Source organism: Rattus norvegicus, chromosome 1 (genome assembly GCF_036323735.1).
Source record: "Rattus norvegicus strain BN/NHsdMcwi chromosome 1, GRCr8, whole genome shotgun sequence".
In the NCBI taxonomy this organism is placed as follows: Eukaryota; Metazoa; Chordata; class Mammalia; order Rodentia; family Muridae; genus Rattus; species Rattus norvegicus.
Window position 1 is genome coordinate 70,948,740 of NC_086019.1, and position 72,089 is coordinate 71,020,828.

General features: G+C 39.0%; 1 non-coding gene and 1 pseudogene across 1 annotated transcript; both read right to left on the bottom strand.

Moving 5' to 3' along the window:
* Positions 1-10,550: 10,550 nt before the first annotated feature.
* On the bottom strand, positions 10,551-10,657 carry Rnu6-95 (RNA, U6 small nuclear 95). Its single transcript, XR_005499929.1, has one exon. It is a non-coding gene; the product is annotated as a U6 spliceosomal RNA (small nuclear RNA).
* Vom2r-ps27 (vomeronasal 2 receptor, pseudogene 27) lies at positions 22,828-50,964 on the bottom strand (annotated as a pseudogene).

Below are 72,089 nucleotides of genomic sequence, written 5' to 3' on the forward strand. Positions count from 1 at the left end.
GCTTTGCAAATTGAGATCTCAAACAAGAAAAGACATAGTAGTGATCGCCCAGGCGCTTGTAGCCCTTGAACAAGGAGCGTCAGCCTATATCTTGTTGACCATGCTCAAGGAACAGGTCGCCAGCTGGACAGCTCTTGCACTCCTAGAACCTCGGTTCATTGCACAGGATTAGAGTGTCCGGCTTGAGCAGCCCATGAGGGGTGATGAGCTTAGCATCGCATAGGGAAGTTCTACCAAATATGCTCCGTGAAAGGCATGTCATATTACATGAGGGTTTCTGCCCCAGTTTTCCCTCCCTCGAAAAATGGCAGTACGACGGGTCGGGAGTGCCCTGGGTCCCAACAACAACCTAAGGGTATCTCTCTTGTACAGGTTCGCCAACTTTGTACGAGGATACGACCTCTGTCTTCACCCTCCTATGTCTGGGTGTCCTGTTTGCTTTAAAAAAAACAGAAAAGGGGGAGATGTGAGGAGCTGTCCAAGGAGCTGTCCTCACATATGTGAGGAGCTGTCCTCACATACTCCATTACAAGATGGCACCGGCATCTGGCAGAACGCACCTAGTAAAAAGGGCAATACGCAGGCGCCTGGTAACTTCCCTACTCAAAGGGACATGTACGCTTTGGTACGTCATCTAGCATAATTTGCAGCGACCAGTCAGAGAGTGACACGTCCTAGGTGAGGATAGTTTCCTATATAAGGGACGGTTATTCCTCACTCGGCATCTCCGCATTGTAAGCTTATGCTCTCCCTCACAAGACGCATTAAAGCTTTTCTGCAGTAGGATGTAAACAACCCCATAACTCCTAACAAAATAGAAGCAGTCATTAAAGGCCTCCCAACCAAAAAGAGCCCAGGTACAGATGGGTTCAGTGCAGAATTCTATCAGATCTTCGTAGAAGGCCTCATAGCAATACTATCCAAACTATTCCACAAAATTGAAACAGATGGAGTGCTACCAAATTCGTTCTATGAAGCCACAATTACTCTTAAACCTAAACCACAAAAAGACCCAAAATAGAAAGAAAACTTCAGACCAATTTCCCTTATGAATATCGACAAAAATACTCAATAAAATTCTTGCAAACCGAATACAAGAGCACATCAAAACAATCATTCATCATGATCAAGTAGGCTTCATCCCAGGGATTCAGGGACAGTTTAATATATGGAAAACCGACAACGTAATCCACTCAAAGATAAAAACCACATGATCTTTTCGTTAGATTCTGAGAAAGCATTTGACAAAATTCAACACCCCTTCATGATAAAAGACCTTGAAGAGAATTCAAGGCCCATACCTAAACTTAGTAAAAGCCATGTACAGCAAATCAGTAGCTAATATTAAACTAAATGGAGGGAAACTTAAAGAAATCACACTAAAATCAGGGACTAGACACGGCTTTCCACTCTCTCCCTACTTATTCAAAATAGTTCTCCAAGTCTTTGCCAGAGCAATCAGACAACGAAAGGAGACCAAAGGGATACAGATTGGAATGGAAGAAGTGAAAATATCACTATTTGCAGATGATATGATAGTATATTTACGTGATCTCAAAAGGTCCACCAGAGAACTACTAAACCTGATAAACACCTTCAGCAAAGTGGCTGGGTATAAAATTAACTCAAATAAATAAGTAGCCTTCCTCTACACAAAAGAGAAACAAGCCAAGAAGAAATTAGGGAAACGACACGCTTCATAGTAGTCCCAAATAATATAAAATACCATGGTGTGAATTTAACCAAGCAAGTGAAACATCTGTATGATAAGAACTTCAAGCCTCTGAAGAAAGAAATTGAAGAGGACCTCAGAGGACGGAAAGATCTCCCATGCTCATGGATTGGCAGGATTAATATACTAAAAATGGCCATTTTACCAAAAGCAATCTACAGATTCAATGCAATCCCGATCAAAATACCAATCCAATTCTTCAGAGATTTATACAGAACAATTTGCAAATTCATCTGGAATAACAAAAAACCCAGGATAGCTTAAACTATCCTCAACAATGAAAGGACTTCCAGGGGAATCACTATCCCTGAACTCAAGCAGTATTACAGAGCAATAGTGATGAAAACTGCACGGTATTGGTACAGAGACAGACAGATAGACCAATGGAACAGAATTGAAGACCCAGAAATGAACCCATACACCTCTGGTCACTTAATTTTTGACAAAGGAGTCAAAACCATCCAATGGAAAAAAGATAGCATTTTCAGCAAATGGTGCTGGTTTAACTGGAGGACAGCATGTAGAAGAATGCAGATCGATCAATTCTTACCACCCTGTACAAAGCTTAAGTTCAAGTGGATCAAGGACCTCCACATCAATTCAGATACACTCAAATTAATAGAGGAAAAAGTGGGGAAGCATTTTGAACACATGGGCACTGGAGAAAATATCCTGAACCAATGGCTTATCCTCTATGAACATGAATCGTCAAATGGGATCTCATAAAACTGCAAAGCTTCTGTAAGGCAAAGAACACTGTGGTTAGGACAAAATGGCAAGCAACAGATTCGGAAATGATTTTTACCAATCCTACAACAGATAGAGGGCTTCTATCCAAAATATACAAAGAACTCACGAAGTTAGACTGCGGGGAGACAAGTAACCCTACTAAAAATATGGTTCAAACACATGGGCACTGGAAAAAATTTCCTGAAAAAAACACCGATGGCTTATGCTGTAAGATCAAGAATCGACAAATGGGATCTCATAAAATTGCAAAGCTTCTGTAAGGCAAAGGACACTGTGGTTAGGACAAAAGGACAACCAACAGATTGGGAAAAATCTTTACCAATTCTACAACAGATAGAGGACTTATATCCAAAATATACAAAGAACTCAAGAAGTTAGACCGCAGGGAGACAAATAAACCTATTAAAAATGGGGTTCAGAACTAAACAAAGAATTCACAGCTGAGGAATGCCAAATGGCTGAGAAACACCTAAAGAAATGTTCAACATCTTTACTCATAAGAAAAATGCAAGTCAAAACAACCCTGAGATTTCACCTCACACCAGTGAGAATGGCTAAGATCAAAAACTCAGATGACAGGAAATGCTGGCGAGGATGTGGAGAAAGAGAAACACTCCTCCATTTTGGTGGGATTGTAGACTTGTACAACCATTCTGGAAATCAGTGTGGAGGTTCCTCAGAAAATTGGACATTGAACTGCCTGAGGATCCAGCTATACCTCTCTTTGGCATATACCCAAAAGATGCCCCAACTTATAACAAAGACACGTGCTCCACTATGTTCATAGCAGTCTTATTTATAATAGCCAGAAGCTGGAAAGAACTCAGATGCCCTTCAACAGAGGAATGGATACAGAAAATGTGGTACATCTACACAATGGAATATTACTCAGCTATAAAAAACAATGACTTTATGAAATTCATAGAAAAATGGTTGGAACTGGAAAATATCATCCTGAGTGAGGTAACCCAATCACAGAAAAACACACATGGTATGCACTTATTGATAAGTGGATATTAGCCCAAATGCTCGAATTACCCTAGATGCACAGAAAAAAATGAAACTCAAGGAGAGTGACCAAAATGCGAATGCTTCACTCCATCTTTAAAAGGGCAACAAGAATACCCTTGGGAGGGAATAGGGAGGCAAAATTTAGAACAGAGGGTGAAGGAACACCCATTCAGAGCCTGCCCCACATGTGGCCCATATATATACAGCCAGCCAATTAGATAAGATGGATGAAGCAAAGATGTGCAGTCTGACAGGAACCGGATGTAGATCTCTCCTTAGAGACAGCCAGAATATGGCAAATTCATAGGCGAATGCCAGCAGCAAACCACTCAACTGAGAACGGGACTCCCGTTCAAGTAATCAGAGAAAGGACTAAAAGAACTTGTAGGGGCTTGAGTCCCCATGTGAACAATAATGCCAACCAACAAGAGCTTCCAGGGACTAAGCCACTACCTAAAAACTATACATGGACTGACCCTGGACTCCAACTGCATAGGTAGCAATGAATAGCCTAGTAAAGGCACCAGTGGAAGGGGAAGCCCTTGGTCCTGCCAAGGCTGAATCTCCAGTGAACTGAATTGTTGGGCCTAGGGCAGTAATGGGGAGAGGTTGTAGAGGGGAAAGCCCATATAGAAGGGGAGAGTAGGGGATGGGTTAGGGGCATGCTGTCCTGGAAACCGGGAATGGAAATAACAATTGAAATGTAAATAAGATGTACCCAATTAAGTAAAGATGGAGAAAAAAATGAATGAAATATTAGGGTAAGTATTCAAACCTAGAACAGATCAAACTTTTGAGTCTCTTCTGTCAGAACTGGAACAGTCATTATCAACGGTACTCAGAAAACAAACTATATACAAGTGGCTCGTAATTAACATGTTCTCATTCAAGCATGAAGAAATATAAAAAGATTTTTGTGTTCTGCACAGATTCTACATAATTTTTATCAAGAAATTACAAGCACCTTTTATAGAGAAAAAATTTCCTAAAATTTATTAAATTGCAAGAAACTACATAGATTTCAATAATTATGAGAGAAAGATAAATCCAGCGGTCATTTCAAAATATATAAAAGTTTTAGTGGTGGAAACCATGGAGTGATGATAAAAAGAAACATTAAAGGACTATAAATTAGAAAACATTATAGGTGGAGTTTTATATTCTCCAGAGATATTAAGCAAAACTTACGAAAATTCTCCTGGTATTGTTTTAGAAAATGGAAACATTATCTATATTATATACAGAATTTAATGGAACAACAAAGTGCTCAAAAAACACCGAGAGCAGCAAAAAACAAGAGGCATCCATGGTTTTAGGGAAATGCTATAATAAAATTATAGTAATGAAACAACTTAATATTGATATGAAGATATGACCATAAATGAGACTGTTGTCCTTCTCCAATAGGAGATCTGTGAACACACCACTGCCACCAGCATCTAGGCAATCCTAGTCTTATTTAAGTCCAAGTCACAGTGCTGAATGTCAATAAATGCTGGCAGAGTGTTGGGGAGAAGGGAAGAGTTTGGCCAAGAGTACATGTGAAGAGAGCTACTTTTGAATCAAGGAGGCGTTTTTCTGGTACAGGTTCTGACACAATTATTCAAAAGATGTTTTCTAATTTTATTTCAACATAAAGTGAGTTTGCTAACTATAAAATATTATAGCCCCATATGCTCTCACAAGATGGATAGTGCACTTGCCTGGACCTAAGTTATAAACTAAGAACTCAGTAGAGGAAGAAGCATATCTGATTTTCTGTATTTACATCACACAGTGCATGCATATATTTCAGAAAGAAAATTAATAGTGAATAAAATATTTAGTAAATGTTAATGATTATATGACCATATCTATGGCACATGATAAAATATATTTTCTGTTTTAATTCTATCTCTACTAATTTCATAAGAAGTTGCCATCTACATAGCTCTCTGAGGATGCCTAGTCCCCAAGGCCATCCTCTTGGATAGGAAACTGGGAAAACAGGGGAGTCTGAAAGCATGGATGAATGTAAATTTCAGGCACACTAGAATTGCAAAAATGGCAAGGGGTACCCTGTTTCCAAACAACAGATTTTTGCTCTACCAGATTATTTCAGGTATTATTTTATGACAGAAAAACCCCAGTCAAAATTGTATCTTCTGTCCTCCCACTATAATAAATCATTTTCCCATTTTATGACTATTGGTTAAGTGTTACATAACCTCTTAGCATGTGTTTTAAGTGGTAAATACTTAACTTTCTATCTGAGATTCAATCACTTGAAGACTCTCAGACTTCTCATTGCAGTTTTGACATCACAAAGGACTAAATAGCAGCCCTGTTAGAACCAGCTGACAAAGTTAGTATGAAGTCAAGCAGAGTGAGTAATCAGGAGAAGCTGAGAGAAGCCAGATCAAGTCACTCAGCTTGGTGAGGCATGTAAGGCAGAACAGCTGAGTTGAATCAGCCAGCCAGAGATCTAAAGAACTAGGAAGGTATGGGTTCATTCTGCCGTAAGTCTCTAATATTTTCAGTAATGCTGACAATATTCTAGGCCTAGATGAGATTGTAGGAAGTCTAAAAGCTTCAAGGACAAGACCTAAGTTAGCAGACAGAGGAAAAAAACCTCCAAGACAACAATTACTTCAGGAAGACAAAAGTTACTTTTACAATTCTTCTCTTAGCTATAATGAATATTTTTGGTCCCAATTTTATGAAACATTGTTCAGATGACAAGATAGGCACATCTAGTTCAGTTTTTCCTAATGCATTCTTTTTTATATTCTAGTTATTACTCTACCATTCTTTATACTATTTTACCTATGACATTCGTTTTTCCTGAACCAGCAGGTGAATTCTCAGTGACAGTCCTGCATTAGAAGCCTCTCCTTAGGCTCAGAGTAAAAAGATAGAAAAGTTAGGATAAAGGGATCTTATACAAACTATATCTTTTGCCAAGCAAGGTTATTAAGAAGTATAACATCTTATAAACATTTTCTGGAAGTGAAAATGGGATAAGTCAGGAAGTTGAGATGAATAATTGGGTGCACACGATATCACAATACCGTCAGAGAAAAGCATACAGCAGTTTTGGTAGAGTTATTCCCAGTCCATTTTGGTGAAGAGTATTTGGTGCTCCAAGTTAGAAGTCACATTCCCAAAATATCTCACTTTAGACCGTTCTTGAACTGCCATGTATATCCTTGTCATTCAGACTGGTTCCCTTCATATATCATGGTCTCAGGAAACCTTCTGTTTCCAATAGGGAGCAATGCTATTTAAACCAGGAACCAGCCTCCTACTATTCATGCTACCAGTGCTGTTCCCTTCTCTGCATTTAACAAAGGCGATGGGATTTTTGCAGGCAGACAAAGACAATAGAATTACAAAGAGACATGCACATTGGAATGTGTTGCTGAATATCTCTGAACTCTAAGCACATTACTACAATACTTGAGAGTATTGTGCCCAAGGCAGGGCAGTATGTTAGAGTGAACAAACACATACATTTACATAAATGTTCCTTGTATATCAGTGCAAGAAGATAGACAAACTCAATAGCTTAGTACTGTCAAAAATAAATTTTGATTCTTTTATCCCAATGATCATATGATAAATTGCATTAAGTGCTACTGTATGAGAGCTGATGTACCTAGATCAAAAGACAGTGGAAACTTCAGTTTCTAGACTGCTTCTTAACAGTATTGAGAATGCAAGCAGTTGGAAATACTGATGATGCCAATTTTAGGTATTTTATGAATTGAAGCCCCTCTGCTTGATGATCTTTATATCCTTAGCTAACTCCTGAGAGATTTCCAGTGACTTGGGAACTTTGTAAAATGATTTACAATGAACAATCAAATCATATTCTACTCCTCACACAACATTATTAACACTCTATAACTATTTATAAACACAGTTCCTGTCTATGATGGTAGCAAGGTCATGGTGGTGGGGAGATAATGTGGATCAGTCCCAGGGCTGCTTGAAAATTGGAGCTGTTTTGAAGGAACACAGAGAATAAGATGAAAAGGTACTATTGGGGCCTAGACAATCTCCTTATTAGAAGAGTGATGAAATAAAACAGCAGAAACTATATCTGGTTGGAATTTCAGCAGCATCAGTAGAAGTGTTGTGTCTATTCATAAGCTGTGAGAGACCAATAGGAACCAACTCTACTTTAATGCCATTAGAGTATTTATTATGATCTTGAATTTTGGCTTACTCACTGCCAAACCTGACACAACAGGACAGTTTGATGAAGAAGCCCCAAACCCTCTTTGGGACAGGGTTTTATAGGAAATGTGAGGAATTGAAGGTGTGTCCAGTTTAGCAAGCATCTCATAGAATGACTATTGTAAGCCCACTGGTGGGTGGTCTCAAGCAAGATTATGGAAAAATCACAAAGAGTCTGAAAGTTCATCTGAAACAATCAGACTAATCTTTCATTTTTGCTAGGAAGTAGCTAGGGAATAACCCTGGGATGTGGGTCAAGGACAAGTCATGGGATCCATTCTAATTTTTGGATGGGATTTGGGTTCAACCATAGGTCAAGTTCTCAGGATTTTTTTCTTTTAAGATATAATCCCTTCCCAAGGAATGAGTAGGTTTGGCCTCTCATTCCCCCCTTTATCTGGTAATTCGAAGGCCCAAACATCCTGAAGCTCATAATACTTTGCTATGGAGGGACTGGTAGTGACTTTTTATAATCACAAGTCTTAAGTTCTTTTATATCAGTATCTTGTTTCTCAGTCTATCACTTGTTATTGGATATTTCTTTATTTACATTTTGAACGTGATTGCTTTTCCTGGTTCCCTTTCATTGAGCCACCTATTCCCTCTGCCTCCCCTTCTTCTTTAAGGGTGTTTTTCCTCACCTTCCACCCTTCTTACCACCTCCCCCCAATAATACCCTATACTGGTGGTCCAACCTTCGCAGGACCAAGTGCTTCTCCTTCCATTGGTGCCCAGCAAGGCCATCCTCTGTTTCATATGTATCTGGAGCCATGGGTCAGTCCATGTGTATTCTTTGTTACTTGTTAAGTCCCTGGAAGCTTGGCTTGGTTGGCATTGTGGTTCTTACTGGGTTACAAGCCCCTTCAAATCTTTCAATCCTTTCTCTAATTCCTGCAAGGTAGGTCTCCTTCTCAGTTCAGTGGTTTGCTGCTTGCATTCATGTCTGTATTTGACATGTTCTGACAGTGTCTCTCAGGAGAGTTCTATATCCTGTTCCTTTCAACATACACTTCTTTTTTTTTTATTATTAACTTGAGTGTTTCTTATTTACATTTCGAGTGTTATTCCCTTTCCCGGTTTCCAGGCAAACATCCCCCTAATCCCTCCCCCTCCCCTTCTTTATGGGTGTTCCCCTCCCCACCCTTCCCCCATTACTGCCCTCCCCCCAACAATCACGTTCACTGGGGGTTCAGTCTTAGCAGGACCCAGGGCTTCTCCTTCCACTGGTGCTCTTACTAGGATATTCATTGCTACCTATGGGGTCAGAGTCCAGGGTCAGTCCATGTATAGTCTTTAGGTAGTGGCTTAGTCCCTGGAAGCTCTGGTTGCTTGGCATTGTTGTACTTTTGGGGTCTCGAGCCCCTTCAAGCTCTTCCAGTTCTTTCTCTGATTCCTTCAATAGGGGACCTATTCTCAGTTCAGTGGTTTGCTGCTGGCATTCGCCTCTATATTTGCTGTATTCTGGCTGTGTCTCTCAGGAGCGATCTACATCCGGCTCCTGTCGGTCTGCACTTCTTTGCTTCATCCATCTTGTCTAATTGGGTGGCTGTATATGTATGGGCCACATGTGGGGCAGGCTCTGAATGGTGTTCCTTCTTCAACATACACTTCTTAGCTTCATCACTCTTAGCTAGTTTTGTTGCCTTTATAGGTCACATGTGTGCCAGGCTTCGAATTGCATTTCCTTCAGATTCTCCTCTAAACTTTGCCTGCATATCCCCTTCTATAGATATTTTTGTTCCCCTTTTAAAAAGGAGTGAAACATGCTCATTTTGGTCATCCTTCATTTTGAGCTGCATGTGTTCCATGGACTGGATTACATCTTGGGTAATTCGAGCTTCTGGGCTAATATCCATTTCTCAATGAGTGCTTTCCGTGTGTGTTTTTCTGTGATTGGGTTAGTCACTCAGGATGATATTTTCTAGTTCATTCCATTTGCTTATGAATTTCATGAAGTCATTGTTTTTGATATCTGGTAGTGTTCCATTGTGCAATGTACCACATTTTCTGTAATAATTCCTCTGTTGAAAGACATCTGGGTTCCTTCCAGCTAATGGCTATTATAAATAAGGCTGCTCTAAACATAGTGAAGCATGTGTCTTTTTTGTATTTGAAGCCTCTTTTCGGTATATGCCCAAGAGAGATATAGCTGGGTCCTCAGGTAGTGTAATTTCCAGTTTTCTGAGGAACTTCCAGACTGATTTCCAGAGTGGTTGTACAAGTTTGCAAACCCACCCACAATGGAGGAGTGTTCCTCTTTCTCCACATCCTTACCAGCATCTGCTGTCACCTTAGACATTCTGACTGGTATGAGGTGGAATCTCAGGGTTGTTTTAATGTGCATTTCCCTGACGACTAAGTATGTTGAACATGTCTTTAGGAGCTTCTCAGCCATTCAATATTCCTCAGCTGTGAATTCTTTGTTTAGCTCTGTACCCCATTTTTAATACGGTTATTTGGCTCTCTGGAGTCTAATTTTGTGAGTTCTTTGTATGTTTTGGATATTAGCCCTCTATCAGTTGTGAGATTGGTAAAGATCTTTTCCCAATTTGTTGGTTTCCATTTTGTCCTAATGACAGTGCTTTGCCTTACAGAAGCTTTGCAGTTTTATAAGATCCCATTTGTTGATTCTTGATCTTAGAACATAAGCCATTGGTGTTTTCTTCAGGAAATTTTCCCCAGTGCCCATGCAATTGAGACTCTTTCCCACTTTTTCTACTGTATATTCGAGTGTATCTGGTTTGATATGGATGTCCATGATCCACTTAAACTTAAGCTTTGTACTGTTTTTAAAATTCTGTCTGTGTGTTGTGCACTTGGTGTTCTAATTATATGAGAAAATATGGAATGCTTCACGAATTTGGGTGTCATCCTTGTGCAGGGGCCATGCTAATCTTCTCTGTATCGTTCCAATTTTAGTATATATGCTGCCGAAGTGAGCACCTCCCAGTCTATCATAATGTGATTTTTGTAACACCAAGGAAGTTATCTGATTGTCAGTATCTAATCTCATGAGAACAGCTAGTAGCAAGGCCATGTCTTTATGACTCAATTAGTTTAAGCTTGTATGTATTGGTGACCAGAAAGGACTGGACCATTATATTTTAGAGGGTGTCAGGTTTGTCATCCAGTCCTCATGGAACCCCTGAGTCTTTTGCAGGGGTCTGGTCAGTGGGAACCTATCAGTCTTATCAGTCCTTTCAGGGAGTCTTTAGACAGAAGTTTCTTCCCGCTGGTTGGGGTCATCTTGTACTGCAAACAGGTATGTGGTGGATTCGTGCTGCAATCTTGTTGACCTTCAGGGAGGTGAATGTGGTAAAGATAATAACATAGGGACTTTTGTATCGAAGCTATAATGAACCCTAGCTCTGGGGGCACCTTTTCCATGGAGAACAAGACATTTAAACCAAACATGTTTATGAGCCCATTGAATATCTCCAAGATCACATAGCAATGGACAATATTTGAACTCAGTGATGACCTTTGTCTATATGTTAAGAACAATGCAGGGAGTGGTATCCTGAGCATGGTTTTTAAAGGGTTGAGTCCCATCTGGTAACGGGAGTTTCATACCTGGTAGAGAGGGAAGAGAAGGAGAGTTACTCAGTCATTGCCAGTCACTAAGTTCAATTTAGGTAAGTTCTCTTTTTGAGTCCTGTTCATGTTTTCTACCTGTCCTGAGCTCTAGGTTCTGTATGCATAACAACCAAGCAGCTATGTATGGCTTTATTTTTGAACAGGATGAAAGATGAATTACAGGAGTCAGGTTACCTAGATCAGGGCTTGATGGTCCATGAGAATTCTCCAGTATCCTTGTTCAAAAGCAAGAGAGAGAGAGAGAGAGAGAGAGAGAGAGAGAGAGAGAGAGAGAGAGCCAGAGAAAGAGAGGGACAGAGAGACAGACATATACAGAGACAGATAGAGACAGAGAGAGAACAGTGATGGGATCTAGCAATGATGAGAAACATCCCTATGAAAGTGGGGGCAGAACCATCCAGAGCTTCCAGGGACTAAGCCACTACCCAAAGACTATACATGGACTGACCCTGGGCTCCAACCTCATAGGTAGCAATGAATAGCCTAGTAAGAGCACCAGTGGAAGGGGAAGCCCTTGGTCCTGCCAAGACTGAACCCCTATGAACCCTTAGTGAACGTGATTGTTGTGGGGAGGGTGGTAATGGGGAAAGGATGGGGAGGGGAACACACACAGAGAAGGGGAGGGGGAAGAGTTGGGGGATTTTGCCCCAGAAAATGGGAAAGGGAATAACAACCAAAATGTAAATAAGAAATACCCAAGTTAATGAAGATGAAAAAAAAAGTGGGGGCAGTCTTTGAATAGTCACCAGTATTAGTGATGTGTTGGTCTGCGAAACAGACAGTTAATGGTTCTGCTCCTTTTAAGAGAGACTTACCTCATATGCTGCTGCATTTACCCACTGGGTATACAGCTAGATGTGATGAACGTTTGAATATATGTACTGGAAGTAATCAGAGTTTTTTTCATTCATTGTATGAGTATCAAGAAGAATCATCTGGTAGAGGATTAATATTATGGCTTCTTTGCAATGATGGTTCTCAGGCTACTGAGGTAATTACCAAAATTCACATTTTAAATTCTTGCATGCATATTAACTCCCATGTGAATGGCACTGTGGGGTTGGCCTGGCTGCCCTGCCTTCTGAGTCATGCATCACTGTTTTTTCAGGTTAGAATCCTTGTCTCCTGAGACACTGTGTGTCTTAAAGTTCCTGAGAAACTGGGACACTTCCTCAGGCAAGAAAGCTTTCAGACCATTTTGGGTTCCTCTGTATGTTCCTTTATAAGTGACAAAAATGTGGAACTTTGAGAAGACAATTTGCATAGACTTTATCTTTTGTACCCTCTTAACCTTGTAAATATTACTGCATGGTGGCACCTACAACTGTACTAATCATGGCATTTGCCACTACATTCCATTCCTGATAAGGGTATAAGAAGTCAGATTGTTCTCTAGAAAATTGCCATAGCCTCAGTCTTGCTTTTGTCCCATAAAAACAATCCTCATTTAGTTCCTCACCTAAGACTCATGTAAATTTGAACCAGTAAATATGTGTGGGCATTTTCACCTATATTCCATCACCAACATATTCAAGAGTGTCTTTGCCTTTAGGGCTGGTCATTCCCCGAGAGCTATTAGAAAATTAGTCCTATGAGGAATTACTGCAGATATAAATGATTTAGGGTATACACCTCACTAAATACATAGTAATTGTTTATAATGTTAACTAAGGAACATTGCACTCCTCATTAATTTTCTAGTCTAAAAATATCCTCCTAATGTAAACACAGTTTTCTGAAATGTGTAATTATATGTTGTGTTCTATTTGTGGTAATGATTGATTGATTGATTGATTGATTGATTGATTTTTTTAAGACAGGGTCTCACTGTGTAGCTCTATCTGTTCTGATACTCACTATGTAGATCAGGCTGGACAAAAAGTTGTGGGTTGCCTGATACTGTTTCTATTTGTTGCTTGTTATGCTTCCCAAATAGGGGCTGCCTGGGACCAGGAGTGAATCATCAGGTGACTGCATCAGAACTTTCTCCCCATTTTATCTTGTAAAATAAATGCAAGAGCAGGTGATTGGGCAGGGATAAGGAATGTAGAACTGAAGAGTTGGAGAGAGATAGAGACAGAGCCAGAGAGCCAGAGAGGGAAAGAGAGAGAGAGAGAAAGAGAGAAGAGGGGGAGAACAAAGGAAGAGGAGGCAGAAGGAAGATGGAGCTGAAGCAGGTGGCCTGGAGAAACCACAAGTTATAAGGGATCTCATAGCTTGGTAAAACAGTAGTGTAGTGGTAGATCTGCCCAACCTAGGTGCACAGCTTTTATTCATATTAATTGCATTGTGTTTCCTTTGCTTGTGCTTATTTGGGTTGGAGAATTTACTGCAAAAAATTGTGCCGTACGTATTGATTAGAACTCAAATAACCTAAGATAAAATTTCACTTCTCATCCGCTCCTAATACGGCTCTGGCAGAGATCAAGGTTGGGACAATAGTGGATTGAAAGTTGCCTGGATATGAGGGGTTTACAGAGAACTGTAGAGAGGCTCCTTCCTGTAACCCCAGGCAGAGAGTTACAGCCAGGGGCAATATGCTAGCCTGGAGCTAGGCTTGAGCAGTGCCCTGTAAAATCCTGGGAAGGGACAGGGACCCTGGACCACAACTGCCTGCAAGGTATTTTTCCTAGAGCCACAGCAAACAGGTCTGGGCATCTACGCCCTGGTGAGCCTTTCTGTGGTCGCCTCGCTGTATCCCCCCATGTCTACACAGGAAATCGACATACAGACTGGATCTCCGGACTGAGATCAGCACACAAGCAAGCACACAGCTACAACCTAAAGAGGCCTCTCCCAGGGAATAAAGGAATCAGAGAAGACTGCAGTGTTCTGAATCGAACAGCAGAGGGAGACAAAGGTACAAAGGTCTCCAGATCAGGTCATACTTTGATGTGAAGAGAGATATGTAACCTTTTGATACTAAAAAAAATGAGAAACACAATAAATATCTTTGGATCTTATAGGTCTGGAGCAATAAGCTTAAGACTTGGGAACATGTCTGAAACAAAGGAACTGAAGGTTCAGAATTTCATAGGTCAAAATAACCCACTGAAGGAGGATATTGAAGGTTAGAGACAGGAGCTAGAGGAGACATTAGAACAAAGAATTAGACAACTCACAGATCAAATTGAACAGACAGGAAATGGAGATAAAATTTTGAGGCAAAGTCTAGAGGATAATTTACTGGAGCTAGCAAATCATAATAATCAGAACTTCAATATCAGAATTACAATATAAAGAGAAGATAAAATTATTTTTTCTCCATCTTTATTATTGGGTATTTCTTATTTATATTTCAATTGTTATTCCCTTTCAAGGTCTCCAGGCCAACATCCTCCCAATCCTTCCCCCTTCCCTTTATGTGTCTGTTCCCTCCACAATCTCCCCTTGTTACTGCCCTACCCTCAACAATCCCGTTTACTTGGGGAGTCAGTCTTGGTAGGACTAAGGGCTTCCCCTTCCACTTGTGGTCTTACTAGGATATTCAAGGCTACCTATGCAGTTGGAGCCAGGGTCTGTCCATGTATAGTCTTTGGGTAGTGGCTTAGTCACTGGAAGCTCTGGTTGGTTGGCATTGTTGTTTATATGGTGTCTCAAGCCCCTTCAAGCTCTTTCAGTCCTATCTCTGATACTTTCAACGGGGGTCCTGTTCTCAGTTCAGTGGGTTGCTGCTGGCATTCGCCTATGAATTTGCCATATGCTGGCTGTGTCTCTAAGGAGAGATCTACATCCGGTTCCTGTCAGCCTGCACTTCTTTGCTTCATCCATCTTATCAAATTTGGTGGCTGTATATGTATGGGCCACATGTGGGGAAGGCTCTGATTGGGCGATCCTTCAGCCTCTGTTCTAAACTTTGCATCCCCATTCCCTCCCAAGGGTCTTCTTGTTCCCCATTTAAAGGAGTGAAGTATTCACATTTTGGTCACTCTCCTTCAGTTTCATGTTTTCTGTGCATGTAGGATAATAGAAGCATTTGGACATACCATGTGTACATTTTTAAATGAGTACATACCATGTGTGTTTTTCTGTGATTGGGTTACCTCACTCAGGATGATATTTTCCACTTCCATCCATTTGCCTATGAATTTAATGAACTCATTGTTTTTGTTAGTGGAGTAGTATTCCATTCTGTAGATTTACCACATTTTTTGTATCCATTCCTCTGTTGAAGTGCATCTTGGTTCTTTCCAGTTTCTGGTTATTATAAATAAGACTATTATGAACATAGTGGAGCACGTGTCTTTGTTATTTGTTGGAGAATATTTTGGGTATATGGACAAGAGAGGTATAGCCGAGTCCTCAGGTAGTGCAATGTCCAATTTTCTGAGGAACCTCCAGGCTGATTTCCAGAATGGTTGTACCAGTCTGCAATCCCACCAACAATGGAGGAATGCTCCTCTTTCTCCACATCCTCGCAAGCATTTGCTGTCACCTGAGTTTTTGATCTTAGCCATTTTGACTGGTGTGAGGTGAAGTCTCAGGATTGTTTTGATTTGCATTTCCTTTATGACTAAAGATGTTGAACATTTCCTTAGGTGTTTCTCAGCCATTTGGCATTCCTCAGCTGTGAATTCTTTGTTTAGTTCTGAATCCCATTTTTTTAATAGGGTTATTTGTCTCCCTGCAGTGTAACTTCTTGAGTTCTTTGTATATTTTGGATATAAGCCCTCTATCAGTTGTAGGATTGGGAAAGATCTTTTCTCAATCTGTTAGTTGTTTTGTTCTCACAACAGTGTCCTTTCCCTTACAGAAGCTTTGCAGTTTTATGAGATCCCATTTGTCAATTCTTGATCTTAGAGCATAAACCATTGTTGTTTTGTTCAGGAAATTTTCTCCAGTGCCCATGTGTTCGAGATGCTTCCCACTTTTTCTTCTATTAGTTTCAGGGTATCTGGTATGATGTGGAGCTCCTTGATCCACTTAGACTTAAGCTTTTTACAGGGTGATAAGCATGGATCGATCTGCATTCTTCTACATGCTGACCTCCAGTTGAACCAGTACCATTTGCTGAAAATGCCATCTTCTTTCCATTGGATGGTTTTGGCTCCATTGTCAAAAATCAAGTGATCATAGGTGTGTGGGTTCATTTCTGCATCTTCAATTCTTTTCCACTGGTCTCCCTGTCTGTCTCTGTACCAATACTATGCAGTTTTTATCACTATTGCTCTTTAATACTGCTGGAGTTCAGTGATAATGATTTCCCTGGGAGTCCTTTTATTGTTGAGGATAGTTTAAGCTATCCTGGGTTTTTATTTTTCCAGACTAATTTGCAAATTGTTCTATCTAACTCTCTGAAGAATTGGATTGGTATTTTGATGGGGATTGCATTGTATCTGTAGATCGCTTTTGGTAAAATGGCCATTTTTACTATATTAATCCTGTCAGTACATGAGCATGGAAGATCTTTCCATCTTCTGAGGTCTTCTTCAATTTCTTTCTTCAGAGACTTGAAGTTCTTTTCATACAGATCTTACACTTGCTTGGTTAAAGTCACACTGAGGTATTTTATATTATTTGGGACTAGTACGAAGTGTGTCATTTCCCTACTTTCTTTTCGGCTTGCTTCTCTTTTGTGTAGAGGAAGGCTACTGATTTATTTGAGTTAATTTTATACCCAGCAACTCTGCTGAAGGTGATTATCAGTTTTAGTAGCTCTCTGGTAGAACTTTAGGGATCACTTAAATATACTATCATATCATCTGCAAATAGTGATATTTTGACTTCTTCTTTTCCAATTTGTATCACTTTGATCTCCTTTTGTTGTCTGATTGCTCTGGCTAGAACTTCAAGAACTATATTGAATAAGTAGGGAGAGAATGGGTAGCCTTGTCTAGTCCCTGATTTTAATTGGATTGCGTCAAGTTTCTCTCTATTTAGTTTAATGTTAGCTACTGGTTAGCTGTATATGGCTTTTACTATGTTTAGGTATGGGTCTTGAATTCCTATTCTTTGCAGGACTTTTATCATGAAGGGGTGTAGAATTATGTCAAATACTTTCTGAGCATCTAATGAAATGATCATGTGGTTTTCATCTTTCAGTTTGTTTATATAATGATTATGTTGATGGTTTTCCGTATATTAAACCATCCCTGCATGCCTGGGATGAAGCCTACTTGATCACGGTGGATGATTGTTTTGATGTGCTCTTGGATTCAGTTTGCCGAATTTTATTGAGGATTTTTGGGTCAATATTCATAAGGGAAATTGGTTTGAAGTTCTTTTTCTTTGTTGGGTCTTTGTGTGGTTTAGGTATAAGAGTAATTGTGGCTTCATAGAAGGAAGTCAGTAGTGCTCCATCTATTTCAATTTTGTGGAATAGTTTGGATAGTACTGGTATGAGGTCTTCCATGAAGGTCTGATAGAATTCTGAACTGAACCCATCTGGACATGGGCTCTTTTTGGTTGGGAGACCTTTAATGACTGCTCCTATTTCCTTAGGAGTTATGGGGTTTTTTAAATGGTATATCTGTTCCTGATTTAACTTCAGTAGCTAGTATCTGTCTAGGAAATTGTCCATTTCCTGTTGAATATAGGCTTTTGTAATAGGATCTGGTGATTTTTTTGAATTTCCTCTGATTCTGTAGTTATGTCTCCCTTTCCATTTCTGGTTTTGTTAATTTGGAAGCACTCTCTATGTCCTATCATTAGTCTGGCTGAGGGTTTATTTATATTTTTGGTTTTCTCAAAGAACCAACTTTAATTTCTTTTGATTCTTTGTATGGTACTTTTTGTTTCTACTTGGTTGATTTCTGCTCTGAGTTTGATTATTTCCTGCCTTCTATTCCTCCTGGGTGTATTTACTTCTTTTTGTTCTAGAGCTTTTAGGTGTGCTGTCAAGCTGCTGACATATGCTCTCTCCTGTTTCTTTTTGCAGGCACTCAGAGCTATGAGTTTTCTTCTTAGCACAGCTTTCATTATGTCCATAAGTTTCAGTATGTTGTACCTTCATTTTCATTAAATTCTAAGAAGTCTTTAATTTCTTTCTTTATTTCTTCCTTGACCAGGTTATCATTGAGTATAGCTTTGTTCAACTTCCATGTATATGTGGGCATTCTTCCCTTATTTTTATTGAAGACCAAGTTTAGCCCGTGGTGGTCTGATAGCACGCATGGGATTATTTCTATCTTTCTGTATCTGTTGAGGCCTGTTTTATGACCAATTATATGGTCAATTTTGGAGAAAGTACCATGAGGTGGTGAGAAGAAGGTATAGCCTGTTGCTTTAGGATATAATGTTCTATAAATATCTGTTAAGTCCATTTGGTTTATGACTTCTCTTAGTCTGTCTATGTCTCTGTTTAATTTCTGTTTCCATGATCTGTCCGTTGATGAGAGTGGGGTGTTGAAATATCCTATTATTGTTTTATGTGCAATGTGTGCTATGAGCTTTAGTAAGGTTTCTTTTATGTATGTACATACCCCTGTATTTGGAGCATAGATATTTAGGATTAAGAGTTCATCTTGGTGGACTTTTCCTTTGATGAATATGAAGTTTCCTTCCTTATCTTTTTCGATGTCTTTTAGTTGAAAATTGATTTTATTCAATATTAGAATGGATACTCCAGCTTCCTTCTTCAGACCATTTACTTTTATAGTTGTTTTCCAGCCTTTCACTCTGAGGTAGTGTCTGTCTTTGTCTCTGAGGTGTGTTTCCCATAGGCAGCAGAATGCAGGGTCCTCATTATGTATCCAGTTTTTAATCTATGTCTTTTTATTGGGGAGTTGAGACCATTGATGTTGAGAGATATTAAGGAATAGTGATTGTAGCTTCCTGTTATATTCATATTTGGATGTGAGATTATGTTTGTGTGCTTTTCTTCTCTTTGTTTTATTTTCAAGACGATTAGTTTCTTGCTTTTTCTGGGGTGTAGCTTGCCTCCTTATTTTGGGCTTTACAATTTATTATTTTTGTAGGGCCAGATTTGTAGAAAGATATTGTATAATTTGGTTTTGTCATGGAATATATTGGTTTCTCCATCTATATCAATTGAGAGTTTTGCTGGATACAGTAACCTGGGCTGGCATTTGTGTTCTCTTAGCGTCTGTATGACATCTGTCCAGGATCTTCTGGCTTTCACAGTCTCTTTTGAGAAGTTCAGTGTGATTCTGATAGGTCGGCCTTTATGTGTTACTTGACCTTTTTCCCTTTCTTCATGTATTATTCTTTCTTTATTTTGTGCATTTGGTGTTTTGACTATTATGTGATGGGAGGCATTTCCTTTCTGGTACAATCTATTTGGAGTTCTGTAGGCTTCTTGAATGTTTATGGGTATCTTTTTCTTTAGGTTAGGAAAGTATTATTCTATGATTTGTTGAAGATAATTACTAGTCCTTTGAGCTGGGAGTCTTCACTCTCTTCTATACGTACTATCCTTAGGTTTGATCTTCTCATTGAGTCCTGGATTTCCTGTATGTTTTGGACCAGTACCTTTTTCCGTTTTACATTATCTTTGACCGTTGTGTCGATGATTTCTATGGAATCTTCTTCTCCTGAGATTCTCTCTTCTATCTCTTGTATTCTGTTGGTGATGCTTGTATCTACGGCTCCTTGTCACTTCCTTTGGTTTTCTACATCCAGGGTTGTTTCCCTTTGTGCTTTCTTTATCGTTTCTATTTCCATTTTTAATTCCTTTACCTCTTTATTGTGTTTTCCTGGAATTCTTTCAGGGATTTTTGTGATTCCTCTTTATATGCTTCTTCTTTTTTATTTATGTTTTCCTGCATTTCTCTAAGGGAGTTCTTTATGTCTTTCTTCAAGTCCTCCACCATTTTGATCAAATGTGATTTTAAATCGAGATCTTGCTTTTCTGGTGTGTTTGGATATTCAGTGTTTCTTTGGTGGGAGTATTGTGCTCCGATGATGCCATGTAGTCTTGGTTTCTGTTGCTTGGGTTCCTGTGCTTGCCTCTCGCCATCAGGTTGTCTCTGGTGTTAAATTGTTCTGCTATTTCTGACAGTGGCCAGACCTCTCTATAGGTCTGTGTATCAGCAGTTCTATAGACCTCTTTTCCTGTTTTCTTTCAGACAGTTATGGTAACAGAGTGTTCTGCTTTCAGGCGTGTAATCTTTCCTGTGTACTGGTCTTCAGGTGTTCCTGTGGTCCTGTGTCCTGAATCCACCAGGCAGGTTGCTTTCAGCAGAAAAGTTGGTCTTACCTGTTGTTCCGCGGCTCAAGTGGCTTTTGAGGGGCTGCTTCTCAGCTCTCCATGAGGGCAGGAACCAGGAGGACCTGAATTGCCTTTTCCTGGGGCCCCGTGCACCAGGGTCCCATATGATGATAGGTGTTTTCTTCTGGAGTCAGAAATGTGGGCATAGTGTAGTCTCTTCTGGATTCCCAGGCATGTCTGCCCCTCTGATGGTTTAGCTCTCTCCCCGCCCCACGGGATTTGGGTGCTGAGAACTGTTGGCTGGGCCCCTTCAAGTCCTGGCAATGTCTGGACCACAGGGGACCTGCTGCTCCAGTGCCCCTTTCTTCCTGTTCCTAGAGGCCCTATACAGTTTCCTCTTGGGCCAGGGATGTGGGCAGGGATGGGCAGTATTTTTGGTCCCTTCCTCTCTGCAGTCTCAGGAGTGCCCACCTCTCCGGGCGGTGAGCTCTCTCCCAAGGCGTTTGGGAACAGTGAGCTGTGGGCTGGGATCAGCTGATGATTGATTTCTTATACCCATTTTGGCCTCAGCTTTGTGATATGATTTTATAAGAATTGCTGATTAGTACATTTGCATTCAGAGGACTTACTATAAATATATCGGACTTTTAAAGAAGAGTTAAGATTTGTGATTCTTTTAAGATTCTTACGAGGTTACTTTTAAAGATAAATAATAAAATAATAGCTCCTTTCTTTGTAACTTTGCAGAATGCTCTCTGCTAGTAAGAGAATTGACTAAGAATAAAACCTTGATTCATTATACTTTGTTAATCTGTAACAAGTTGCTTGATTTTTTTTTACCTATAATATGGCTTATACTATTTCTGTAAATGTATTGAGAAAATAGGTTTTTTTTTTTCATAGTCATTCAGTAGGAGAAAACTGAACCATTATCTTATACTGCCTGAAAGAGTTTTTATGGCTATATAATCCATGTGAGAAAGAATGAAGTCGTCAAAACATTGTTCTTTTCACCTACCAACTATGTGTATGTATGTACATGTGTAAAGTTTGTGTGAGAGTGTGATGGAACTTCAATCCACCCATATATCTACACATATGTATATATGTAAAGCTTCTTTGGGTGTGTGTTGAAGCTTGCATGTTCCACCAATTGTGTGCATATATGTACATACATTATGTATATATGTATGTATATTATGTGTGAAATGCTTGAAGCCTGTTTGTTGGAAATTTGTTTCATTCACACACCAGTAAATGTTTATATGTATGTATGTGTATATGTGTAAAGCTTAGAACCTGACTTTCAGAGCATTGCTCCAGTCTTCTAAACATATGAATATGTATGTGTCTTCCTATCTGTCTGTCTATGAGTATGTCTGTTGCTCTACCCCTCCCTCCCTAAATCACTCCCTCCCTCCCTCTATCCCTCCCTCCCTCTCTACTTCCCTCCCCTCTCTATTCCCCACACTGCCCTCTCTCACTGTGAGTGAGTTAATGGTTGCCTTCTGCTCTATCTCTTCACTAAATGCTGGCTGCCAGAACCATCAACCCCAGGTGATTTCTGGACTAATCCTAATCAGCTGCTCTCGGCACTGACTCCCACTAGCTGGCTACCTCAGATTACTCTGTGGTGTCAAGGTAGATTTTTGCAAAGTCATCTAAATTTCACACATAGAGAAGGTTACTTCAATAAGCCTTATTTTCCCTGTCAATTTAACAAGTGTGTCTTTTATGATATACTTAAGTTGAGGGTTCTTATGGAAAATGCCTAAAGAAAAACCCAGTCATCTCTACTCATAATCCACCTTTTCTCTGTAGGTTCCTGTAATTGTAACACCACAGTAGAACATTGAAAAGTAGAATGCCAGTGAAAAGTGTTTGTAATACTCTTCTATATTTTTAAAAATTTATGTAATTTTATTTTGTGTGTGATGTGTTATTATGTGCATAAAAACATTCAGGTAAAATTGGAGCCCAGAAGAGACCATCTGATCCTTTTTAGCTACTGTTACAGGAGGTTGTTAATAAAAGTATGTGGGGTTGAGTATTGAATCAGTTGCTCCATAAGTACAGGACATCGTTTTAATTGCTGAGATATCAATTCATCTTCTGAAATATTCTATCACGTTGTTTTTAAAAATATTCCTCTCTCCACTATGTTCATAGAAGAACTCTTCTAACTCCTAGAATGGATCAGGATTCTCTTAGCTCTTTCTGTCAAAGAGGACAATTGTCAAATATTCTGGATGATTATAGGAGACAATGTAGACCTCAGTACACATGATATTGCTAAATAAAAATCATAAAGGAAACAGGTATGTCATTCCAAAAATAAATAGGTATGGTAATGTAATCCAATATTTGGTGATTATGAACCAACTAGATATGTGCCGGTCAGAATTTATGAAATGTGAGTATGGGAAGATGATTTCTCCCTGATTATTTTAACAGAATTTTTTTCTGGTCTAAAGAGTATTATGTAACATTTGGGAATGAAAATGCATACCAGCATCCCTGAACTGGAAGCCAAAATGGAAATGATCTCAACAGCCACCATGATCTTGCCTTTTGTGCTATGGTAAACGGGGAGGAAAGTGACCCAGACACTGCAGACCACCAGCATGCTGAATGTTATTGACTTGGCTTCATTGAAGGCACCAGGCAGATTTCTGGAAAGGAAAGCCAGAGTGAAGCTCACAAAGGTCAGGCAGGCCAGGTATCCCAGAACACTGTAAAAACAAGTGACTGAACCCTTGTTGCAAACAATGATAATGTGACCATGCTCAGATTGAGCATCAATGTCAACAGAAGAAGGAGAAACTCCTAAACAGACGGCACAGACAATAACTTGGATGAGAGTGCAGATGGGAATGATGTACGTAGATACTCCTGAAAGAAGAAAGTACTTCATCATTCTTTGAGGGGCTGTTACTTTGAATGCCAGAATAACAGTAATTGTTTTGGCTAACACTGTGGAAATAGCCACGGTGAATAGAACTCCAAATGTGATTTGCTGTAGGATGCATGTGACCGAGTCTGGATGGCCAATGAAGAGCAAGGGGCAAAGGAAACAAAAAATGAGGGAGAGGAGCAAGATGTAGGTGAGAGTGCTGTTATTGGCCTTAACAAGGGGAGTATTGTGGTGCTTCACAAAGATGCCAAGAATCACAGCTGTGAATGCAGAGAAGCCCAAGGCCACTAAAGAAAGTGCCATCCCCAGGGGGTCTTCATAACTGAGAAAGATAAGAGCTTTTTGAATGCAATCATTCTGTCCTGTGTTGGCATATTTGTCCTCTGAGCATGGGACACACATCTCCAAGTCTAATGGAAAAATTAAGGCATTGTTAGTGTAGCTTCAGCAATTTTATTGTCAGGATATTTCGTTTAAGAATCTCGAAATAGACAGCAGCTCTCTGCTCCCAGACCCGGTGAGAGAGAGACCCAACCGCCTGGTCAGGTGGGCACTCCTGAGGCTGCAGAGCGGAAGAGACCACCAACTCTGCTCACCCCTGCCCACATCCCTGGCCCAAGAGGAAACTGTATAAGGCCTCTGGGCTCCCGTGGGGGAGGGCCCAGGAGCGGCAGGACCCCTGCCTGAGACACCGCCGGAACCTGAAAGAAACAGACCGGATAAAAAGTTCTCTGTACCCAAATCCCGTGGGAGGGAGAGCTAAACCTTCAGAGAGGCAGACAAGCCTGGGAAACCAGAAGAGACTGCTCCCTGCACACACATCTCGTACGCCAGAGGAAAAAGCCAAAGACCATCTGGAACCCTGGTGCACTGAAGCTCCCGGAAGGGGCGGCACAGGTCTTCCTGGTTGCTGCCGCTGCAGAGAGCCCGTGGGCAGCACCCCACGAGCGAACCTGAGCCTCGGGACCACAGGTAAGACCAAATTTTCTGCTGCAAGAAAGCTGCCTGGTGAACTCAAGACACAGGCCCACAGGAACAGCTGAAGACCTGTAGAGAGGAAAAACTACACGCCCGAAAGCAGAACACTATGTCCCCATAACTGACTGAAAGAGAGGAAAACAGGTCTACAGCACTCCTGACACACAGGCTTATAGGACAGTCTAGCCACTGTCAGAAATAGCAGAACAAAGTAACACTAGAGATAATCTGATGGCGAGAGGCAAGCGCAGGAACCCAAGCAACAGAAACCAAGACTACATGGCACCATCGGAGCCCAATTCTCCCATCAAAACAAACATGGAATATCCAAACACACCAGAAAAGTAAGATCTATTTTCAAAATCATATTTGATCATGATGCTGGAGGACTTCAAGAAACACATGAATAACTCCCTTAGAGAACAAGTAGAAGCCTACAGAGAGGAATCGCAAAAATGCCTGAAAGAATCGCAAAAATCCCTGAAAGAATTCCAGGAAAACATAAATAAACAAGTAGAAGCCCATAGAGAGGAGACACAAAAATCCCTGAAAGAATTCCAGGAAAACACAATCAAACAGTTGAAGGAATTAAAAATGGAAATAGAAGCAATCAAGAAAGAACACATGGAAACAACCCTGGATATCGAAAACCAAAAGAAGAGACAAGGAGCTGTAGATACAAGCTTCACCAACAGAATACAAGAGATGGAAGAGAGAATCTCAGGAGCAGAAGATTCCATAGAAATCATTGACTCAACTGTCAAAGATAATGTAAAGCGGAAAAAGCTACTGGTCCAAAACATACAGGGAATCCAGGACTCAATGAGAAGATCAAACCTAAGGATAATAGGTATAGAAGAGAGTGAAGACTCCCAGCTCAAAGGACCAGTAAATATCTTCAACAAAATCATAGAAGAAAACTTCCCTAACCTAAAAAAAGAGATACCCATAGACATACAAGAAGCCTACAGAACTCCAAATAGATTAGACCAGAAAAGAAACACCTCCTGTCACATAATTGTCAAAACACCAAACGCACAAAATAAAGAAAGAATATTAAAAGCAGTAAAGGAAAAAGGTCAAGTAACATATAAAGGGAGACCTATCAGAATCACACCAGACTTCTCGCCAGAAACTATGAAGGCCAAAAGATCCTGGACTGATGTCATACAGACCCTAAGAGAACACAAATGCCAGCCCAGGTTACTGTATCCAGCAAAACTCTCAATTAACATTGATGGAGTAACCAAGATACTCCATGACAAAACCAAATTTACACAATATCTTTCCACAAATCCAGCACTACAAAGGATAATAAATGGTAAAGCCCAACATAAGGAGGCAAGCTATACCCTAGAAGAAGCAAGAAACTAATCGTCTTGGCAACAAAACAAAGAGAATGAAAGCACACAAACATGACCTCACATCCAAATATGAATATAACGGGAAGCAATAATCACTATTCCTTAATATCTCTCAATATCAATGGCCTCAACTCCCCAATAAAAAGACATAGATTAACAAACTGGATACACAACGAGGACCCTGCATTCTGCTGCCTACAGGAAACACATCTCAGAGACAAAGACAGACACTACCTCAGAGTGAAAGGCTGGAAAACAACTTTCCAAGCAAATGGTCAGAAGAAGCAAGCTGGAGTAGCCATTCTAATATCAAATAAAATCAATTTCCAACTAAAAGTCATCAAAAAAGATAAGGAAGGACACTTCATATTCATCAAAGGAAAAATCCACCAAGATGAACTCTCAATCCTAAATATCTATGCCCCAAATACAAGGGCACCTACATACGTAAAAGAAACCTTACTAAAGCTCAAAACACACATTGCACCTCACACAATATTAGTGGGAGATTTCAACACTCCACTCTCATCAATGGACAGATCATGGAAACAGAAATTAAAGAGAGACGTAGACAGACTAAGGGAAGGCATGAGCCAAATGGGCTTAACAGATATTTATCTATCCTAAAGCAAAAGGATATACCTTCTTCTCAGCTCCTCATGGTACTTTCTCCAAAATTGAACATATAATTGGTCATAAAACAGGTCTCAACAGATACAGAAAGATAGAAATAATCCCATGCGTGCTATCGGACCACCAAGGCCTAAAACAGGTCTTCAATAACAATAAGGGAAGAATGCCCACATATACGTGGAAATTGAACAATGCTCTACTCAATGATAACCTGGTCAAGGAAGAAATAAAGAAAGAAATTAAAAACTTTTTAGAATTTAATGAAAAGGAAGGTACAACATACCCAAACTTATGGGACACAATGAAAGCTGTGCTAAGAGGAAAACTCATAGCGCTGAGTGCCTGCAGAAAGAAACAGGAAAGAGCATATTTCAGCAGCTTGACAGCACACCTAAAAGCTCTAGAACAAAAAGAAGCAAATACACCCAGGAGGAGTAGAAGGCAGGAAATAATCAAACTCAGAGCTGAAATCAACCAAGTAGAAACAAAAAGGACCATACAAAGAATCAACAGAACCAAAAGTTGGTTCTTTGAGAAAATCAATGAGATAGATAAACCCTTAGCCAGACTAATGAGAGGACACAGAGAGTGCGTCCAAATTAACAAAATCAGAAATGAAAAGGGAGACATAACTACAGATTCAGAGGAAATTCAAAAAATCATCAGATCTTACTATAAAAAGCTATATTCAACAAAACTTGAAAATCTTCAGGAAATGGACAATTTCCTAGACAGATACCAGGTATCGATGTTAAATCAGGAACAGATAAACCAGTTAAACAACCCCATAACTCCTAAGGAAATAGAAGCAGTCATTAAAGGTCTCCCAACCAAAAAGAGCCCAGGTCCAGACGGGTTTTGTGTAGAATTCTATCAAACCTTCATAGAAGACCTCATACCAATATTATCCAAACTATTCCACAAAATTGAAACAGATGAATCACTACCTGTGAAGCCACAATTACTCTTATACCTAAACCACACAAAGACACAACAAAGAAAGAGAACTTCAGACCAATTTCCCTTATGAATATCGACGCAAAAATACTCAATAAAATTCTGGCAAACCGAATTCAAGAGCATATCAAAACAATCATCCACCATGATCAAGTAGGCTTCATCCCAGGCATGCAGGGATGGTTTAATATACGGAAAACCATCAATGTGATCCATTATATAAACAAACTGAAAGAACAGAACCACATGATCATTTCATTAGATGCTGAGAAAGCATTTGACAAAATTCAACACCCCTTCATGATAAAAGTCCTGGAAAGAATAGGAATTCAAGGCCCATACCTAAACATAGTAAAAGCCATATAAAGCAAACCAGTTGCTAACATTGAACTAAATGGAGAGAAACTTGAAGCAATCCCACTAAAATCAGGGACTAGACAAGGCTGCCCACTCTCTCCCTACTTATTCAATATAGTTCTTGAAGTTCTAGCCAGAACAATCAGACAACAAAAGGAGATCAAGGGGATACAGATCGGAAAAGAAGAGGTCAAAATATCACTATTTGCAGATGATATGATAGTATATTTAAGTGATCCCAAAAGTTCCACCAGAGAACTACTAAAGCTGATAAACAACTTCAGCAAAGAGGCTGGGTATAAAATTAACTCAAATAAATCAGTTGCCTTCCTCTATACAAAAGAGAAACAAACCGAGAAAGAAATTAGGGAAACGACACCCTTCATAATAGACCCAAATAATATAAAGTACCTCGGTGTGACTTTAACCAAGCAAGTAAAAGATCTGTACAATAAGAATTTCAAGACACTGAGGAAAGAAATTGAAGAAGACCTCAGAAGATGGAAAGATCTCCCATGCTCATGGATTGGCAGGATTAATATAGTAAAAATGGCCATTTTGCCAAAAGCAATCTACAGATTCAATGCAATCCCCATCAAAATACCAATCCAATTCTTCAAAGAGTTAGACAGATCAATTTGCAAATTCATCTGGAATAACAAAAAACCTAGGATAGCTAAAGCTATCCTCAACAATAAAAGGACTTCAGGGGGAATCACTATCCCTGAACTCAAGCAGTATTACAGAGCAATAGTGATAAAAACTGCATGGTATTGGTACAGAGACAGACAGATAGACCAATGGAATAGAATTGAAGATCCAGAAATGAACCCACACACCTATGGTCACTTGATTTTTGACAAAGGAGCCAAAACCATCCAATGGAAAAAAGATAGCATTTTCAGCAAATGGTGCTGGTTCAACTGGAGGTCAACATGTAGAAGAATGCAGATTGATCCATGCTTAACACCCTGTACAAAGCTTAAGTCCAAGTGGATCAAGGACCTCCACATCAAACCAGACACACTCAAACTAATAGAAGAAAAACTAGGGAAGCATCTGGAACACATGGGCACTGGAAAAAATTTCCTGAAGAAAACACCAATGGCTTACGCTCTAAGATCAAGAATCGACAAATGGGATCTCATAAAACTGCAAAGCTTCTGTAAGGCAAAGGACACTGTGGTTAGGACAAATCGGCAACCAACAGATTGGGAAAAGATCTTTACCAATCCTACAACAGATAGAGGGCTTATATCCAAAATATACAAAGAACTCAAGAAGTTAGACCGCAGGGAAACAAATAACCTTATTAAAAAATAGGGTTCAGAGCTAAACAAAGAATTCACAGCTGAGGAATGCCGAATGGCTGAGAAAAACCTAAAGAAATGTTCAACATCTTTAGTCATAAGGGAAATGCAAATCAAAACAACCCTGAGATTTCACCTCACACCAGTGAGAATGGCTAAGATCAAAAACTCAGGTGACAGCAGATGCTGGCGAGGATGTGGTGAAAGAGGAACACTCCTCCATTGTTGGTGGGATTGCAGACTGGTAAAACCATTCTGGAAATCAGTCTGGAGGTTCCTCAGAAAATTGGACATTGAACTGCCTGAGGATCCAGCTATACCTCTTTTGGGCATATACCCAAAAGATGCCTCAACATATAAAAGAGACACGTGCTCCACTATGTTCATCGCAGCCTTATTTATAATAGCCAGAAGCTGGAAAGAACCCAGATGCCCTTCAACAGAGGAATGGATACAGAAAATGTGGTACATCTACACAATGGAATATTACTCAGCTATCAAAAACAACGAGTTTATGAAATTCGTAGGCAAATGGTTGGAACTGGAAAATATCATCCTGAGTGAGCTAACCCAATCACAGAAAGACATGCATGGTATGCACTCATTGATAAGTGGCTATTAGCCCAAATGCTTGAATTACCCCAGATCCCTAGAACAAACGAAACTCAAGATGGATGATCAAAATGTGAATGCTTCACTCCTTCTTTAAATGAGGAAAAAGAATACCCTTGGCAGGGAAGGGAGAGGCAAAGATTAAAACAGAGACTGATGGAACACCCATTCAGAGCCTGTCCCACCTGTGGCCCATACATATACAGCCACCCAATTAGACAAGATGGATGAATCAAAGAAGTGCAGGCCAACAGGAGCCGGATGTAGATCGCTCCTGAGAGACACAGCCAGAATACAGCAAATACAGAGGCAAATGCCAGCAGCAAACCACTGAACTGAGAATAGGTCCCCCGTTGAAGGAATGAGAGAAAGAACTGGAAGAGCTTGAAGGGGCTCGAGACACCATATGTACAACAATGTCAAGCAACCAGAGCTTCCAGGGACTAAGCCACCAACTAAAGACTATACATGGACTGACCCTGGACTCTGACCCCATAGGTAGCAATGAATATCCTAGTAAGAGCACCAGTGGAAGGGGAAGCCCTGGGTCCTGCTAAGAGTGAACCCCCAGTGAACTAGACTATGGGGGGAGGGCGGCAATGGGGGGAGGGTTGAGAGGGGAACACCCATAAGGAAGGGGAGGGGGGAAGGGGATGTTTGCCCGGAAACCGGGAAAGGGAATACTCAAGTTAATAAAAAAAAAAAAAGAAGAAGAAAGGTAAATACAAAATATCCAATTTAATAAAAATGGGGGAAAAAGATTAAATTAACTGGCTGCTGTGTGAGGGAGAAACAATCTACACGGACAAGCTCCCTGAGAGGTTTGGTCTATATTTTAAAAGTTGAGTTGCAATAGCTACAATGAAGTATATTTCTCAACATATTTTTGGTAAAGGTATCTTTAGACATATGTAAAAAATGGTTTTTTCTTTAATCACTGAATTGCCATTAAATCATTTTTAGAGAAAAACGTATATCTTTTTATTTTGCAAAATCTCCTATCTCCTTCTTAACAGTTTTTGATAATATTACAAATTATTATATACCCTTTTCTGGAGTCTTAAAGTGGAATTGGATTTGGTTCCCTCTAGCCACATGCCTGATTCTGTCCTCCATGTGCTTCTGTACTTGATAGGTGTGCATAAACTTATGTAAGGATATGTACATCAAGAAAATGTAAATAAATCCTTTAGAGATTCATGTTCTACATATGTTTTTATAGAGGATAAATCACTAGGAATGATTTTTCCTAGAACCCAGTAACACTGGAGGTTTCTAAGCAAAAATGTTTGAGAATATTTTATCTACTAAAATTTTCAATCAGTGAAATATATATGATAAGTTATATTTCAATAATGACATTTTAAATTATATATATATATGTTCTTTTTAACGTTTCTTTTTAGACCAATTCACTATTCCAATATGTGTGTAAGATGATAATCAAATTGAAGAACTTAGCCCTGCAGGAAATACACACTTGTCTCATTAGAAATTTCATTTTCTGGGCAGGGACTGCAATCAAAACAACAGGCTGACATTTCCTTCTTTCTGAATTTTCTAAATCCTGGACCACAATCAGCACTGCACACAGAGGTCGGCATCTAAAAAAACAGACATATCCTGCTATCAGAAGTTTTACTTACACCTTCAAAAATAATATTGTATTAGCATGTGATATTAAAACACTTAATTCATATACACCAACAAAGTTACCAGTTTCATTTACTGTATTGTCTGATGACAGACATCAATGTACGAAAAATTAAGGAAATGTTGAATTGTTTCCCATCAACTTGGAATTCAGAAAGAAGAGTTGATAGTGTCCTGTTTGCAAACAGTGCAGGAATTTCAAGGTGGTTATTTTACTTAATCCTTGTCTCCTTAACACACAGTGTAGGATAAAGGCAAAGAGAACCTAATAAAGAAATTATCGGGCTGGAGAGATGGCTCAGTGGTTAAGAGCACTGACTGCTCTTCCGGAGGTCCTGAGTTCAAATCCCAGCAACCACATGGTGGCTCACAACCATCTATAATGGGATTTGATGCCCTCTTCTGGTGTGTCTGAAGACAGCTACAGTGTACTCATGTATAATAAATAAATCTTTAAAAAAAAAAAAAAAAAAGAAATTATCTCCATCAGACTAGCCTGTCATCATACCTGTGAAGCTTATTTTAAATTGGTAATTGATGTAGGAGTACGCAGGTTATTGGGAACAGTGTTCCATGTAGGCAGTGGTATCTTAGAAATCATGCAGAACAAGCCAGTAAGCTGAGTTCCTTGAGTGACTATGTTTCAGTTGCACTATACAGATCCATGCCTTGTCTTTCCTTGAGTGTAACCCACGAGCCAATTCAACCTTTTCCTCCTCACTTTGCTTATACTTAATGTTAAATAACAGCAACATAGAAGCAAATTACAAGCAAAGAACATACAAAAATGGGAAAAAATACTTCAAATACCCGGTAACCAAAATAACCTCAACTACATTACGACTGAAAACTAAAACAAACTAAATGGAAATAGAATAAGATCTACATAGGAAGAGGGCCATTGTTTTTACAATGAGGAGTTTCTCACGTTCTGTACAATGAACTGAGTGTTTACTAAAGTGAACAGGCTATGGGGAGCCTGAAAATAGCACGAAAATTGAGGTTGCTTAAAGTTAATTGAGGTATTTCTTAAATTAAGGAAATCTTGGCATTACACTGAATCTTGGGATGGGTGTCCATATGCTGCATTGGAATTTTACTGATTTCTGCATGCTGAATTTGCATCCTTTGTTTCATGTAAGTTTGATGGTGCTATTGCAGCATCAATTATTCACAGAATCACATCATGTTCTTCAGAAATATGATTAAGCACAATTCTTCTTTTTTCTTTGTTGTTGTTGTTGCTTTTGTTGTTGTTGTTGATACAGGGTCTCACTGTGTAGTATTAGTAGATCTCAACCTCATATAGATCAGGGCAGACTGCTTTACTTCTCTTTCTGTATTTATTTTTTTATTATTTATTTTCACACTTAGTAAGGTTTTAAAGACTATTTTGATGATGAGTTGAGAAAGTACATTCCTTACCCATATCCTGCTCATTTTATTTAAAGCAGAGTATCCATTTCAACCCTGTTTTGAGTAGATTAAGTAGAAAAGGCAGACTAGCAATGAGTTGAGAGAAATTATCCTGACTTTTGATTCACAGAATGTAGATTAAAGACATGTGTTACTACAAAAACTTGACATAATTTCTAGGTTAAATGGAATTTCTTTGACTCTCCTATCCATAAACTGCAATGCCATCAATAAGTTTCCTGTGGAAAACTTTATTATGGCAATATATGTTCTCTTAGTTTGTCAGTTTTTGTTTGTTCTCCATTTTTAAATTCTGAATGGATCCTAGACTTTATTAAGAGCCTTTTCTACATGCTTTTGGATAATGTAATGGTATGATTAAGTTTATCTTGAGATGTTTTACACTTAAATGATACACATATGTTGAACCTTGGCATAAAGTAATTTTTGCACAGCTCAAGCTGCTAATGTTATGAAAGCTAATTGTGTTTCTAAAAAAAAACTGTTTGCACTAGAATATCTTCAAGTAGCTTCTGGGCATCTGCCCCCAGTTGGTTCTGCCATCTAAAGATACCAACAGACAATAGCTGGGTATAACAGATAGAGACAGAATTCCTTGGTTCCCTGGACTTGGGCAGAGGGGAAGGAGGAAGAAAGAGGTCTGTCATGCAGAACAAGAGTGCAAAGAGAGGAGACACTATATCCAAATGAGTTAGAAAAACAAGGAGAGTGCTCCATGTTCTGGACCAAAAAATGTGACCAAGACAGCTCTCTAAGTAGAGTCAAGAACAACTGAAATGGAATATAGAATTAGTAAATAATCACTCAGGATTAACAGCATGGAGATTGGGCAGTTGCTCAGCTACTGTGCTGTTTAAAGCATATTAAAATAAAGAGACTATGTGTGGATTTCTTTCCTTTGGTAACATAAATAATCGAGGCTGTTAGCAAGCCAACTACATGGGATTAATTAATACATAATAAAACACACAGGGACTGATCTTTCATTTGTGATATTGCCATCTGTCAGAAGATGTTTAGTCAAGATTATTTCAGGCATGTCCACAAAAGATAAATGACGTTGTACTCTAAGTATGATTCTTAGGTTCTGTTTCATTTTGTTGCTTCCCCTGACCCTTATTTCCAGAAGTGTATATATATATATATATATATATATATATATATATATATATATATATATATATATATATAATATGGGAAAGGATTTTTTTACCCACCCGGCCCATGGATGCTACAAAAGAATGTCTAGTTTTATAGCCAGCCTACCTACACTGGCCATATTTCATATTTATGTGAGTGGCCTGTTCTGTTATGGCTAACCATGGTGATATCCAGCTTCATATTGCTAACAAAAGCCATTGTTGGACCTGTTATCCTACAGCACCCAGAATCTTTTTTGATGTCTGTGGTATGTGTTCTACCAAAATGTGTGCAAATATGTATGGTGGCTGCTGCCATCATGGTGGATGTCTGCTGTCAATGGGATATGTATTGATGTCCATGATCAATGTTACCACCAAATGCAATGTGTGTGCCCTTAGACTGCGTTGGTAACTGAAGTCAAGCTGAGGTCCATGAGTTCTGTTTTAGCAGGAGCCTTATTAATCTGAGAGAACCACACTGCCACGTGAGGTTACGGAGATGTCCAGATCTCTGCTGCTAGTGGTGGCTATGTCTGGATCCATGATCCTATTGCATTTAGAGAAAATGTTGATTTCCATGGCACATATTTTGCCTGAAGACTTTGGAATTTTTATGCTCTTGACTGTAGCCTGAAACCATGTTGATGTTCATGCTCTGTGCTCAGTTTGAGGGCCTTGTCTGGGTCTGTAGCCCTGTTGCAGCTAGGCCCCATGTGCTTTTCTCTGTAACTACAAGAAACCATGTAGAATCCCATTATCTTTGCTCCCTGCATTTTTAAAAATGCTAAGAGACTACTTTAGCAGTGATATGAATGATTGTAGATTCATAGATGTGAAGGAGGTACATGAAAGTTTTCTGTAACAACTCCTCTCATCATCCCAACCCCTATGCTTCCCCCACAATCCAAGAAAGAATATTAGTTTAAACAGGAAGCCCTAAAAAGAACTCTTTAAATATATGGTAAGAAATCTAAAGTTAGCTTTGCAAAGTTGAGGGCTTCTTGAAGGAGTTTTGGAGGGAACAGCTAAGTTCTATTTATGGGGCAGAATTTGACCATGCTCCAGTGTCTTATTTAGGAATTTACTCCTGTGAGCAAACACCATAACCAAGACAAATCTTCTAAGGACAACATTTAATTTGGCCTGGCTTACAGGTTCAGAGGTTCAGTCCATTAATGTTAAGGCAGGAACATAGCAGCATCCAGGCAAAGCTGAGAAATCTACTTCTTCATCTTAAAGCTGCTAGCAGAATACTGAGTTCTAGGCAACTAGGATGAGGGTTTTAAAGCCCACACTCAGAATGACACACATACCCAACAAGGTCACAACTTGAAACAGTGCCACTCCCTGGGTCAAGCATATACAAGCCATCTCATCTGGTGAGTACATGAATAACAAAATTTGGACTTTTTAACTTTAATTTTTACTTTCTGTGGGGTGCTGTCATGGAGACACAAACATGAAAGGACTGGGAATTGAATATGGTCAAAGTGCATAATTGGAAATTTGAAGAGTAAATAAAAATATTATGTTAAAAATAAACCAAACACATTATCTGTGATCTTTAGTTAGAGAAGGTGACCACGAAATTCAATTATTACTAAAACATATTTGTAAATTGTGTTTTAGTTGTTATTTCAATATTTGATGTTTTTCTACTAGTTTTTTTTTCCTGGTAGGGTCTTAGAGGGTAGAATGATGTCATTTTACAGCAAGGCAGGTCAGTATAACATGAAACCATTCATTGGATGAGAAGAAAAAGGCTTGGGAGGAGGACTGGTATGGGGGGAGTCTATAAATGAGACAGGAAGAGGAAAAGTGGGAGAAAATCAAGAAAAAAAATGTGAAGGAGCAGGATAATACAGATCCCAATGGACTAGGCTAATTTTATCCACAAACCCTCACTTATTCCTAAAAGTTATGCATAAATTATGATTTAGTTTTTATTTAAATATTTGATTTTTTAATATTTGTTTTTCTTGTCAAGCGTTCAAGTGGTATTTACATGTTATTTTGACCTCTTGTGTTCACCTTACTTTTAAATATGGTGGAGTTCCTTTAATGTCTTTCATAGTGCTCCTTTATTAGTTATGATTAATTGCAATTGTGTTCATCTTGAAATTCCTTCTGTCTCTTTCCATAAAGAATAAATACATTGTATTAGCAGTTATGTCTCTAAATGGTTTTTTTTTTTCATCTTTATTAACTTGGGTATTTCTTATTTACATTTCTATTGTTCTTCCCCTTCCCGGTTTCTGGGCCAACATTCCCCTAATCCCTCCCCTTCCCCTTCTTTATGGGTGTTCCCCTCCCCATCCTCCCCACATTACCGCCCTCCCCCCAACAATCACGTTCACTGGGGTTTCAGTCTTGGCAGGACCAAGGGCTTCCTTCCCCTTCCACTGGTGCTCTTACTAAGCTATTCATTGCTACCTATGAGGTTGGAGCCCAGGGTCAGTCCATGTATAGTCTTTGGATAATGGCTTAGTCCCTAGAAGCTCTGGTTGGTTGGTATTGTTGTTCATATGGGGTCTCAAGCCCCTTCAAGCTCCTTCAGTCCTTTCTAAGATTCCTTCAACGGGGGTCCCATTCTCAGTTCAGGGTTTAACGATGGCATTTGCCTATGTATTTGCAGTGTTCTGGCTGTGTCACTCAGGAGAGATCTACATCTGGTTCCTGTCGGCCTGCACTACTTTGCTTCATCTGTCTTGTCTAGTTTGGTGGCTTTATATGAATGGGCCACATGTGGAGCAGGCTCTGAATGGGTGTTCCTTCTGCCTCTGTTCTAAATTTTGCCTCCCTATTCCCTCCCAAAGGTGTTCTTGTTCTTAATTTTCCTTTAAGAATATCCATGATGAGTTGCAAAAGAGCTAAGTAACAAGGATGGCACAAGATGGGAGACGGATATCACCCTGAGACGGGGAGATAGAGTAGACATCATTGGTGAATGGGTTTGGAGACTAAATGGGAGGGCAGTGGGATGAGAACAGAAGGGGAAGACAAAGAAACAGATTGTTTAGAGAGAGCACTAGGATAGGGTGGTATCTCTGAGTCAAGCTAGATTTATACAGCAATGAAACTCCCAAATATCTATGAGGAATACCCTGACTAAGTCTCTGCGCAAAGAGGGAGATAGAGCCTTGAATGGTCATCTCTGATAACTAGGCAAGATTTCCAGTGTTGGGATTGAGACAACACCACATCCACAAAACTTTCAACCTACAATTTACCCTGCATAAATTTGGGGGTTAGTAAAACTGTAACAGAAGATCAGGGGATAGTTAACTATTGACTGGTGCAGCTTGAGAACCTTGCCATGAGAGAAAGGCCACCACTGATGCTGGTAATAATATTTTGTTACATTTCCAGGCAAGAACCTAGCATAACCATCTTCAGAGAGAATTTATCCAACAGCTGATGGAAACAGATTGACAGAGCTATAGGCAATGTTGAGGAATCCTAAATAAGAAGGAAAAGAATGATTGTAGGAACCAGAGGGATTAAGGACACAAAAAAACCTACATAATCAACTTACCTGGTGTCCTAAGGGTTCACAGACTGAACCACTTACTGCAAATGATGCATGGGACTAACGTATCTTCTAAATATATAAAGCCTTTGTGAAACATGGTCATTATATGTTAGCAGGTTTGTTGTCTGACTTTGGGAAGCTTTATTACTAGTGGGTAGCCTCCCGTGTTCTCATAGGAGAACATGAAACTGTGCTTATTTATTATACAACATGATATACCAAACTTTTTGATATATGAGTGGTGGGGGCTCCCCTTTTCTGAAGGAGAAAGAGCAGGGAAAAGATTGAAGGACTAGGAACAGAGTAGGGACTGTAAACTAGTGTCCCAATGTCAAGTTAATCAATGAATAAATGAATTTACTGCTTTCACTTTAAAATTAGTGATGCTGATGGAACCTGCTGTTATCCAGAGAGGGACTTTCTATGGCACAAGGTTCTGTCCTGCAGCTTTCATATTCTTCCTTTTTTCCAAAACAAATTTTTAGTCAAATGCGCCAAAGAATTTTCATTTGGAAGTTGATTATTTGCTAATTACATTTCTCTACTAGTCCATATAATTGATTCACTGTTTACACAAAGAGTATGTCCATCCTTATATTAACCCCCAAGGTTTTTAAAAGTGACCTCTTAATCACACTTCCTTGGTCACTATGATTTTCACTTTTCCTTGTTGTTTAATATTTGTTTTAGTTTGAAGTTTCTAATTCTGGTGCCTTATCTTCAACCTTTGCCATCCTGTCCTCAACTTGGAGTATTCATTTTGTGAGTCTTGTCAATAAGATATTATTTTGGTTTATTTTGTTTTTCTGTTATACATTTTAGTTTGAAATTCTTTCATTATTTTATACCTCCCGAAGTTCTCTGTCATATAAACAATCAATGTCATATTGTAAAAAGTGTTCATACTTTCATTGTATTCTCCCAGATGCTGTGACACCCCTCTGATATTTTTAATGTTCTTATATTCACTCTTTAATTTTTTGTTTAATATAACATTGAATATATTTTTGCTTAACTGTATGACTCTTAAGTTTGGCATCATATTTCCCTGACGTCTTCATGTTTCATTTATGAATCTCCATACTGGGTTTATGGTATATGTGAATAGAACTCAGGTTGCATTTTAAAAAAATCTATAGACTTCTAGTAGACGTGCTTGAAGTAGGCCTGGTGAGAACACACATAAGATTGCAATTCTATCTTTAACATGGATATGTAGCTCTATAATTACACTTTTAGTTCTTACATATTTTCAGTATGAATTACATTCTTAAACTTATTGAGGACAAATAGCAACTATAAATTTCACACTGTCTGAGTAACCTGAGAATCACTTCATATCCAACCTGAAGACATTTACCCAATGTTTTTTGGGGGGCAGTTTGAATATTACATATTAAAACCAAGATATCAGATGTCATAGCTATAGAAAACCTAGTATGTGTGTGAAATATTTCATTCTCAAAGTTCCTCAAGTCAAATTTTTATTACTACCAATTTCTCCTCATTTTAAGAAGGAAACTATGCATATCCTTGTTTTGTTAAATAATTTTTTGCAAGAATTAGTGGGGCCAAAATCTTCCTTATTCAACATTACCTCTTCCAAGGTATGAGTCAGTGCTGCAGTCATAGCTCAGCTCTCAAGCACAATTACTACCAGTAAAGAGGACCCAAATTGATTTCCAGTACCCACAGAGTAGCATGGAGCTTTTGCAAGTATCTTAGATTCAAATAACTCTTCACTCATCCATATATCCATACATGCAGCTGCTACATTGATAGACATGCAGAAAAACACCCATACCCATATTTTTATAATTTCTATAGTTTTTTAACTGAAAAAAACAAGATGTAGTTCATAAAGTATCTAAAATTGTCATTAAAATGTTACGCTTTGATTAGCTAGAGACGTTGGAAATTTAGGACTAGTTGGTCAATAGACATAAAATTACACAAAAAAAATCAATGACTTGATCATGTTGAATTTACTCTATCCTTAAAATGAACAACGATCTTTAAACATCTTTTGAAGAGGTTCATCATATGAGTGGAAATCACTCTATATTAGTAAGAATAGGACCAATATAATATTGCTAACTTTATTGGAAATAACTTCAAAATGTTTTCTAAAATAGTTTATATTAATGTGAAAAATAAGAAACAAGTTCTGATCTGATAAAAATACATTACATTCATGTTAGAAATCCTCAGTGAATTGGTAAAAACTCATTTGAAAGAAAATGAAAATAAGAAATGTAGTTTAGTAGTCTCTCACATGACAGTCAACTTCATTTCACCACTTTCAAGGAAGGTTGGATGCACTCACTTGACAGTGTAATTTAAATGAGTACCAGTTAGGCCAAACCCACCTGTGTACTTCCTCTTGCCCACTCTATCATATCTTCAGATAAATGTAACTGTTGACCATTTCTAAAATAGGGACTAAATAGTCCTATTTTCACTTTAAATGCAAGTCCCTGTGGAAAATTCCAAATGTAGAAAATGTCATATTCTTCCTGCAGTTTGTCTTCTTGATTCATATTTACTCTGTCCCCAACTGGATTAGTGAAGTGGATCTTTCTCAGAGGGGCACCCAGCTGAAAGACAAGCAGCATACTATTGAGTATATTTTCTTGCTTAAGGTTAGAAAATGCATTCTTATTCCATATTAAAGGCAACTTTATTGACCGTATGCTGGTGAAAACCTCAGTGAAAGCAAAGAGATAAACAAAATTATAATGTTTCTGTTATTTTGTTCTCTAAGAGGAAATTACCACATGAGCACAAACATTCATGTGACACCAAACATATATTTGCAATATGAAAATATAGATACATGAAAAGGGAGAGACTTGCATCTGTATAGAGAGGCACATATAACTGGAGCACATAATTATTTACAGAAACATACACATACATGCCCAAATGCACATGAATATACAGATACACACTGAAACAGAATATTCATGAAAATAGTCAAACAGATGCCAAAACACACAAAACAATTACCCAGGTGCACACATATAGAACTACATGGAAACACATGCTCAGAAGAATATACATAAATAGACATACATATATACTGACACACACCCAGAGTAACATTGCCACACAGACAAATTCGTGCTGCCATACAAAGACACAGGCAAAGCAAAAGAATTATACATAAATAAAAGAACATTCACAAAACCACAAAAAACATATAGACACAGGCAGAAACATGCATTGATAAATATTCACAGGAGTATACATTTATACAAAATGAACAATACAGAAAGCAATTGAAAAACAAATTTATGTTAATTACCCTAAACCAACATATATAGACACATATAAAAAACATAGATAGATAGATAGATAGATAGATATTGATGTACACAGAATGTAGACAAATTGATATACAGATAAACACAGATATACAGAAAAACAAAAACATACAAATATACAGTGAGAAATATATATCCACACAAATGAGCACACAGGAATTAGTAAATTGAATCCTTGCATTCATTATTCTCTATGTTAGTACTCTCAGAGCACCAAGTGATATCCCTGACCTATAGTGGAAACATCATATATTGGGATCTCTACTTAAAACAATACCCTACAGGGGTTATACAATAATTAACAATTAATGAATAAGGATTCATCATTCAGTGGGTTCTTTAGGAAGGACTGGATTTGTTTTCAATATTAGAACATGTGTGATGATAATCAGGTAATCTGTAACAAATCCCAATACTACATTGACAAATTATGCTTTGTATTCCATTCTCTTTACATTAGTGGTATATACCAGCATCAAGATTTATACAATCAGACACCACCCGGACCTGAAGGGACTGGATCAACAGTTCTCTGCACCCAAATCCCCTAGGAGGGAGAGATAAACCTTCAGAGGGGCAGACACGCCTAAGAAGCTAGAAGAGCTACATTCTGTCCACATTTCTGACTCCAGAGGAAAACACCTAATGCAATCTGGGACCCCAGTGTACTGGGGGCCCCAGGAAAAGGCAGCGCAGGCCCTCCAGGTTGCCACCCTCACAGAGAGCTCAACAGCAGACCCCCACGAGCAACTTGAGCCGCCGGACCACAGGTAAGACCAAATTTTCTGCTCCAAGCAACCTGCCTGGTGGACTCGGGACACAGGCCCAGTAGACAGGAAAGCTGAAGCTTTCAGCCAGGAACAGCTGAAGACCAGTAGACAGGAAAGACTACACGTCCGAAAGCAGAATACTCTGCTGCCATAACTGGCTTAAAGAAAACAGGAAAACAGGTCTACAGCACTCCTGACACACAGGCCTATCGGACAGTATAGCCACTATCAGAAATAGCAGAACAAGGTAACACTAGAGACAACCCAATGGCAAGAGGCAAGCGCAGGAACCCAAGCAACAGAAACCAAGACTACATGGCATCATCGGAGCACAATTCTCTCACCAAAGCAAACACTGAATATCCAAACACACCAGAAAAGCAAGATCTAGATTTAAAATCACATTTGATCATGATGCTGGAGGACTTCAAGAAAGCCATGAAGAACTCCCTTAGAGAAATGCAGGAAACATAAATAAACAAGAAGAGGCCTACAGAGAGGAATCACAAAAATCCCTGAAAGAATTCCAGGAAAACACAACCAAACAGGTGAAGTAATTAAAAATGGAAATAGAAGCAATAAAGAAAGCACAAAGGGAAACATCCCTGGATGTAGAAAACCAAAGGAAGAGACAAGGAACCGCAGATACAAGCATCACCAACAGAATACAAGAGATAGAAGAGAGAATCACAGGAGCAGAAGATTCCATAGAAATCATCAACACAATGGTTAAAGATAATGTAAAACATAAAAAGCTACTGGTTCAAAATATAGAGGAAATCCAGGACTCAATGAGAAGATCAAACCTAAGGATAATAGGTTTAGAAGAGAGTAAAAAACTCCCAGTTCAAAACACCAGTAAATATCTTCAACAAAATCATAGAAGAAAACTTCCCTAACCTAAAGAAAGAGATGCCCATAAACGTACAAGAAGCCTACAAAACTCCAAATAAATTGGACCAGAAAAGAAACTCCTCCTGTCAAATAATAGTCAAAACACCAAATGCACAAACCAAAGAAAGAATATTAAAAGCACTAAGGGAAAAAGTTAAAGTAACATATGAAGGCAGACCTATCAGAACCACACCAGACTTCTTATCAGAGACTATGAAAGCCAGAAGATCCTGGACAGATGTCATACAGACCTAAGATAACACAAATGCCTGCCCAGGTTACAGTATCCAGTAAAACTCTCAATTAACATACATGGAGAAACCAAGATATTCCATGACAAAACCAAATTTACACAATATTTTTCTACAAATCCAGCACTACGAAGGATAATAAATGGTAAAGGCCAACATAAGGAGGCAAACTACACCCTAGAAAAAGCAAGAAACTAATCGTCTTGAAAACAAAACAAAGAGAAGAAAAGCACACAAACATAATCTCACATCCAAATATGAATTTAACCGGACGTAATAATCACTATTCCTTAATATATCTCAGCATCAATGGTCACAACTCCCCAATAAAAAGACATAGATTAACAAACTGTATACACAATGAGGACCCTGCATTCTGCTGCCTACAGGAAACACACCTTAGAGACAAAAACAGACAGTACCTCAGAGTGAAATTCTGGAAAATAACTTTTCAACCAAATGGTCTGAAGAAGAAAGCTGGAGTAGACATTCTAATTTTGAACAAAATTGATTTTCAACTAAAAGTCATCAAAAAGATAAGGAAGGACACTTCATATTCATCAAATAAAAATTCACCAAGATGAACTCTCAATCCTAAATATCTATGCTCCAAATACAAGGGCACCTGCATACATAAAACTCAAAGCACACATTGCACCTCAAGCAATAATAGTAGGTGATTTCAACACCCCACTCTCATCAATGGACAGATCATGGAAACAGAAATTAATCAGAGACATAGACAGACTGAGAGAAGTCATGAACCAAATGGACTTAACAGATATTTATAGAACATTCTATCCTAAAACAAAAGGATATTCTTTCTGCTCACCATCTCATAGTACTTTGTCCAAAATTTACCATATAATTGGTCATTAAACAGGCCTCAACAGATACAGAAAGATAGAAATAATCCCATGCATCCTATCAGACCACCACAGGCTAGAGCTAGTCTTCAATGACAATAAGGGAAGAACGCCCTCATATACATGTAAGTTGAACAATGACCCACTAATTAATAACCTTGTCCAAGAAGAAGTAAAGAAAAAAACTAAAGACTTCTTAGAGTTCAATGAAAATGAAGGTACAACATACCCAAACTCATGAGACACAATGAAAGCTGTGCTAAGTGGAAAACTCATAGCTCTGAGTGCCTGCAATCAGGAGAAACAGGAGAGAGCATATGCCAGCAGCTTGACAGCACACCTAAAAGCTATAGAACAAAAAGAAGCAAATACACCCAGAAGGAGTAGAAGGCAGGAAATAATCAAACTCTGAGCTGATATCAACCAAGTAGAAACAAAAAGGACCATAGAAAGAATCAACAGAACCAAAAGTTGGTTCTTTGAGAAAATCAATAAGATAGATAAACCCTTAGCCAAACTAACGAGAGGACACAGAGAGTGCATCCAAATTAACAAAATCAGAAATGAAAAGGGAGACATAACTATAGAATCATAGGATATTAATAAAATCCTTAGACCCTACAACAAAATCCTATATTCAAAAAACTTGAAAATCTGCAGGAAATGGACAATTACCTAGACAGATACCAGGTACCGAAGTTAAATCAGGCACAGATAAACCATTTAAACAATCCCATAACTTCTAAAGCAATAGAAGCAATCATTAAAGGTCTCCCAACCAAAAAGACCCCACGTACAGATGGTTCAGTGCACAGTTCTATCAGACCTTCATAGAAGACCTCATATCAATACTATCCAAACTATTACACACAATTTAAACAGACAGAGTGCTACCGAACTCCTTCTATGAAGCCACAATTACTCTTATACCTAAACCACACAAAGACCCAACAAAGAAAGAGAAATTCAGACCAATTTACGCTTTGAATATCAATGCAAAAATACTCAATTAAATTCGTCCAAACTGAATCCAAGATCGCATCAAAACAATCATCCATCACGATCAAGTAGGCTTCATCCCAGGCATGCAGGGATGGTTTAATATATGGAAAACAATCAACGTAATCCATTATATAAACAAACTGAAAGATGAAAACCACATGATCATTTCATTAGATTCTGAGAAAGCATTTAACAAAATTCAACACCCCTTCATGATAAAAATCCTGGAAAGAATAGAAATTCAAGGCCCATAACTAAACATTGTAAAAGCCATATAAAGCAAACCAGTAGCTAACATTAAACTAAATGGAGAGAAACTTGAAGCAATCCAACTAAAATCAGGGACTAGACGAGGCTGCCCACTCTCTCCCTACTTATTTAATACAGTTCTTGAAATTCTAGCCAGAACAATCAGACAACAAAAGGACATCAAGGGGATACAGATTGGAAAAGAAGAAGTGAAAGTAGCACTATTTGCAGATGATATGATAGTATATTTAAGTGATCCCAAAAGTTCCACCAGAGAACTACTAAAGCTGATAAACAACTTCAGCAAAGTGGCTAGATATAAAATTAACTCAAATAAATGAGTAACCTTCCTATACACAAAAGAGAATCAAGCCGAGAAAGAAATTAGGGAAATGACACCCCTCATAATAGTCCCAAATAATATGAAATACCTCGGTGTGACTTTAACCAAGCAAGTGAACGATCTGTATGATAATAACTTAAAGCCTCTGAAGAATGAAATTGAAGAAGACCTCAGAAGATGGAAAGATCTCCCATGCTCATGGATTGACAGGATTAATAGAGTAAAAATGGCCATTTTACCAAAAGCGATCTACAGATTCAATGCAATCCCCATCAAAATACCAATCCAATTCTTCAGAGATTTATACAGAACAATTTTTAAATTCATTTGGAATAACAAAAAACCAGGATAGCTTAAACTATCCTCAACAATAAAAGGACTTCTGGGGGGATAACTATCCCTGAACTCAAGCAGTATTACAGAGCAATAGTGATAAAATCCACATGGTATTGGTACAGAGACAGAAAGATAGACCAGTGGAATAGAATTGAAGACTCAGAAAAGAATCCACACACCTATGGTCACTTGATTTTTGACAAAGGGGCCAAAACCATCCAATGAAAAAAAAGATAGCCTTTTCAGCAAATGGTGCTGGTTCAACTGGAGGTCAGCTTGTAGAAGAATGCAGATTGATCCATGCTTATCACACTGTACAAAGCTTAAGTCCAAGTGCATCACGGACCTCCACATCAAACTAGAGAACCTCAAACTAATAGAAGATAAAGTGTTGAAGCATCTTGAACACATGGGCACTGAAGAAAATTTCCTGAACAAAAAACCAATGGCTTATGCTCTAAGATCAAGAATCGACAAATGGGATCTCATAAAACTGCAAAGCTTCTGTAAGGCAAAGGACACTGTGGTTAGGACAAAACGACAACCAACAGATTGGGAAAAGATCTTTACGAATCCTACGACAGATAGAGGCCTTATATCCAAAATATAGAAAGAACTCAAGAAGTCAGACCGCAGGGAGACAAATAACCCTATTAAAAAACAAAGAATTCACAGGTGAGGAATGCCAAGTGGCTGAGAAACACCTAAAGAAATGTTCAACATCTTTAGTCATAAGGGAAATGCAAATCAAAACAACCCTGAGATTTCACCTCACACCAGTGAGAGTGGCTAAGATCAAAAACTCAGGTGACAGCAAATGCTGCCGAGGATGTTGAGAAAGAGGAACACTCCTCCATTGTTGGTGGAATTGCAGACTGGTACAACCATTCTGGAAATCAGTCTGGAGTTTCCTCAGAAAATTCAACATTGAACTACCTGAGGACCAAGGTATACCTGTCTTGGGCATATAACCAAAAGATGCCCAAACATATAACAAAGACACATGCTCCACCATGTTCATAGCAGCCTTATTTATCATAGCCAGAAGCTGGAAAGAACCCAGATGCCCTTCACAGAGGAATGGATACAGAAAATGTTGTACATCTACACAATGGAATATTACTCAGCTTAAAAAAATGACTTTATGAAATTCAGAGTCAAATGGATGGAACTGAAAATATCATCCTTAGTTCAGTAACCAAATCACAGAAAAACACACATGGTACGCAGTGATTGATAAGTGGCTATTAGCCCAAATGCTTGAATTATCCTAGATGCACAGAACACATGAAACTCAAGAAGGATGACCAAATTGTGAATGCTTTACTCCTTCTTTAAAAGGGGAACAAGAGTACCCTTGGGAGGGAATAGGGAGGCAAAATTTAGAACAGAGGCAGAAGGAACACGCATTCAGCGCCTGCCCCACATGTGGCCCATACATATACAGCCACCCAATTAGATAAGATGGATGAAGCAAAGAAGTGCAGGCCAACAGGAACCGGATGTTGATCTCTCCTGAGAGACACAGCCAGAATACAGCAAATACATAGTTGAATGCCATCAGCAAACCACTGAACTGAGAACGGGATCCCTGTTGAAGGAATCTTAGAAAGACTGGAAGAGCTTGAAGGGGCTCGAGACCCCATATGTACAACAATGCCAACCAACCAGAGCTTCCAGGGACTAAGCCACTACCCAAAGACTATACATGGACTGACCCTGGGCTCCAACCTCATAGGTAGCAATGAATAGCCTAGTAGTAGCACCAGTGGAAGGGGAAGTCCTTGGTGGTGCCAAGACTGAACGCCCAATGAACGTGATTCTTGGGGGGGGATAGTGGTAATGGGGGGAGGATGGAGTGGGGAACACCTACCTGAAGGGGAGGGGGAGGGTTTAGGGGGATGTTGGCCGTGAAACCGGGAAGGGGAATAACAATCCAAATGTAAAGAAGAAATCTTCAAGTTAATAAAGATGGAAAAGTAAGATTTATTCAATAGGTAGGAAAATTCTTGATTAATCATTCTATGTTAAAAAATATTTCCTAGCACACTTGGTTTTGGCATCAAAGAGACTCAAAAAGACATTGATAACAGGAAACGTTAAATAATGAAAGAAGCACTACCTTACTGCAGACATAATTTTGTACTTTCCCTTTGGCAATGGGCAGACTATGAAACTTTTGAAAAGTCATCTCATGAAGTACATGGGCAATAGTATACACAGCATTGTATATGTTATAACTTCCTTCAGTAAATGTCACTTCAAAAGTATGTTCCATTAGCCATTCCAGTGAGTGATTAGATGAAAAGTTCTTCAGTGTCTTCCATTTCGATGCTGAGACTTCACAGTTAAAGTGCATCCATTCCAGCTTTGCCAGATTTTCATTTGAGTATGTGACAGGATTCAATGTCTGGACAAAATTTTTAAAACCAGAAATCACACCATGGTGGTGTCCAAAAGCAAATAAACCATATAAATTGTCTTTCATGCTAGGAGTGACATCCCACTGTGTGGTGGTGATCCATAATCTCTGTAAACCTAGAGATTCCCACATTCTAAAACTCACAGCTAAAGTACTACCTGTGTCGCCATAAATGATAACAACATTTGTAGATGACGTCATGATTTGGCTGTAATACACTTCAGCTCTTGACATGTATAAATGCATATTGACTGGGATCATGCTCACAAAAGCAAAGCAGACTGCATTTTTTTCCATCCCTCTTTTCAAATAAGAGAGAAATTGGGTCCCTTGATCATTGTCTGAGATGGCCAACCCTATCCAGTTCCAACTAAAATGAATTATGAAGGAGACCAGGGCAAGGGCTAGAGATGTATCATCAGAAGCCATCTGATATAGATAGGGAAATTTTTCATGATCACTCAGAACAGGATGAAAGTGTCCGTAAGTAAGATGAAGGTACTAGAACACAAAAAGCAGCATGATATACGATGTATACCTGAGAATTTATAAACACTGTTTTCTGGAGATTTCTAGAAATCTCAGATAGCTATTATTTCTTCCCTCATCTCTGTATCACACAAGGACATTTGAAAGCTCCATCACGACTCTGAATAGGACCCTTGAACTACATAGATTGGCTCAAGCCTTGTAAGATTATGGGGGCTCCAAGTGATACCTGATTTCATGAATTACCAACTGGCACCTAATACACAAGTACACGCACACACACACACACACACACACACGTACACACACACACACACACACACACACACGTACACACACACACACTTACCTGCTGAGATTTGAAGTTGTTTAGGATTGTATAAAGTAACAGAGTTGTTGCCCAGTTTAATCCTGTAAGTGCCACTCCACAGAGATTATCTTTACAGGTATAATTAGGGAGAGCTCCATAATCAGCTATATTCGCTTCAATGACAGTTGGGAATTCTGATTCCCAATCACAAATGTTTTCTTGAAATGAAAATACTAGAGACATATTTGGCAAAAGATCAGGGTTCCTGTTGACTTCAATCATGGAAAAAGCCAAGACAAGAGAATACTTGTGGATTTCAGTGTTTTTTCTGAAAAATGTTACAGTGTTTTTAAAGACAGCAATTTACAAATATCATATTCAGTCCATAGAAGGACAATCCTGTACTGGATTGTATCCCCCCGCACCCCTGAAAGGTGAAATGACTTGTGTAATGAGGTTGAGAAGACAAAAGAAGCCGGAAGTTGATAAAACCTTGACAAGTTCATGAGAGGTCATGTCCCGTAAATGAAACGTACTATTATCATGTTCTCACTGAGAGAGTTTTCCTTCTCATGTTTTTGAATGTTTGCTAAGAATGTAAACAAATCACCAAATGCTTTGATCAAACAGTAAAAATGGTCACATATTCATTTGAAATTAGTGAGAAATATGTGAAATACATTGGATGTATTTGTGCCATTGAATTTATGGTATGTTTGTACAAAAGTGACTGTATTGGCTAAGGCAGAAAAGTCTTCTGTGACAATTCTTGGCTCATGTCATTAAAATTCATTTTCATTGGGGGGCAATATGTTTATCATATTCCTACATAATCATCCTAACCTTAAATGTTCTTTCTAAATTTCAATTCCAATGGAATAATTCTCCTGTGTGTTTATGTTTAGAAAAAGAATAATGTGTCATATCCCTTCAGAATTAACATCAGATGGATAAACATGAAATATTATTAATTTTTACCAAGAAAAAATCTACATTCCAACCAGAAATTGTACATCTGTCATGTCTTTTTTATTAAAAACAATCCCTTTTAGAATATTCTTTATGAATACACAAAAAGGTGTCTTTAAAAATTTCAATAACAAATGACAGATTGTCAGACTAGTACTTGTACAAATCACACAAATCCTGCACATTTAAACCTAAGAAACATAAAGTACTTGAATGATCATAGTGGCTTTGTGGTCTAAAGTACTATGTCTGAAAAACAATATCAGAAGCCCACAGAAACAAAATGTTCCCAGTCGTACACTGGTGAAACATAGAACTATATTTTGTAAGGTTACTGAAAAAGAGAAATAAACAACTAAATATTGAAAGTGTCAGGTTAAACGACATAGAGGAAAAAGGGAAGAAATATGCACCTTAAATAATGGCAAAGATGAGCTAGTACGTAACTCCTCCATCCTTATTCTCTAATATTGCCAACTATCATATACCACAGTTATTACCCAGGATAGTAACAAGGGAAGTATCTAGCCACCACTATTAGTAATAATATCACTTTTCAAAGAACGCAAACATATTTTTATAGTCACTACATTCCTTCTTTATTCTAAAGAGAGAGGAAAGAACTGGACTTTGTAAGACCTAAATGCCAGTGAATTTATATAGATCAAAATATGAAGTTCACAGAGGACAGCTCTCTTACATCAAATCTTGATGCAGCTTCAGTACATAAATGGGGACCACATGGAGCAAATTTAAGAAAGTAACTGAGTATCTATTTACATGAAAGTTCTGCACAGCTAGAGGTGTCTCCAACATTGCTGGCCCCAGCATAAGCACTAGAAGTTGCGCACTCATGGAACGATAATCAGCTGACTCTGTTCATTTGCATGAACACATACAGAATAAAGTCATAAAAATTATATCTTTCAACGATATATCATTGTGCTACTGTGCTATGGAAACTGTCTAGGAGAAGGATACATGTGACTGACAAAGCCTGGAAGTTGTTTTATTACCTCGGTCCATCCCAGCAAGTGGGAGGCAGGCTGAAAAAATAACCTGTCAATTTAATGTGGTAATATAGCATTGTCTCTAGTATAATTTGGAGTTCTTTCTTGTTTTCCAGATTAAGAACACAGTATAAAAGACCCTTAGAATTGCTTTACTCCACAACTCAACAGGCTCAGGAAATAATCATGATCACATCTACATGGAAAATATAAAAGCACTTACTGTGTATTGAAAAAATGACTGAAATACTCTTTCTCCACAGGCTTTTGTACTGCTTGAATCAAGAAGAAACAGCCAAGTCTCTCATTTCCACTCTTGTTTTTACTCTGTTATTCTCCAAGAGCAGGTGGGATAAATAAAACCAGTCACCTGAAATGGAATGTTCTGGAACAAGAAAGACAAAATCAGAGTGAACATAGTTTTCCTTCTCTGAGGCTGGGCAGAATAGTTTTTAAAGTGCCACAAAGATCAGCAAATCAAACTGATACCCATATATCCCCATGTACTATTATCACTGTGGCCAAGGGAGATGCTACATCTGCATTTCTGTTTCCCTTTTTACACCTGTTTCCTCAACCCTGGAGCAATTTTTGATACTATCTCCTGGGAATGTTCATCTGATGTCCACTGTTCATGTGATAAACTTAGTTGATAAATATAGATGAGGGAGTTGTAGCTACATGAATGACATCACACATATTTGTGGAAATGAAGCTCCCTGGAAAGATTCCACTTTGTGAAATTTGGTCTCAGGATTGCCTCAAAATCTGTTTATGTGAATATGTGTAATAATAGCAGTGGATTTTGTTAGTTGATCCACCTTCAGGAAGGACTCTTAGAATCTGAAGTCATGGTTACACACTGACCATTGTCTCACAAATCCCATGTCAGGGAAAAGTAGCCTCATGTTTAGAGCATTTAATATCCATTGGGAATAGCATATGGGCAATGTACAGCAGTGACACAAACAGAATATCTAAACAAAAATGTGCTTACATTGTCTTGAGAGTTAAAAATCATAGCAAATCCAGAAATGTCCTGAATAATAGTAAATGTTGCTTTTAAAATATTTAAGAAAATAAAAAGAGAATGTTAAACCTTTATGCCTCATTTCAAATACTACCTAAGGCCTTGAACTGTTGTTCCCCATTATTTTTAATGAGAAGCTAAGCTGAATATTTGAGTTCTAAACCATGATTTCAAAATTTGACCCTCAGTTCTCACAGATCAATACCTCATTATTATTCTTATAATTAGTATTTTAGAAGCAAATGGTGTATGGGAGGTGAACTTTTTTTAATGAATAAACTCTTCTTATGTAATTTTCATAGCCATGTGGGAGAGTTTACTTCTAATTGTGGTCAGAAGCGTGAATGTAGATATGGACTGCAGAGAAAGCATCACAAATGTGGGCAACTCTTTCATATGTGTTGTGATATGTAGTATTTAGCATTTATGATGAGTCAAACAGAGTATGTTTTCTCTTCTAGATTTTATTGTGCATTTAAATAACACCATTTTATGTGTGCATGAACCTGCACCTGTGTCCTAGGTAGCAAATATACGGACAGAGAAAAATGAGATGATGGAGAGTTTATCGTAGGAAGGAAAAGCACATTCACCTTTGATGAGCACAAATAAAATTGCTGTGAGTCCAGATTCAGCATTGTATTCAGTTTCATCTGTGTGAAATGGTTATTTTTTATATTAATACATTTTATTATGACACATTCACATGTATGTTTTATGTATTTTGCCAGTTTTTCCCCATTTGAAACCCACATCTCTTGCTCATCTTAGTACTCATTCCATTCCTCAGTTCAAACAGCCTTCCTCTTAATTTATTACCTTTGTGTTAAGTTTATGAGACAAGTGTCATTTTTTCTTGTGTATTTTTCCAAACTGTCTTCACATAGCACCCCACCCCTAAATATGTTACCCACTTGCTTCATGTAAAAATGAGTGCATATACACACCATATACACATATATACAGTTATTGACCATTTTATATGGAATCTTCCTTGCCTCTCTGGGATAAAGCCTATGTGACATTGATAGCTGATATTTTTATTTGTTCTTGGATTCACTTTGCAAATATTTTATTGAGTCTATTTGTACCAAGTCTGATAAGAGACATCTCTCTCTCTCTCTCTCTCTCTCTATATATATATATATATATATATATATATATATATATCCATCTTGGTTAGTTTTTTTATGTAGCGTGAATATCATGTTGACTGTAGCCTCATAATCTGAACTGGGCAATGTTTCTTCTGTTTCTATTGTTTGGGATAATATAGGAATAATGGCATTACAATTTTGAAAGTCTCAAATAATTCTTTCATAAATTTATTTGTTTCAGATTTCTGGGGAGGGTCAGCAGTTGGGAGAATTTTAGTGAGTTCTATTACACTATTTGTTAGAGTTCTGTGTAAATTGATATGCTGACATTCTTTGATTGTAGCAAGTGGTATTGAGGACAATATCCATATATTTCAGATTTCAGACTTGTGGTATGATATTAAATAAATACTTTTTGTATTTTGTTTTGTTTATTACATGGAATGTTAAATTCACAGCAATATGGAACAAATCTAAAATTTTTTCATCATTTTTTATTTATTTTAATTTTTATTAGATATATTTCTTTACTTACTTTTTAAATGTTATTCCCGTTCCAGGTTTCCTGTCCAAAAGTCCCCAATCCCTCTCCTCCCCTCCCCCCCATGCGGGTATTTCTGCTATATATCCCCCTTATTGCCCCCTATATTCCCCTGCACTGGGGGTCCAACCTTGTCAGTACCAAGGGCTTCCCCTTCCACTGGTGCCCCAACAAATTTATTCTCTGCTACATATGCAGTGGAAGCCCTGGTTCAGTCCATGAATTGTCTTTCGGTAATGGTTTAGTCCCTGGAAAGTCTGGTTGGTTGGCATTCTTGTTTTAATGGGTTTGCAAGCTCCTTCAACTCTTTCAATACTTCCTCTACTTTGCTCCAAGAGGTTCCTGTTCTCAGTTCGGTGATTTGCTGCTAGCATTGACTTCCGTATTAGACATGCTCTGGAGGTGTCTCTCAGGAGAGATCTATATCCGGTCCCTTTCAGCATGCATTTTTTTAGCTTCATCAATTTTATCTAGTTTTGGTAGCTGTAGATATATGGGCCACATGTGGGGCAGGCTCTGAATAGCCTTCCTTGAGTTGCTGCTCTAGACTTTGATTCCATATCCCCTCCTGTGGATATTTTTCCCCGTTTTAGAAGGAATGGGAGCATCCACATTTTGGTCAACCTGCTTGAGCTTCCTTGTGGGCTGTGGATTGCATCTTGGTTTGTTCCAGCTTTTTAGCTAATATCCACTTACCAATGAGCGCATACCAAGTACGTTTTTCTGAGATTGAGTTACCTCACTCAGGATAATTTTTCTAGTTCATTCCATGTGCCTATGAATTTCATGAAGTCGTTGTTTTTGACAGCTGAGTAGTACTCCATTGTGTAGATGTACAACATTTTCTGTATCCATTCCTCTGTCAAAGGGCATCTGGGTTCTTTCCAGCTTCTGGCTATTATAAATAAGGCTGCTATGAACATAGTGGAGCATGTGTCTTGGTTGTATGTTGGAACATCTTTTGGGTATATGCCCAAGAGAGGTATAGCTGGGTCCTCAGGTAGTTCAATGTCCAATTTTCTGAAGAACCTCCAGACTGATATCCAGAGTGGTTGTACCAGTTTGCAATCCCACCAACAATAGAGGAGTGTTGCTCTTTCTCCACATCCTCACCAGAATCTGTTGTCACTAGAGTTTTTTATCTTTGACATTCTGACTGGTGTGAGGTGGAATCGCAGGGTTGTTTTGATTTGCATTTCCCTTATGACTAAGGATGTTGAACATTTCTTTAGGTGCTTCTCAGCCTTTCAATAATGCTCATCTGAGAATTTTCTTTTAGCTCTGTACTTCATTTTTAATAGGGTTATTTGTCCCTCTGAAGTCTAACTTCTTGAGTTCTTTGTATATTTTGGATATTACCCTCTATCAGATGTAGGATTGGTAAAGATCTTTTCCCAATCTGTTGGTTGCTGTTTTGTCCTAATGACAGTGTTTTTTGCCTTACAGAAGTATTGCAATTTTATGAGGTCCCATTTGTTGATTCTTTATCGTAGAGCATGAACCATTGGTTTTTTGTTCAGGAAAATTTCCCCAGTGCCCATGTGTTCGAAATTCTTTCCCAATTTTCTTGTATTAGTTTGAGCGTATCTGGTTTGATGTGGATGTCCTTGATCCTCTTGGACTTAAGCTTTGTACAGCGTGATAAAATGGATCAATTTGCATTCTTCTACATGGTGACCTCCAGTTGAACCAGCCCCATTTGTTGAAAATGCTATCTTTATTACATTGGATGGTTTTAGGTCCTTTGTCAAAGATCAAGTGACCATAGTTGTGTGGGTTCATTTCTGGGTCTTCAATTCTGTTACACTGATCTATCTGTCTGTCTCTCAACTAACACCATACAGTTTTTATGACTATTGCTCTGTAATACTGCTTTATGTCAGAGATGGTGATCCCCCAGAAGTACGTTTCTTGTTGAGTATAATTTTCGCTATCTTGGGTATTTTGTTATTCCAAATGAATTTGCAAATTGATCTATTCATCTGTATAAAGAATTGAGTAGGAATTTTGATGGGAATTGTGTTGAATCTTTAGATAGCTTTTGGCAAAATGGCCATCTTTACTATATTGATCCTGCCAATCCATGAGCATGGAAGATCTTTCCATCTTCTGAGATCTTCCTCAATTTCTTTACAGAGACTTTAAGTTCTTGTCATAGAGATCTTTCACTTCCTTGGTTAAATTCAAACCAAGATATTTTATATTATTTGGGACTATTGTGAAGGGTGTCATTTCTTAATTTCTTCCTTGGCTTTTTTATCCTTTGAGTAGAAGAAGGCTACTGATTTGTTCAAGTTAATTTTATACCCTGACATGTTGCTGAAGTTGTTTATCAGGATAAAGTGTTCTCTGGTGGAACTTTTGGGTCATTTAAGTACACTATTATATCATCTGTAAATAGTGGTATTTTGATTTCTTCCCTTCCAATTAGTACCCCTTTTACCTCCTTTTGCTGTCTGATTGCTCTTGCTAGGACTTCAAGTACTATATTGAATAAGTAGGGAGAGAGTGGGCATCCTTGCCTAGTCCCTGATTTTAGTGGGATTGCTTCAAGTTTCTCTCCATTTAGTTTGATGTTAGCTACTGATTTGTTGTGCATTGTTTGTACTATGTTTAGATATGGGCCTTGAAGTCCAGATCTTTCCAGAACTTTTATCATGAAGGGGTGTTGAATTTTGTCCAATGCTTTCTCAGCATCTAATGAAGTAATCATGTGGTTCTTATCATTGAGTTTGTTTATATAGTGGATTACATTGATGGATTTTCATATATTAAACCATCCCCGCATCCTTGGGATGAAGCCTACTTGATCATGATGGATGATCATTTTGATGTGTTCTTGGATTCAGTTTACAAGAATTTTATTGAGTACTTTTGCATCAATATTCATTAAGGGAAATTGGTCTGAAGTTCCCTTTCTTTGTTGGGTCTTTGTGTGGTTTTTATATGACAGTAATTGTGTCTTCATAGAAGGAATTTGATAGTGCTCCATCCATTTCAATTTTGTGGAATGGTTTGGACAGTATTTGTATGAGGTCTTCTATGAAGGTCTAGAAGTATTCTGCACTGAACCCATCTGGACCTGGGCTTTTTTTTTTGGGTGGGAGACTTTTAATAACTGCTTCTATTTCTTTAGGAGTTATGGGGCAGTTTAGATGGCTTATTTGTTCCTGATTTAACTTTGGTACCTGATATCTGTCTAGAAAATTGTCCATTTCCTCCACATTTTTTCAGTTTTGTTGAATATAGACTTTTGTAGTAGGATCTGATGTTTTATTTAATTTCTTTAGATTCTGTTGTTATGTCTCCCTTTTTGTTTCTGATTTTGTTAATTTGGATACATTCTCTGTGACCTCTGGTAGTATGGCTAAAGGTTTATCTATCTTGTTGATTTTCTCAAAGAACCAGCTCCTGGTTTTGTTAATTTTTGTCTAGTCCTTTTTGTTTCTACTTGCCTGATTTCAATCTTGAGTTTGATTATTTTCTGCCTTCTACTTCTCTTGTTTTTTTTTTACCTCTATTTGTTCTAGAGCTTTGAGTGTTCTGTCAAACTGCTGACATATGCTTCCCTAAACTAATGAAAGAGTTGACCACAAACTTACAGGAAGCCTACAGAACTGCAAACAGATTGGACGAGAAAAGAAATTCATTCCCCAACATAATAGTCAAAGCACCAAAGAGAGAAAAAAAAAAGAAATAATATTAAAAGCAGCAAGGGAAAAAGTTCAAGTAGCATAAGACAGCAGACCTATCAAAATTGCAACAGAATCACAACAGAGATTATGAAAGCTAGAAGATCCTGGACAGATGTCATACAGAACTTAAGAAACAAATGTCCCAGCCCAGGCTATTATAATCAGCAAAACTCTCAATTAGCATAGACGGAGAAATCAAGATATTCCATGACAAAACCAAATTAACACAATACCTTTTCACAAATCAAGGCTTTCAAAGGATAATAGATGGAAAACTCCAGCACAAGGAGGGAAAATACAGTGGAAAAAGCAAGAAAGTAATCTTCCTGCAACAAACTCAAAGGAGTTAGCCATAGAGATAATTCCACTCCTAAGAAAAAACTAACAGGAAACAAAATCACTATTCCATAATATCTCTTTCTAATTGGATATTTTTCTTTCCATTTCAAATGGTATTCCCTTTCCCATCCATAAGCCCTCTATCCCATCCCCTCTCCCCTTCTTCTAAGTGGGTGTTCCTCCTCCCCAAACACCCCTCCAGTCACACCCTGATATTCCTCTACATTGGGCGCCAGCATATTCAGGACAAATGACTTCTCCCATTGGTGCCCAAACAAGGTCATCATCTGTTCATATGCAGCTGTAGCCATGGGTCTGTCCATGTGTACTCTTTGGGGAGTGTTTTAATCTCTGGGAGCTCTGGTTGGTTGGTAGTGTTGTTCTTATGGGGTTGCAAGCCCCTTTGGCTCCTTCAATCCTTTCTCTAGCTCTTCCAATGGGGACCCCGTTCTCAGGTCAATGGTTTGCTGTTAGCATTTGCCTCTGTTTTTGTCACACTCTACCTGAGCCTCTCAGGAGGTAGATGTATCAGGGTCCTGTCAGGTTGCACTTCTTTGTTTCTTCAATATTGTCTATGTTTGGTGACTGTACATATATGTTAGCAGGATCCTCAGTTGGAGCAGGTTCTGAATTACCAATCTTAAGTCTCTGCTCCAAACTTTTTATCCATATCTCCTCCTTGGAATATTTTTATTCCCGTTTCTTAGAAGGACTGAAGCATCTGCATTTTGGTTTTCATTCTTCTTAAGCTTCATATAGTCTGTGGATTATATCTTGGGTAATTGGAACTTTGGGGCTAATTTCCAACTATCAGTGAGTGCGTTCCATGTGTTTTTTGTTGTTGTTGTTGTTGTTCTTGTTGTTCTTGTTGGTGTGTGTGTGTGTGTGTGTGTGTGTGTGTGTGTGTGTGTTATTTCATTACCACACTCAGGATGATATTTTCTAGTTAAATCCATTTGCTTATGAATTTCATAAAGTGATTTATTTTGATAGATGAGTAGTACTCCGTTGTGTAGATGTACCACATTTTCTGTATTCATTCCTCTGTTGAAGGACATCTGGTTTCTTTTCAGCTTCTGACTATACTAGATAATACTGCTATTAACATAGTGGATCATTTATGGTCTGTTCCAGAAATTTACTCCAGTGCCCTTATGTGTGAGGTTCTTCCTCATATTTCTTCTATTATTTTGAGTGTATCTGGTTATATGTGGCAGTCCTTGACCCACTTGGACTTTAGCTTTGCACAAGGTGATAAGAATGGATTGATCTGCATTCTTCTACATGCTGACCTCCAGTTGAACCAGCACCATTTGTTGAAAATGCTATTTTTCTGCCACTGGATGGTTTTAGCTTCTTTATCATAAATAAAGTGACCATAGGTGTGTGGGTTTATTTCTGGGTCTTTGATTCTATTCCACTGATCTTCAATTTCTTTTGCCAGAAACTTGAAGTTCTTGTCACTTTTTTGGTTAGAGTCACACCAAGGCTTTTTATGTTATTTGGGACTACTTTGAAAGGTGTTATTTCCCAAATTTCTTCCTCAGCCTGTTTATCCTTTGTGTAGAGAAAGGCTACTGATTTGCATTTTCTCTGACTGTTGTGTCAATGTTTTCTATGGTATCTTGTGCACCTGAGATTGTTTCAATCTCTTCTATTCTGTTGGTGATGCTTGCATCTATGACTCCTAATCTCTTTACTAGGTTTTCTATCTTCAGGGTTGTCTCTCTTTGTAATTTCCGTATGTTTCTATTTTCATTTTTAGGTCCTGGATGGTTTTGTTCCATTCCTTCACCTGTTTGGTTGTGTTTTCCTATAACTCTTTAAGGGATTTTTGTGTTTCCTCTTTAAGGACTTCTACTTCTTTATCTGTGTTCTCCTGTATTTCTTTGAGAATGTTACTTATCCTCCTCAAAGTCCTTTATCATCATCATGAGATGTGATTTTAAATTTGAATCTTGCTTTTCAGTCTGTTAGGGTATCTAGGACTTGCTGTGGTGACAGAACTGGATATTGATGATGCCAAGTAGTCTTGGTTTCCATTGTTTAGGTTTTTGTGCTTACCTCTCCCCATCTGGTAATCTCTCATGCTAGTTGGTTTGCCATCTATGAGTGAATCTTATATCTCTTCTGGGCTTCTGAGCCTGTCATCTTAGGATTCACAGCACTCCTGGGAAAGGAGCTCTACCCGGGCAGGATTTTGGTCCAGAGGGCTGTGAGATAGACTCAGCTCTGGGCACAGATGCAGACCAGAAGTATCTTGTCCCGGGCTGCTCTATAATTCCTTTACCCAGTATGGTCCTGGCAGGTCCCTCTTTGGACATTTAGTGCAGTGAAATTGGGGTCCTACCTGTGGGCTTAAAATGAAAACACTTCTGGTAGACCAATTCTTTCTGGGCAGGTATTGGCTCCGGAGTGCTATGGAACAGCCTTAGCTCTAGGCACAAATTTCTGATGAGGTTTAAAACTAGTTGTAGTCTCATAGTCAAACTCACCTTTTTCAGCATTGAGAGAGATAATATAGATTTCAGATGAGAATACAAGCTAAAATCAGAACATAATATAGGTATAAAATTATAAGCTTTTTAAGTAAGAATAGATGGTAGAGTGTTTATGTAAATTAATGAATATGGTAGACTGGATGTTAAGTGTAGCTTATACCTTATAATTTGCATAATTGTAATGGTTGTGCTCAATTTATATGTGAGATAAAAGAGCCTTTTTATTGGACAAAAAGGGGGAAATCCTGTAGGATGTCTAGGTGCTGAAAAAGCATTTGATAACATAAAACATTCCTCCATGTCAAAAGTATTTGAGAAATGAAGAATTCAAGGCACATACCTAAAAATAATAAAGGCAATATACAGAAAACAATCAGGAAATATTAAATTAAATGGAGAGATACTTGAAGCGATGCCACTAAAATCAGGGACAAGAGAAGAATGTCAATTATTTCCATAACTATTCAATATCGTACTCAAAATTCTTACTATAGCAATAAGGCAATAAAAAGAAATCAAGCTGATACAAACTGGAAAAGAAATCAAGGTATCACTATTTATGCATGACATGACAGTTTAAGTAAGTGACCCCAAACATTCTACCACAGAAATTCTACAGCTGATAAAAAAAAACTTCACCAAAGTGGATGAATATAAGCTTAACACAAAAAAATCAGAAGCCTACCTTTTCACAAATGATAAATAGACTGAGAGGAAATGCACGGAGCCATATTGGATTTGGGCCTAGCTGCTTTTTGACTGCATGGTTCAAAGTGACTCTGGGCTGTTTGGCCACAGAGACTCACCCCTAAGATGACTGCCATAAGTCTTAAGATTGTTGGACAGAGCCTCTCCCATGAATTTACGGCACAGGAAGATAACATTCAAGGGATGCCTTAGCTCCCTTAGCAGATACCAGTTATCTCCTCAGTCAACACCCAGTGTCTCCACTACCTGACCTCATCGCCTGACTTCTTTGCCTCCAGCTATCACTGCCTATACCTTCATCTCCCCCTCCTTCATGTTTCACAAAGGTCACTCCCCCCACCTGAAAGCCTTAAAAGCTGCAACGTTCATCCCAATAAACGAGACCTTGACAACAGAATCTTGCTTGGTCTCCTTCTTCTCTCGCCCCCCATTTAGGCCCTAGGGTAGCACCCCTTCGGGACCCTGAATAACTGGGTCCCCGCTGGCGGGGACAAGGAAAAATACAGATACAAAAATATTCACAATAGTCACAAGTAATACAAAGTATCTTGGTGTAACTTTAACCAAACAAGTGAAAGATCTGCATAGCAATAACTTCAAGTCTTCAAGAAAGTAATTGATGAATTCAGAAGATGGAAAGATCTCCCATCCTCATGGATTGGTAGGGTTAACATAGTAAAATTGGCCAATCTACCAAGAACAATCAACAGATTGAATCCAATCCCTATCAAGATTCCTACAGAATGCTTTACAACATGGAAAGAGTAACACTAAATTTCACATCAAAAAACAACAACAACAAAACCCAGGATAGCCGAAAGAATTCTTAACAAGGAAGAACTAATGGAAGAATTACCATCACTGATCTCAAACTGTTCTATAGAGTAATAATGAATTTAAAACAAAAACCTCAAAGTATTAGTATAGAGACAGGCAGGTAGATCAGTTGAATAGAATTAAAGGTCCAGAAATGAACCCACACCTATGGTCACTTGATTTTTGACAAAGGAGCTAAAATGATACAGTGAAAAACATACAGCATTTTCAAATAGTGGTGCTTGTTGAGCTGGTGATCTGTGTGTAGAAGAACACAAATTGATTCATTATTATTGGCCTGTACAAAGCTCAAGTCCAAGTAGTTTGAGGACCTCAACATAAAACCAGATACATTGAATCTAATAGAAGAGAGTGAAAAATAGCCTCAAACTCATTGGCATAGGGGGTAATTTCCTAAATGGAATCCTAATGGCTCAAATTATAAGATTAACAATTGATAAATTGGACCTTATAGAACTTAAAAGTTTCTGTAAGGTAGAAGATACAGTCAGTAGGACAAATAGAAGCACACAGATTGAGAGAAAATATTCACCCCCCACAACTGATACAGGGCTAATATCCAAAACACATAAAGAACGTCAGAATTTAGACTACCTACATAAAATCAAATAACACAATTAAAAATGGGGTACAGATCTAAACAGAGAATTCACAACAGATGAATCTTTAAAGTGTGCAGCACTTAATGAAATGTTAAAACTCCTTAGTCTTCAAAGAAATGCAAATTAAAACAACTCTAAGATTCCCCTGACATCAATTAGAATGGTAAAGATCAAAAACTCAGGTGACAACACATTCTGGTGAGGATGCAGAGAAAGAGGAAAACTCCTCCACTGATGGTGGGATTGCAATCTGATACAACCACTCTAGAAACAAATCTGGGTATTTCTCAGAAAACTTGAAATAGATCTACCTAAAGACCCAACTATATCACTCTTGGGCATATACAAAAACGTTTATCCACAGATTGCAGACTGGTACAAACACTCTGGAAATCAGACTGGGGATTCCTCAGAATATTGGACATTGCACTACCTGAGGACCCAGCTATAACTCTCTTGGGCATATACCCAAAAGATGCCCCAACATACAACAAAGACACATGCTCCACTATGTTCATAGTAGACATATTTATAATCACCAGAAGCTGGAAAGAACCCAGATGCCCTTCAACAGAGGAATGGATACAGAAAATGTGGTACACCTACACAGTGGAATACTACTCAGCTATCAAAAACAGTGACTTTATGAAATTCATAGGCAAATGGATGGAACTGGAAACTATCATGCTGAGTGAGGTAACCCAATCACAGAAAAACACACATGGTATGCACTCATTGATAAATGGACATTAGCCCAAATGGTTGAATTACCCAAGATGCACAGAACACATGAAACTCAAGAAGGAAGGCCAAAATAGGAATGCTTCACTCCTTTAAAAGGGGAAGAAGAATACCCTTAGGAGGGGATAGGGAGGCAAAGTTTAGAACAGAGGCAGAAGGAACACCCATTCAGCGCCTGTCCCACATGTGACCCATACATATACAGCCACCAAATGAGATAAGATAAATGAAGCAGAAAAGTGCAGGCTAACAGGAACTAGATGGAGATCTCTCCTGAGACACATATCCATACTACAAAAAATACATAGGAGAATGCCAGCAGCAAACCACTGAACTGAGAATGGGACCCCAGGTGAAAGAATCAGAGAAAGGACTGAAAGAGCTGAAGGTGCTTGAGACCCCATATGAACAACAATGCCAACCAACCAGAGCTTCCAGGGACTAAGCCACTACCTAAAGACTATACATGGACTGACCCTGGGCTCAAACTGCATAAGTAGCAATGAATAGCTTAGGGAGGGCACCAGTGGAAGGGGAAGCCCTTGGTCCTGCCAAGGCTGGACCCCCAGAGAACAGATTTTTGGGGGTAGAGAGGCAATGGCGGGAGGGTGGGGAGGGGAACACCCATAGAGAAGGGGCAAGGGAGGTGTTACGGTGATGTAGGCCTGGAAACCAGGAAAATAATAACAATTGAAATGTAAATAACAAATGACCAATTTAATAAAGATGAGAAAAATTTTTAAAAAAGTTTCCCCACCTTATGTGGGTTCCACGAACACAGGTTTCACTATGTTCATAAATCCCTTATCAGTAATAATGAGAGGCAGGAAATAATCCAGATGTCCTTCAAATGAAGAATGAATTCAGAAACCGTGGTTTAGTTATACAATAGAATACTATTCAGTTATTAAGAATGAGGATATCATGAGTTTTGCAGGCAAATGGATGGAACTAGAAAATAACATCCTGAATTAGGTAACCCAGACCCAATAGACATGCATGGTACATACTTGCTAATAAGTGGATCTTAGCAAAAAGTATATGTAGTGTATAGCCTGCAGAACTTCAAAAGTTTAACAAGCAGAAAGACCAAGAGAGGATGCTTCAATCCCACTTAGAAGGGGAAGAAAATAATTATGGTAAGCAGAGGGAAGGAGGGACCTCAGAGAGAGAGAGGGAAATAGGGGAGAAGGATTGTGTATAAAGTGGGAGCATGAGTGAAGCCCAGAGCACTAGCAGAATAAATGTAAATATGTAGTCTCAGGTGGTGTGGGAGGTGGGGAGATACTGTAGAAAGTACAAGAGACCTAAAAGGTGAGAGATCCTCAAGATTCAATGGGAGTGTCTAGATGAAATGCCCAAAAGTGAAGAGAGGGAACTTGAAGGTTACACCTCCTGTAGACAGAGAGGTCTTCAAGTGTAAGAATGGTGTTGACAATCCAGTATCAAATTTCTGACTCCGAATTATTGCTGTCTAAAAGAACTGCATGGACAAAAGTGAGAAAGAGGGTGAGGAAAGTTGGTCCAGTGACCATTTCATCTTGCAATACATCTCATGGGGAGGCATGAAGGCCTGACACTATTACTAATGTTATGTTGTGCTTACAGACAAGAGTCTAGCTTGCTTTCCTCTGAATGGCCTAAACATCTGCTGACAGAAACGGATACAAATACTATGGCCAATGAATGGACTTAAGTCAGGGATGGCTGTGGTTGAATTAAGGAAAGGTTAAAAGAAGCTGAGGAGGAGGGCAACCCAATAGGAAGACCAGCATTCTCAACTAAGCCAGACTCCTATGATCATTCAGACACTGAGCCAACAACCAGGCAGCATACAGAGACTGGTCCGAGGCCCTAGACATGTATATAGCAGAAGACTGACTGGTCTGGCCTCAGAGAGAGATGTGCCTAATCCTAAAGAAACGTGAAGCTTTAGGAACAGAGGAGACCTGGTTTGAGGTGGGGGTGTGCATCCTCTCAGAGATATCTTTAAGAAAAGTAAAATCCAAAGGCATTGTGAAAGGATCAGAGATATATTGATTAAAAGCCAATAAAGTAAATCTAGAGTCAATAAATTAATATTAAATAAACTACAATAAGATTAAGTTGAATAATTCCAAGCAAGTGCCTTATAACTACACTTAGAAACACATCTACTAATAGGAGACAATGGAATAAAATTATAGTCTTTAATTGGGTACATATCTGATCTGAGCCATAGTATATAGACTATATGGCAGTGAGACAGGGCCAGGATCCTCATGGAGAATGGTACTGAGGGAAGGGACAACAAAGATAAGTCAATTATCGCCAGCATTCACACACTTCCAGATTTCACCCAGTTTGTACAAAATGATCACCCATACTTCATTATCTGTTATAAATACTAACACTCTTTACAGAAGGGCAATTCAATACCCTCAGTTTGCTCTGGCCATTGCTTTCGCCATGGATGAAGTTAACCAGAACCTATCTTCTAACAAACATGTCTCTAATGTTATACTTCCCTATTTACTGTGGAGAAGAACTGTGAACATCACACAGAATCAAAAATACTGTTGCAAAAACAGGTGATGGTCTTCCTAAGTATGCCTGAGAAGATAAAATCATGTGTTTACTAGCACAGTCCTGACTTAGGAAACTTCTTTGATTGTGACAACATTCCTTCGGTTCAGCATACCTTAGCAGATGAGATTGTGTGTGGTAGTCCCAAGTCAATTTTAGGACCATTCCCAGATCCTAAGAGCGAGGACACTGGCTTCACATTTAAGGCCATCCAATCTATAAATGACAAGGATAATTATTCAGATGTAGACTAACATTTTTGTGTGTCAAATATAGATGAAGCAGAGAAGTGTAAAGATGATTTTTCCTAGCTGGAGCCTCAACCTCACAAATCCTGGTCCATGGCTTCCTGCTCCCAAATCCCGTGGGTAAGAGAGTTCATCACCCAGACAGATGGGTACTCCTGAGATGGTAGGACAGCAGACACTGCCAGAGAAAACTATATAGGGCCTCTGGGAAGAGGAACATAGGGGGACTCATCTGCAGGTGCCCTGCAGTCCAGACTGTTCCTGGATCTGAAGGGACATGGTCAAGCAGCTCCTTGCACCCAAATCCCATGGGAGGGATAGCTAGACCTTCAGAGGGGCAGACATGCCTGGGAAGCCAGAGGAGACTACTCTCTGCCCTAATTTCCAACTCTAGAAGAAAATGCCTAGTGCCATCTGGGCCCGCTGTGCACAGGGACCCGAGAGAAGGCAGGTCAGACCCCTCTGGTTGCTGCCCTCACAGAGAGATGAAATCCGGCCCCAAGGAGCAACTTCAGGCCCAAGATCAGAGTTAAGACCAACTTTTCTGCTCCAAGTGACCTGCCTGGTGGACTCAGGACACACAAAGGCAAAATTCCTCTGGGACCTGACACTTTCAATTTCTAGCTGGAGACCGAACCTCACTGATCCCTGCCCACAGCTCCATGATCCCAAACCAGATGGGAAAGAGAGCTCATCGTTCAGAGAGGTGGGCACTCCTGAGACTGCAGAGCAGGTGAGACTTCCATACTGCCCTCCCTTGTCCACATCCCTGGCCCAAGAGGAAACTCTATAGGGCCTGTGGGAACAGGAATGGAGGGGCACTCAAGCTGCAGGTGCCCTGCGGTCCAGCCTGCACCGGGATCTGAAGGGACCATATCAAAACCTCCCTGCACCCAAGTCCTGTGGGAAGGAGAACTAGACATTCAGAGGGGCAAAAATTCCTCGGAAGCCACAGGCTACTAATCTCTGCCCACATTTCTGACTCTAGAGGAAACGCGTAGCGCCATCTGGGTCAGTTGTGTACAGGGACCTGAGAGAAGGCAGGTCAGACTCTTCTGGTTGCTGCCCTCACAGAGATATGAAACCCAGCCACAAGGAGCAACTTCAGGCCCGAGACCAGAGTTAAGACCAACTTTTCTGCTCCAAGTGAACTGCCTGGTGGACTCAGGACACACGTACACAGGAAAGCTGAAGACCAGTAGACAGGAAAGACTGCATGCCTGAAAGCAGAACACTCTGTTCCCATAAATGGCTGAAAAAAAAAAAAACCCCAGGAAAACAGGTCTACAGCACTCCTGACACACAGGCCTAAAGACAGTCTAACCACTGTCAGAAATAGCAGAACGAGGTAACACCAGAGACAACCTGATAGCAAGAGGCAAGCACAGGAACCCAGGCAACAGAAACCAAGGCTACATGGCATCATTGGAGCACAATTCTCCCACCAAAGCAAACACTGAATATCCGAACACACCAGAAAAGCAAGGTCTAGATTTTGAATCACATTTGATCTTGATGATGGAGGACTTCAAGAAAGACATAAAGAACTCCCTTACAGAAATGCAGGAAAACACAAATAAAGAAGTAGAAGCTGGGTTGGGGATTTAGCTCAGTGGTAGAGCACTTGACTAGCAAGCCCAAGGCCCTGGGTTCGGTCCCAGCTCCGAAAAAAAAAAAAAGAAGTAGAAGCCTATACAGGGGAAATACAAAAATCCCTGAAAGAATTACAGGAAAACACAATCAAACAGGAGAAGGGATTAAAAAGGGATATAGAAACAATAAAGAAAGCACAAAGGGAGACAACCCTGGATATAGAAAACCAAAAGAAGAGACAAGGATCTGTAGATACGAGCATCACCAACAGAATACAAGAGATAGAAGAGAGAATCTCAGGAGCAGAAGATTCCATAGAAATCATTGACACAACTGTCAAAGATAATGTAAAACAGAAAAAGCTACTGGCCCAAGACATACAGGAAATCCAGGACACAACAAGAAGATCAAACCTAAGGATAATAGGTATAGAAGAGAGTGAAGACTCCCAGCTCAAAGACCAGTAAATATCTTCAACAAAATCATAGAAGAAAACTTCCCTAACCTAAAGAAAGAGATGCCCATAAACATACAAGAGGCCTACAGAACTACAAATAGATTGGACCAGAAAGGAAAGTGCTCCCAACACATAATAGTCAAAACACCAAATACACAAAACAAAGAAAGATTATTAAAAGCAGTAAGGGAAAAATGTCAAGTAATGGCAGACCTATCAGAATTGCACCAGACTTCTAACCAGAGACTGTGAAAGCCAGAAGATCCTGGACAGATGTCGTACAAACCCTAAGAGAACACAAATGCCAGCCCAGGTTACTGTATCCAGCAATACTCTCAATTAACATAGATGGAAAAACCAAGATATTCCATGACAAAACCAAATTTACACAATATTTTTCTACAAATTCAGCCCTACAGAGGATAATAAATGGTAAAGCCCAACACAAGGAGGCAAACTACATGCTAGAAAAAGCAAAAAACTAATCGTTTTGCAACTAAACAAAGAGAAGACAAGCACACAAATATAATCTCATATCCAAATACAAATATAACAGGAAGCAACCATCAGTATTCCTTAATATCTCTAAACCTCAATGGACTCAATTCCCCAATAAAAAGACACAGGTTAACAAAGTGGATACGCAATGAGCACCCAGATTTTGCTACCTAAATGAAACACACCTCAGAGACAAAGACAGACACTACCTCAGAGTAAAGGGCTGGAAAACAACTTTCTAATCAAATGGCCTGAAGAAGCAAGCTGGAGTAGCCATTCTCATATCAAATAAAATTGACTTTCAACCAAAAGTCATCAAAAAAGATAAGGAAGGACACTTCATATTCATCAAAGGAAAAATCCACCAAGATGAACTCTCAATCCTAAATATCTATGCTCCAAATACAAGGGCACATACCTTCATAAAGAAACCTTACTAAAACTAAATGCACAAGTTGCACCTCACACAATAATAGTAGGAGATTTCAATAACCCACCCCCCTCATCAATGGACACAGATCATGGAAACAGAAATTAAACGGAGACATAGGCAGACTAAGAGAAGTAATGAAGCAAATGGACTTAACAGATATTTATAGAACATTCCATCCTAAAACAAAAGGATATACCTTCTACTCAGCACCTCATGGTACCTTATCCAAATTGACCATATAATTGGTCAAAAAAACAGGCCTCAACAGATACAGGAAGATAGAAATAATCCTATGCATCCTATCAGGTCACCACAGACTTAGGCTGGTCTTCAATAACAAAAATAAGGAAAGAACACCCACATACACATAGAAATTGAACAATGCTCTACACAATGATAACTTGGTCACGGAAGAAATAAAAAAAGAAATTAAAGACTTCTTAGAATTTAATGAAACTGAAGATACAACATACCCAAACTTATGGGACACAATGAAAGCGGTGCTAAGAGGAAACCTCGTAGCTATGCGTGCCTGCAGGAAGAAACAGGAGACAGCCTACATCAGCAGCTTGACAGAACGCCTAGAAGCTCTTGAACAAAAAGAAGCAAAAATACCCCAGAGGCGTAGAAGCCAGGAAATAATCAAACTCAGGGCTGAATTCAACCAAGTAGAAACAAATAGGACGAAAAAAGAATAAACAAGACCAGTATGGTGGATTATATTTATTGATTTTTTTTATATTCAAGTATCCCTTCATCTCTGGGACAAAGTCTACTTGATCATGTTTGGTGATATTTTGATGTGTTCTTGGACGTACTTTATGAGTATTTTTGCATGTACATTCATAAAGTTCTGCAATTCTCTACAGCAGTTTTGTGTGGTTTGCATTGTTGGTAACTGAATCCTCATAAAATGAAGTGGGTGATATTATTTCTGTTCCTGTTTTGTAGAACAATTTAAGGAATATTAATTTTAACTATATTTTGAAAGTTGTAGAATTCTCTACTGATTCCATGTGGCCAAAGGATTTTCTGCTTGGAAGACTTTTGATGACTGCTTTTATTCCACTATTGGTTAAATAGGACTATTTGTTTATCCAATGTTGATCTCATTTTGGAATGGGGTACCATCCTAAAAATCATGCACTTCCCTTTTATTATTCCAATTTGTTGGAGAAGTGGTTTTTAAAGTAATTCTTTGTGTCTCTGGATTTTCTAACTGTCTGTTATTATGACCCTCATTTTGGGTGTGATTATCCTTTACCTGATTGGTACTATTCAATTGTGCTAATCCGTTGCAAGTGTGTCATCTGTCCATTTTACTTTGACCCAGTTTTATTTCAGTGTAGAGGTCTTTACATTCCATGTGTTTGTGAGTATGATGTAAACGAATTCTTTAATGCTGCACTAAACACACTGCTTATTTCCTCTTCTTTTTTTTTCTTTATTAACGTGGATATTTCTTATTTACATTTCAATTGTTATTCCCTTTCCCGGTTTCCGGGCCAACATCCCCCTAACCCCTCTCGGTCCCCTGCTATGTGGGTGTTCCCCTCGCCATCCTCCCCCCATTACCACCCTCCCCACGATAATCACATTCACTGGGGGTTCAGCCTTAGCAGGAACAAGGGCTTCCCCTTCCACTGGTGCTCTTACTAGGCTATTCATTGCTACCAATGAGATTGGATCCCAAGGTCAGTTCATGTATAGTCTTTGGGTAATGGCTTAGTCCCTGGAAGCTCTGGTTGGTTGGCATTGTTGTTCATATGGGGTCTTGAGCCCCTTCAAGCTCTTCCAGTCCTTTCTCTGATTCCTTCGACGAGGGTCCCGTTCTCAGTTGAGTGGTTTGCTTCTGGCAATTGCCTATGTATTTGCTGTATTCTGGCTGTGTCTCTCAGGAGAGATCTACATCTGGTTCCTGTTGGCCTGCACTTCTTTGCTTCATTCATTTTGTCTAATTGGGTGGCTGTATATGTATGGGCCACATGTGGGGCAGGCTCTGAATGGGTGTTCCTTCTGCCTCTGTTTTAATCTTTGCCTCCCTATTCCCTCCCAAGGGTCTTCTTGTTCCCCTTTTTTTTTTTTTTTACTTTTTTTTTTTTATTAACTTGAGTATTTCTTATATACATTTCGAGTGTTATTCCCTTTCCCGGTTTCCAGCAAACATCCCCCTCCCCCCTCCCCTTCCTTATGGGTGTTCCCCTCTCAACCCTCCCCCCATTGCCGCCCTCCCCCCATAGACTAGTTCACTGGGGGTTCAGTCTTAGCAGGACCCAGGGCTTCCCCTTCCACTGGTGCTCTTACTAGGATATTCATTGCTACCTATGGGGTCAGAGTCCAGGGTCAGTCCATGTATAGTCTTTAGGTAGTGGCTTAGTCCCTGGAAGCTCTGGTTGCTTGGCATTGTTGTACTTTTGGGGTCTCGAGCCCCTTCAAGCTCTTCCAGTTCTTTCTCTGATTCCTTCAATACGGGACCTATTCTCAGTTCAGTGGTTTGCTGCTGGCATTCGCCTCTATATTTGCTGTATTCTGGCTGTGTCTCTCAGGAGCGATCTACATCCGGCTCCTGTCGGTCTGCACTTCTTTGCTTCATCCATCTTGTCTAATTGGGTGGCTGTATATGTATGGGCCACATGTGGGGCAGGCTCTGAATGGGTGTTCCTTCAGTCTCTGTTTTAATCTTTGCCTCTCCCTTCCCTGCCAAGTGTATTCTTTTTCCTCAGTTAAAGAAGGAGTGAAGCATTCACATTTTGATCATCCGTCTTGAGTTTCGTTTGTTCTAGGGATCTAGGGTAATTCAAGCATTTGGGCTAATAGCCACTTATCAATGAGTGCATACCAGGTATGTCTTTCTGTGATTGGGTTAGCTCACTCAGGATGATATTTTCCAGTTCCAACCATTTGCCTACGAATTTCATAAACTCGTTGTTTTTGATAGCTGAGTAATATTCCATTGTGTAGATTTACCACATTTTCTGTATCCATTCCTCTGTTGAAGGGCATCTGGGTTCTTTCCATTTTCTGGCTATTATAAATAAGGCTGCGATGAACATAGTGGAGCACGTGTCTCTTTTATATGTTGAGGCATCTTTTGGGTATATGCCCAAGAGAGGTATAGCTGGATCCTCAGGTAGTTCAATGTCCAATTTTCTGAGGAACCTCCAGACTGATTTCCAGAATGGTTTTACCCGTCTCCAATCCCACCAACAATGGAGGAGTGTTCCTCTTTCTCCACATCCTCGCCAGCATCTGCTGTCACCTGAGTTTTTGATCTTAGCCAATCGCACTGGTGTGAGGTGAAATCTCAGGGTTGTTTTGATTTGCATTTCCCTTATGACTAAAGATGTTGAACATTTCTTTAGGTGTTTCTCAGCCATTCGGCATTCCTCAGCTGTGAATTCTTTGTTTAGCTCTGAACCCCATTTTTTAATAGGGTTATTTGTTTCCCTGCGGTCTAACTTCTTGAGTTCTTTGTATATTTTGGATATAAGGCCTCTATCTGTTGTAGGATTGGTAAAGATCTTTTCCCAATCTGTTGGTTGCCGTTTTGTCCTAACCACAGTGTCCTTTGCCTTACAGAAGCTTTGCAGTTTTATGAGATCCCATTTGTCGATTCTTGATCTTAGAGCATAAGCCATTGGTGTTTTGTTCAGGAAAT